Source organism: Coenobita brevimanus, chromosome 73 (assembly GCF_032717465.1).
Source record: "Coenobita brevimanus isolate Jiangsu-jjx chromosome 73, ASM3271746v2, whole genome shotgun sequence".
NCBI lineage: Eukaryota > Metazoa > Arthropoda > Malacostraca > Decapoda > Coenobitidae > Coenobita > Coenobita brevimanus.
The window spans coordinates 23,107,626-23,179,714 of record NC_137026.1 but is presented as its reverse complement, the minus strand read 5'-3'; the positions used below and the strand labels follow the sequence as shown (position 1 = coordinate 23,179,714).

General features: G+C 42.9%; 3 protein-coding genes across 3 annotated transcripts; all 3 read left to right on the top strand.

The window, feature by feature from the left end:
* Positions 1 to 29,084: 29,084 nt before the first annotated feature.
* LOC145407507 (uncharacterized) lies at positions 29,085 to 47,602 on the top strand. Its single transcript, XM_080278435.1, has 2 exons — positions 29,085 to 29,184; positions 46,824 to 47,602. The coding sequence occupies exons 1-2, from the start codon at positions 29,085 to 29,087 to the stop codon at positions 47,600 to 47,602; spliced, it is 879 nt and encodes a 292-aa protein (XP_080134561.1).
* Positions 47,603 to 47,697: 95 nt separating this feature from the next.
* On the top strand, positions 47,698 to 49,065 carry LOC145407506 (uncharacterized). The gene has a single exon (XM_080278434.1). The coding sequence runs from the start codon at positions 47,698 to 47,700 to the stop codon at positions 49,063 to 49,065; it is 1,368 nt and encodes a 455-aa protein (XP_080134560.1).
* Positions 49,066 to 49,179: 114 nt separating this feature from the next.
* LOC145407505 (uncharacterized) lies at positions 49,180 to 50,493 on the top strand. Its single transcript, XM_080278433.1, has one exon. The coding sequence runs from the start codon at positions 49,180 to 49,182 to the stop codon at positions 50,491 to 50,493; it is 1,314 nt and encodes a 437-aa protein (XP_080134559.1).
* Positions 50,494 to 72,089: the final 21,596 nt, after the last annotated feature.

Sequence of the window (72,089 nt, the reverse complement as noted above, 5' to 3'; positions counted from 1 at the left end):
TTAGAGCACACGACATTCTACCTACTAATTTCGTAAATTAGAACTGAAGGTTCTAGAGATAGATAGAACTGAAGGTTAACCTGGTAAATTGTCCAGGCTAAGTCAGGTTATGTTGGATATCAAGTTACAACTGAAAGATGCCCGATTTAGTTCGACGTTAAACTGTATATTCTTAAGTTGGGACCAGAGGACGCCCAAACAAGGTGTAAGTAAGGTTTGACTGAATATTTCCAAATCTGGACCGAAAGATGCCCAGGTTGGTTCTTGGATTTGCTGGAATTTTTTCCCCATTTTCGTGTCTTGGTGCTTGGCTATCTATCTTTTGCAAGACGCCTTAATCCGTTAAGTTGTGGCCATAGACAAGTCACCTCCATGTCGCCCTGTCTCCCGCCATTTCAATGCCCTCCTCCCGATTCACACCCCGCTCTCTCATATGCCTCCACTCCCATCCCTCATCCCATCTTCGGCCTCCCCCTCCCCCTCCCCCTCCCCCCTCTCCAACTCACTCACATACACTCTCTTTGTTAGTCTCTCACTCTCCATCCTTTCCACATATTATTATTAATATTACTTTAATTCTCAGAAACAGTTCCATGCTGACAGCAACTGAAGATCCAAGTCGGCCAAAACACACCAAAACATTGCAAAAATAAGATATAAATATAAAATACCATGTTACATTAAAAAAAATCTTCCAATCTAATACCATGTTATAAAAAAAAAAAAACTTCCAGTCTCAGATTGTCGTGTGATGAACAGTGATATAAGTCCTTGCCTACGATGATTTCTTGAGTGTTATCGTTGTGCTGCATCTCAAGTGTTATTCCTGAACACCATCTCAAGTGTTATCTCTGTGCTGCATCTCAAGTGTTATTCCTGAACACCATCTCAAGTGTTATCTCTGTGCTGCATCTCAAGTGTTATCCCTGTGCTTCATCTCAAGTGTTATCCCTGTGCTGCATCTCAAGTGTTATCCCTGTGCTGCATCTCAAGTGTTATCCCTGTGCGTCATCTCAAGTGTTATCCCTGTGCTGCATCTCAGGTGTTATCCCTGTGCTACATCTCAAGTGTTATCCCTGTGCTGCATCTCAAGTGTTATTCCTGTGCTGCATCTCAAGTGTTATCCCTGTGCTGCATCTCAGGTGTTATCCGTGTGCTTTATCTCAAGTGTTATCCCTGTGCTCTACCTCAAGTGTTATCCATGTGCTTTAACTCAAGTATTATCCCTGTGCTTTACCTCAAGTGTTATCCCTGTGCTGCATGTCTAGTGTTATCCCAGTGTTCAGTCTCAAGTGTTATCCCAGTGTTCAATCTCAAGTGTTATCCCTGTGCTCTGTCTCAAGTGCTATCCCAGTGTTCTATCTCAAGTGTTATCTTTGGTCGCCCCAGTGAGTTCCCTTGGTATTCATTGTGACACACACGACTCGTTACAGCTTCTCTACACACCCTGCTGCTAATTTAGTTCACTCATACGCCTATTCTCCCATTTGATATTCTATAAGTTTAACAAAGGTGGCTTTATTATTAGCCGCCAGCCCTTCAAGCGCTTATTGTCATTTCTTCCTTCCTTAGGTGCCCCCATTGCTCGTCTACCTGTTATTGTTATGTTTGTTACGCTCTTAGTCATTGTAAACATTCAGCTTTCAAGTGCTAGTCGTCCTTCATGCTCGTGTCTACATCGCTCGTATCTGTTATTGTAATGTATGTAACATTTTCGTCACTGTTAACAGTTTGCACCGTATCATAATATATTTTCCTTAATCCATTGATTTTTCGTCCCTGCCTAGAAATGTCTTCCACTTTTTTTTTTTTTTCGTAGTTTCTTTACTGTCAGTATAAACATGTGTAACTTAACCGATGTGTTTTTCTCTGTTGCAGGTAAGAGTTGAGTGAATGCCAATGACGGATTTACACCTGACATCTGTGAGTATGATTTATATTGTTTATTTGTGGTAGGTGGGGGCGCTAACCATCCACTCATTCGTTGTAATGCTGCTCTCGGGTGTCTACCCTTTCCTCTCCTCCATCCTTCTTTCCCTCCATCCTCTTCTTCCTTTCATACTTTCCTCGTCCTTCTGCCTACGGGTGACTTTACACTCCCTCTTCTGTCTTTCCTTCATTTTCTCCTCTTCCTTCTGCCTATGGGTAACTCTACACTGAGTGACAAGCCAAATGGTTTCCTGTACACCAGGAAACCATTTACTACACTGGGTGGTAACCATATAACCAGATTATGGCGCCTGGTGGTTTAGTGAGTAATTATGGCGCTCCAATCGGACGGAGCCGCGAAGGTTTATATCCAAGGGGTTGTTGGGGTTTATTGCTCATGTAATGCCACTCAGGGATGAGTGAGGCTGGTCACTCTCATCTTAAATGTTGGGACCAACTTGCCTAGCCCCGGGCTTCTGCGCTTCACTTGGGGCAATGTGTGATTGGATGATAGAAAAAAAAAATGAATGTAACAATGAAGTTCCTCTGGTCGAACTAATCATCCATTGGTACAACATGGAATAAAAGCCTGTCATTATTCCAATAAGGGCAATTTGTTAATGCTTAAGAAGATTATTAATACTGTGCCCCCAGTACAAATGTGGTGGTGTGTATAGGTGGAGCTGTGTTGTGAGTGTTCTCTATGACAATAATGATTCACCATCCGACGAAGTTCAACATTTTCAACAAACAATGTCTTTGGTTTCCTCTGCCTTTTGCCTCGTGCGTTTTGCAGCCTCACTTCTTCCTCATGTCCCTTTCAGTGTTCGTTCACCCATGCTTCCTCGTTTTCACTAGGGTCTGCCGCCTTCTCATCCCTTCCCGCCTTTTCTCTAACTAGAATGGCGCCGCGAAGGCTGCCTTCCATATCCTTCGTCCATTCTTCGTCTCACTTTACATCCTCTTGTATGTTTCACCTCTTTATACCTCCATTCCATTCTGCCCTACCTCGGTTCTCCCCCGTACCCACTCTTATTCGCCCCACACTTCCTTCAGTTCTTCTGTGTCTCACAACCTCGGGCACACCAGCTGTATCATCACATTCACTGAAGATGGAATCTAAAAATGAAAATTCGATACGTTCCAGTTCATAGTTTTCTGGAGATACAGTCCGGTGCGGTTCCGTTAGGTACAGTTAACGTTGGCTGTTTCTGGTAAAGGGGTTCTGGTAATCCAGTCCTGTGATCTGCTCTTTGTCTCCAAAGCTTAATAAAATCTTTTGGAGAAAGCAGTAATGAAAATCAGAAAACTGCACTGGATTGCAGAGGTTATAAACGCTGTCATTAATGATGGAAAATAATCAGTACTATCCATGGTCAGATATTTGGGGGAGACGGTGGCTGAATCGTTAGAGACGCGGCCTGCAGTCCTAATGGACCCAGGATCGAATCCCGGCTGGGGCAGGGAACAGTTTAAGGATTTGAATTTCCTAAAAGCAGACTTTCCTGATCTACCAGATGACCCGCCGACATGTCGTAAAAATACCCCCGCTGATACCAATACACCAGTCCTGTATGAGACAGCCTTAGCATGTATTCAATATGGACGGTGGGTGTTAGCGCCGAAGTGGTGACATGAGGTGTAGGAGGACCACTGGGCCTTGGGATAGGTCACTGCCCCCAAGAAATAGGCCCTGAAGCCTTTGCCCTGAGTCGGACGCGTAAAAAAAAAAAAAAAAAACTAGTTTTACCTACGAAAAACATACCCGGTATGCTGATTAAATGCCATTGTTGTCATTATTTTACCGCCGATAAAATGAAACACCGTCAATTGTAAGAGTGATCCACTTTTCCGTTCAGCACCCATACGAGAGAGAGAGAGAGAGAGAATGCTGATTGCGAGGCAACATAAACATTTATATGTATATCGGGTATGTATGCATGTAAGTGCCATATGTTTTCATTGTGCACATAAATTGGTAAAAAGCTAGCCTGTTGTACACTGTCTTGGCAGTGATGTGTCACCCGTACCAAACTGCCCCAACAACTCCATGTAGAACCAACAACGAAGCTGCTTCATTCAACTGAATCAGCTGGAAAGGAACACGTGCGCCTGGGTACACTTTTTTTCTGCAAGACACACTTCGTTTGGCACCAGGGAGAACGGAGTATTTATCAATGACAAAAACGAAGGTTAAGATTCATTCGTTAATAATAATAATAATAATGATAATGATAAATAACAATAATCATAGTAGTAGTAGTTGTAGTAGTAGTAGTAGTAGTAGTAGTAGTAGAAGTAATAATAATAATAATAATAATATTATTATTATTATTATTATTATTATATTACTGTTGTTGTACTGTTAGTGTTATAAAGTGTGTTTAGCCTCAGTAGTAAAGAATTAGTAATGTTTAATGCAGATCTGTAGAGCAAAATCGAACCTGTTCCAGCTCAGATGCAAGTTCGGAGGAGTGTGCAGTTTATCATCACTTCTCTCGAGAGCCAGTGGATGACAAATCCAGCACATGTAACTACCTTGACAGAAATTCTGGTACGAGAATGATTACAGGTGGGATATTGAAGCCAGAACATGAATGAATGCTCACGTGAACCTTCGTGAATACTCGTTCGGCAGTGTTTATTTTCGTTCGTTCGCAAAGCGTAAGTGCACCCTCAGCTGTCACTTGATTACCCATGATGCTCTGCTCTCTTCCCTGACTTCTCGAGTCTTGACTCGTGAGCGTCAGTCGAGTTGAAGCTGTGGTAGTGCGAGTGTGATTTTATATAAATATTCATTTGTTTCTCTCTCCCCGACCTTCACCCACCTGGAATCAGGACTCTGTAATTGGTTTTGTTTTATCATGATGGCCCAGAGAACTACAGGTGTGAGGAGGATGTACGAGATGAATGAAATAAGGAAATTACAACGAAAATACCTGAGCTGGTGTTTACAGGACCAAGCCATCCGCCATCTTGAGGTTAGTGTTGCGGACATTTCATTCATTCACTCTCATGACACAGTTTCCTTTTGTGATTATCACCACTTGATTACTTTTTTTAATTTTTGTTAAATGTGTGGCATAAAATATTTGTTTATTTCACAAATCATTCATTTGAATGTCACTGCCCAATACATATGAAGACTTAACTGATTTTTTAGTGTTTGGAGTAGATTGCTTGGTGTTTGTACTTTATAGACATTAAACTGGTATAGACAGTGTCGTCTGTGCTTCTGGAATTTTCTGGTGGGTTATACTTTTTTGCCAAACGTACGAAACATATGAGTTATTTCTCACTTCGGTCCTCTTCAGGTTGCGTCATATTATTTAACCCGTCACGTCCCGAGGTTTTCCGCACCTCCGACATCCCCCAGTCCCGAGGTATTTTTGATTTTTTTTTTTTTGGCTAAAACCTTCGCTTTTGGTGAGAAACATCGAAAATTCATATAGAAATCGTTCACCTGAGGTTTAAAGTGCCCAATCCAGGTAGGAGTTCCTCCTTACCTGAGTGGGTTTTCTAACATGCTGGCACCAAAGAAAACGAGTTCTATGGGAGGGTAACTATTTTATCCACTCATAAACGGTATTTATTTATTTACTTGGTACGAGTGTATATGTAGTATGACAGTATATTGGTTTTCAAGCAGTAATAAAGGCATTATAAGCATTGTTTCACTCACTAACTAATCACCATACCTGACCTATTTTTGCCACACTACCTGATCATTATTTCTGGCTGTTTCTTCTTCTAATGCTATGTAAACATTGTCCTCCACATTGTCATCAATTGGGGAATCACTCTAGCCCTGAATAACTTTACTAGCCAGGTCACTGGTAACAGGTCCTTTGCCAAGACAATGGCGTGAGGGGGGGAGGGGGGAGGTTATGCAGTTTAAGGCATTGTCCCTGCTTGGTATCTTGTACAGGAATAGAGGAAGGTGTCCTGTGTATACATACGAAAAATCACGTGCGAAAATTGAAAATTGTGCAAATTAGGTACCTTGCAATTGCACGACGTACTGGTACGTCGCCGGGACTGGCAAATGCAAATCGTGGTGACGTACCCATACGTCGTCGGGACGGGGCGGGTTAAGTGACAATACTTTCATGCTGAGTATATGACAGGTGTATAAAAACTACCAGTGGTTATCGGTCATTCTGAAATGCTGTTTAGAAAGTTTTTCGAAATGGATGACATCTGTTCCACTGTGTTGGTGGCACATGTGGGGATTAGTATTGTTTAGCTATGCTGTGCTATTTATATTGTTCGTGCAATATCCGGACGACTTTATTCAACAGATTGCGGAGCTAAAAGCGTTAGACTTTACCTTCGTCAACTCCAACACGAGAGGCAGTTTGGTATCTTGTGATGAATAGAGGCGTAGACAGCAGCAGAAATAAATTACAAAGGCCGCCCTTTTGCCAGTGTTGATGAATATTGGGAATTTTTAACCTAGCTAAGTCGATTTGGAATTGAAATATTTCAGATTGCTGAAAATTTAATATTTGTTTTTAGTGCCCAAATAAAAGACTGTGCCGTAATTGAAAAACAACACCCACCAATGCTGTGTCGTAAAGAGAAAGAAGTACTTTACAATGGGGAGTTAAGACCCCCGTGGGTTCCACCTGGCTAAACGGTGGCCCGGGCGAAGGCTTACTGCGTTAGAAACGTTCATGTTCCTAGGTTAAACAAAAAAAATGGCATTGTCCCCTCTGGGGGCCATCCCCTCAGTTATCGGTGGCCGTTAGAGGCCCCACCTTGATAACACTTGGCCGGGGTGAATGTCTACCAATATCCAAAATCATTTTGCAGACACACACACACACACACACACACACACACACACACACACACACACACACACACACACACACACACACATTTGCATGGCTCCATAACGCTGGAGGTGTGAATTTCATTCGTAGATGCCATTGCTGGCGTTATTTCTTTAGCATATTTATTGTTGCTTGTTTTTGTTTATTGCTGTTTTACCTGTGTACGAGGAGTTAAAGGCGAGGAGAATTTTTTAAAATTATTCAGGAGGTTTATTTCTCCCCTACTGAGCGTAGCGAGCCCCCTGGTGAGGATGGGCGGTAAAAAGAAAGTAGAGGAGTTAGCGGGAAATAAAATACCCCGGCTGGACAACTACGTAACATTGTTTTGTATGAAACCTGAATGAACAGGTTGCATGCTGGGGGCGATGTTATGACCTGGTCATACACTTTGGCACTTTATTTCCTGAATATAGATAAAGCCTTTGCAGCAATAATAGAAGTATGTGTATAATTATATCCTTATTCCACACCCACACTTCCCCCTTCCCTTCTCGTCCTCCCTTCCCCCACAACTCACCCTTCATTACTTAAACACTAAGCTTCTTTTCCAACCATCTATACTCCTTCTACACCTCCACATCATCATTCTTCCTGAAGATTATTTTCTAAGCCTCCGATTTCCGTCTTGGTGCCTCGTCACCTCCCTTTATCGTTGTTTCCATGATCATTTCTTTTTAAAGCTGGGTGACCGTCATTCCTTTACCCCTCCCAATTCCTTCAATCCCCTCATGCAACATAATTATTTTCATTGTAATGGTGCTCTCGGGTGTCTGCCCTTTCCTCTCCATCCTTCTTTTCTTCCATTCCCTTCTGTCTTTCTTTCCTTCATTCTTTCCTTGTCCTTCTGCCTACGGGTGACTTAACACTCCCTCTTCTGTCTTTCTTTACTTCATTCTTTCCACTTCCTTCAGCCTGTGGGTGACTCTACACTGAGTGACAAGCCAAATGGTTTCCTGTGCACCAGGAAACCATTTACTACGCTGGGTGGTAATCATATAACCAAATTTTGGCGCCTGATGGTGTAGTGGGTAATTATTGCATTCCAATCGGATTGAGCCGATGAAGGTTTATATCCAAGGGATGGTTGGGGTTGATTGCTCAAGTAATGCCACTCAGGGATGAGTGAGGCTGGTCACTCTCATCTTGAATGTCGGGACCAGCTGCCTAGCCCCGGGCTCCTACGCTTCTCATGGGGCAATGTAGGATTGGATGATGGATGGATGGACTGTTTTCACATATCTCTACTGTTTTGTCCTGTCATCTTTGACCATTTTCACAGCTCTTCGCCATTTTTAGGATTTTTTCTTATGTGGTGCCATTATCATCGTTCTTGTTTTCAAACTGCTTCATGTCACTTTCCCACCAAAGCTCTTGCGTAAAATGTGTATTACAGGAAGCCAAGAGAAACTCAAAATAGAGCGTAGGGATCCTTTTTTTTTTTTTTTTTTTTTCTTCTTTCACTCAGAAGTCCAGGAGGTCGAAGCAAAATAACCATGGTCGCTTCAATTGCATTTTGGCTTTCCCCTATCACCCGCGCTGCTGTTGGTTGTCACCATTAATAGGATATGGTCATGTACCCCTGGCCATCCCCTTGTCCTTTGCCTTTCACACCAGGCACGACCCACTGACTACACACCATATACACATCTGAGCCATCCTATACCTTTCCCTTACCCTCCACCCCACCTGGGCCTTTTGTCACTCCCCACTCCCAGTAGTCCCTTACCCTCACCTCCCCCCCATTACCTCACCTTCAGTATCACTTTAGATGCACACCCTTTTCTGTTCTCAGCGCACTAATTAACACTTTTTATTGTTAGTAGTAGTAGTAATAGTACTCGTAGTAGTAGTAGTCGGGGCAGTAAAAACAGAACTTAAGAGGTTAACTATAGTAAGCCTGTTAGCCCATGCTAGTCAGCTCCTACAAGAGTGTGACTAAACTACTTGAAGAAGGCAAGAAATAGTAGTAGTAGCAGTGGTGGTGGTGGTTGTGTTAGTAGTAGTAGTAATAGTAATAGGTTCAACTGAAAGTGAACACAGTGGACTGCAGGCTGAAGCTCTTCTACATCACATCCTCCTCCTTTGGGAGGATAAGAACGGGACTGAGAGATGTTAAGCCAGTCAGTTCCACCGCCGGTCTTGTCGGTGCCACCACGTGAAGGCGGCCCTGTCAAACACCAACACCATGTTATAGCCTTATATTCATATCCTTTCATTTATTAGATATTTCTCTCTCTCTCTCTCTCTCTCTCTCTCTCTCTCTCTCTCTCTCTCTCTCTCTCTCTCATCCCCACTCTTTCAGCGTCTGACACTTTCTGCCCTTTGTCTCTTCCCCGTTCATTCTTCTATTCCATGCATTTCCATTTCATACTTCCTTTTCACTCTTTCTCTCAGGCTGATCACCTCTTTACACCACTTCACCCCCTCCTACATTTATGCCTTTCATTTGCCCCACCATTGCCTCAGATTACTTCCTTTTCTTTTTCTCTACTCTCTCTCTCTCTCTCTCATTAGGATCGCCTTACTGTTACCCAGGATATAATTCTGAAATAATGAAATGGTACTCAAAGGGTTAGTCAGATTTCACGGCCCACTGCCTGTTGCCTCACTTCCTGCTGCTGATTGTCTTTGCATTGTCCCTTTTTTCTTGAAGCCTCCAGCCTCACCCCTCCAGTCTTGGTCCTACCCTAGCTTTCACTCACATTCATGTTTGGCGTTTGTACGCTTTCAGTATTACTATTCATATCCATCCCACTCAGTCCACATAGGACACCATGCTGTCAGTTTCATTTCAATAGCTTTCACACACAGGCTTTGATACTCATGCCATTCCAAAGTCTGTCCATCAGTGTGTCCACTAATGCCCCGTCATGCAATCCTCTTGCAGCCTCTGTACTCATTCTTTTATTACTTGTGAAGACGTTCACAGCACCAGCCACTTTACTTCATCCCTGCTTCTCACACTACTATTACATTGTAACTTTCCTTTCCCAAACATACTTCATCACTGCTTCTCACACTACCATTACATCATAACTTTCATGTCCCAAACATACTTCATCACTGCTTCTTACACTACCATTACATCATAACATTTCTTCCCAAACATACTTCATCATTGCTTCTCACACTACCATTACATCATAATTCTCCTGTCCCAAACATACTTCATCACTGCTTCTCACATTACCATTGCATTATAACTTTTCTTTCCTAAACATACCTCATCGTTGCCTCTCACACTACCATTATTTCATAACTATCCATTCCCAAACATACTTCATCATTGCTTCTCACACTACCATTATTTCATAACTATCCATTCCCAAACATACTTAATCATTGCGTCTCACACTACCATTATTTCATAACTTTCCTGTCCTAAACATACTCCATCATTGCTTCTCACATTATCATTACATCATTACTTTCACAAGCATATTTCATCATTGCTTCTCACACTACCATACATACTTCATCATTGCTTCTTACACTGCCATTACATCACAACTTTCATTTCCCAAACATAAGTCATCATTGTTTCTCACACTGCCATTACATCATAATTTTCCTTTCTTAAACACACGGAGAGTAGATGTAGTACAGTACAACTTCCATCTTTCATCAGCCGTCCAAGTCCCTACATGTCACGAATTCGCGCGAGCGTATTTATAAATTCGTGACATTTTTCATCAGTGGGAAAACCACGAATTCTGGTGGAGTTTCCACTGCGTATCGCTCAGTTCAACCGTCCTCGCGTTCACTCGGTTGGGGCGGTTTTCAGAACATTTTTCACTGTTTCATAAGTGATCATCCTTGCGTGCAACATTAGCGCCTTCACTGAGTGACTTATTGTGAGCTTTTATCGCTCACTTTCTTTCCGTTTACCGTTGAAGCAAACATGACCGGCCCTCGCCCTCTTTCATAATTCGAAGTTAGTCAGGCTTTGATCGTCGTGAGAGCAGGTTCATGTACCCAGCGTGGAGCAGCGCTGCCGTTGTACAGCGAGTTCCTGAAATCTCCACCTAGACGGTGAATCGGCGAAGAGGTTTAGCGTATTGCAGTGTTTGTCCTGCGCCGGCGCCCAGTCTTTCCGCCTAGCCCCCTTCACTGACCAGTATTCCCTTTCGTTTTCTTAGGTTAAGAGTTTAGCTTTTGAGTGAGCGAGTGAGTGTATTTCCCTTGTTATTTTGAATTCATTTTGAGACTCATGTAACGTAAAATTAATTCATTATAATTAATAAATGTACAGTTCTTTTTTCTTTGAGGTCAATATAATTAAACTCGTGTTTTATTTCTCCACATTAAGCTTATTGTAGTTGCTGCTCCTAATTTGCATAAACGCATTGCATTATTCATAACTGGTTCTCAAGCCAGTTTCTTTTGTATCAAGCTTAAATCCGTTGTGCCAGCCAGGAGTTAATGCACTGGCAAGAACCTGTTTATCAGTAATAGCATTAGTTATTGATTGTCAGGGGTGGAGTCACTTTCTCGTGAGGCTAACAGTACTAACAAACAGCACTCGTGAGTAGTTTCTGCTGTGTACTGTTGAGAAAGTTATAAATTCTCGTCTTTAGAGAATCGGCGAAGTAAGCCGGCATAAAGTAAAACTTACTGCTTGATTTAACAAGTCAATTATTGCCCCTATTTACAAACAACAATTAAATATTTTTAATTCATTAAATTCATCATCCCCGTGACACTACATATTGCACACAGACACAATGCCTGCATGTTAAGACAGAGCATTGGACAGGTGTCGGAAGCAATTTTAAGGGGATCGAGGGTTATCAGATAAATTTTGGGTACTGGTTGAAAAAATGTGTAAGATTCCCAATCCAGCTCCCCACGTGTTGTCGCGGAAAATTACGAAGCTATTTGCACAAGTGTCTGTGGGTGAGCTCGCCACATCACTATGCCATAACACAGGTTTTTATAACCATCCAATCAGAGCACCACAAAAAAGGAAAAAGTTACAAGAGGAACCAGTTACACTGACACATGTGGAATAGAGAGCTGTGATGTGGAACTACGACGGCTAAGGCTGGACAGAAAGCGATAGATTTCTTTCCGTTAGGAATCAAATTAGGCAGCTGATTTCAATTCACATAAAAGAATAACGTCAGGTCAAAGGCAGACACCGCAGTATCTGGTGTCCCACCCTCACCTCCGGCTCAGACTTGACTTTAGACATTTCTCCGAATTTTTTTCCATAGCGGGAGGTGTCGGCCAGGATGGCTAAGCCGGGAAAAAATGAAGGAAGTGAAGATAACAAGGAGCAGAATGAACCGGAAAAGACAAGGGAAAGACATGGAATGAGGATGATTGTGGGGTGTGATTTTGATGGTGAAGGTGGAGGATATGGATAAGCGAAGCTGTAGTATGGTGTGTGACAAAACTGCTGTGTTTTGTAGTGTATTGCGGTGTGGGCTGGTCTGGTGTGAATGTGACTTGGCTGTGATGTGATGTGATGTGATGTGAAATAGGGTGACGTGCCTATTGTGTGGTATGATGTGGTGTGGTGTAGTGTGCTGTGGTGTGACGTGCTGTGATGTGGTCAGTATAACAGCAGTGTAATACAGCTTGGGTAATGGAGGTTCCTAAGAGGTCACATAAGTCCTTCCCTGAGGCATATTACACTTTGCTGTCTTGCTTCTTTCTTCCATCCTTCCTGTTCCTCTTTCTCTCCTTCTCTTTTCTCCATTCTCATCCCCCCGTCATCCTTCCTTTCTTTCCTTTCCTTTCCTCTTTGCTTTTCCTTCTTCCCTCCACTCTTTATGTTCTTTCTTGTTTCTTTTCACTGTCTTATTACATTCCCTTTCATCTCTTGCTTTTTTCAATTTCCACTCTTTATGTCCTTTCTTGTTTCTTTTCACTGTCTTATTACATTCCCTTTCATCTCTTGCTTTTTTTCAATTTCCTCCCCTTTCCCTTCCTTCTTTCTTTCTGATCTCTTCCTTATATCCAACATCCCTCTCTGTCTTCCTCCCCTTTCCTCCTTCTACTTTCCCTATCCTTCTATTTCCCTCTCTCTTCTCCCTTCCTACTCTTGCTCTCGTCTTTTTTTCTTTCATTCTTTTCCATTTATTCGTTTTCCCTCAGTCGCATTTTTCCCTTCTCGCTCATCTTACCTTCCCTACCCTTCTTCCGTTCCACCACTTGCCACTCACAGTCCTTCCCGATGTTCTTGTTTCTCAGACTTATTATTATTTCTCTCCTTTCTCCATTTTTCCTATCTTACACCTTTGCGCTTATTCTTTGCAGCTCCCTTCGCGCTCGTATTTTATTTTCATATCTTACACTCCCCTTTCCTCCCAGTTCTCTCACTACGATTATCTACCGATTACGTTGGTTATTTTTTACGTCGTTACCTTTGACAGTTCCTGTCTCTGCCCTGTGTCTTTCTCTGTGTGTTCTTTCACACCGCAGCCACCTCCATCTGTCTCCAATCTTTCTCCTTTGAACTTGTTACCCGCAACTCGTTTCAGTCTTCTTGTCCTGTCCCTTTTCTTCATATTTCCCCTGACTGCCTCCTCAAAACTAGGTCCTCCTTCTTTACCTTTATTGTTGCAGCTACCATTTTGCTTTGCTTTTCCTGCCAAGTTTTTTTTTCTCCTTTCCTTATTCCAATTACTTTCTGGCTTAGCTCACTCATATCCTCAGCCACTCTTATCGTTTCACTTCTTTCCTTACTTCCTCACCTTGTCTCAACTTATCCGTATTTCACATTTACTTCTCCCATCTCTCCCTTTTCTCCTTCCTTTTCTATCATGTCATATTTCCTCCTCTGCTTTTCATGCTTCTCCCCTCTACCTCTGCCCTATCCATACCACCCTTGAGCCTCCTGTACCCTAGATTGTCACACACTCCTCGTATATCTTATGGCTCCTCAGTCACTGTAAACTTGCACCACCATTTGTCTCCCTCTCCATCAAGGACTTTTGTCTCTTCACCTCTCGCACCCCTCCACATCTCGTTCCCATCCACCGTCCTCATTGTCCCTATCATCTTTCCTTCTCTCTCCACTAAACATCATTTTCAATCTGCGGTGCATTTCCTTGTTAATTTTAGGAATATTTCGGCATAGCTCTTGTTTTTTCTTGAAGTTTTTCATTGCATCCCTTGTAGTTATCAATTGAATGTGTAGTTACAGTGCTCAACATAGCACGGTCACCTACCGCTATACATAGCATCACTACCATGCATAGCACCACCGCCCACCATTATACTTTCACCACTGCTATACACATCACCACCACTACACACAGCACCACCACTACACACACCACCACCACTACACACACCACCACCACTACACACAGCACCACCACTACACACAGCACCACCACTACACACACCACCACCACTACACATAGCACCACCACTCACCACTACACATAGCACTACCATATAAATAGCACCGCTACCCACCACTATACATGGCACGACTGCTATGCATAGCACCACCACCCACCACTAGGAGGGGGTGAGGAGGGCAGTGACGGTGAGGAGGCAGCAGCGAATGTGAGGGTGAGGGGGGAATCCTTATCCCACCACTGCCACCAAAATAATATATCGGTGTTGTAATTGATTATATTGTAGTCGTAGCCAAGCTGTAGGTAATAGTGAGCAGATATGTGAGGAGATAACCTCAGTTCACTTGTAGTCAGTGACAGGAGATGATAAAGATGAATACAGGGGTTTGATTGTGGCTTATTTTTTCAGAGGGAATATCTCAAAATTTTATACTGTCTCACATGAGTGTATTGAGGTGAGAACGGTTTTATGCTTGCTAACTCTCTCGCAGCCTCTCTCGCTAGACCACCCCTTTTCACTCTCTCTTCTCCAGCCTCCTAAATTCCTTCTGTCTTCTTCTTACCTCTCTCTCATATTTGACAGCTTTTGTCACGTGGATTATACGGTTGTTCTAGAAGCCTGTGTGTGTGTATGTGTGTATTCCTATCAGGCGTCATGAGGTGCAGACTGCACATTCTTCAGAGAGAATGTGCAAACGATATTTCCTGCCGGCCCTAGTCATGACTGACAACCTTCTAGATTACATCTATGCTATTAGCTATTATTTATGATATTTTGGAGTCCTGACACCACCACCCACCACTAGGAGGGGGTGAGGAGGGCAGTGAGGGTGAGGAGGCAGCAGTGAGGGTGAGGGAGGGGGATCCTGTGACTGAGGTTGAGAGGGGGTTAACGGTAAGGGTGAGAAAGGTGAAAGGAGGTAGCAGTCAGGGTGAGAAAGGTGAAAGGAGGTAGCAGTCAGGGTGAGAAAGGTGAAAGGAGGTAGCAGTCAGGGTGAGAAAGGTGAAAGGAGGTAGCAGTGAGGGTGAGAAAGGTGAAAGGAGGTAGCAGTGAGGATGAGAAAGGTGAAGGGAAGCAGTAGTGAGGATGAGAAAGGTTAAGGGAGGTAACTGAGGATGAGAAAGGTGAAGGGGGTAACGGTGAGGATGAGAAAGGTTAAGAGAGGTAACAGTGAGGGTGAGAAAGGTGAAAGGAAGTACCAGTGAGGGTGAGAGGGTTAAGGTAGGGTAACAGTGAGGTTGAGAGGGGTGGCAGTGAATGTGAAGGTTTGGGGTTGAGGGAGTGGCACTTAGTATGGCTAGTGAGATGGTGGTAGTGAGTGTGAGAGGTGTGGAGGTGGGAGTGGATGTGAAAGCGAGAAGGGCTTGATACTGAGCACAAAATGAGGAATAAGAGGGGAGAGGAGAAGCTTGTAGCTGATGTGTGTGGAGGGCAACCTAAGTGGCAAGATGAGTGACATAGAGAGAGAGAGAGAGAGAGAGAGAGAGAGAGAGAGAGAGAGAGATTTGCGGTATAGGAAAAAGGCTTGTTAGAGATGAAACACAATTCAGATGTGAGTGGAGGGAGTCGAAACTTGTGTTGGAATTGAACCTATTAATTACATGGATGTTCTAAAAGTTTTAATTCTAGTTAACGCCCTGATGTCATAGATATTCCAGACTTAATTACCCCTTGACTATTGAGTTATCATGTGTTAGGGTGAGTAGTTACGGTACTAAGTATACAAGGATTTCTAAATTATGGTCATGCTCAGTATGATGTGAGTTTACTTAGTTTATTTAGGATTTACTTTTTCTTTATTGCCTCAAAACAGACGATTATAATTTTATGTATATCAGTGACACCTCCAGCACCTAACAGGCCAAGCAAAATTAAAACCTCACCCAGTACCAGACATCCCCGCATTTTTTTTTTTTTTTTTTTTTTTTACCCACTCTCTGCAACATACCTGAAACACGAAATACAATATTCCCTTATACTAACAAAAAGTGTCGGGCAATGGGATCAGTGGGAATTTTTGTATTTCAGACAGTAATTACATGTAAACGAAATTACATGACATACACTTCTTTTCCTGCACTTTTTCCTGGATGTACTTGTATATTTTCAGACAAATGAACGTAAAAGAATTATTGTATTAAAAAAAAAAGCAAGAACTTGGGATAGAGCCTATATATTTATTCCCCTTGCTGTCTCTTCTCATTTGAGCTGGTATAATAACTAACGATGATTCTATTGGATGTCAGATGTCTGTAATCACTACACTTATAAATCATTAACCTGTACAGTACCTGTACATCTCTTCTTCCTCTTCCTCTTGTAATAATGCTATTCCTTTATTACCCGTCCTACTATCTTTTTACAAGTTTCATTACTGTCCTTTTCTTTCATTCTTTGCTCTCTAATCCTGCCAGTTAGTAGATTCACTTTGCCAGCACACAGCTAAAGACTGGACTGTTAATTTAATATATAACACATGTGAAGAGGGATATTAAGATAACCTCGGAAGTGCTTGGAGAGCTCCAGTACTTTATAAAGTTTTGTTGAGACACATCAGTACATTGGTTTCCTGTATATTAGAAATCTTTGTAGCTCCTTATCCTGCGCAATTCATTATTTCATATTATACCAGATATTTAATTCTGTGTATTTTTCATTATTATGATATAGACAATTAGCCTAAATGCAAACTGCATTATTAATGTGCCATAATAAACAACACATTGATAAGCAGTAAGTGCCAGAGAACCTTCTACGCTAACAAGAACACACCCCTCTGTGTTGTGGTAGAATAGCCTGGCAACTCTTCAGGGAAACTTTGTGGAGATTGTCGGAGGAGGAACCAAGAAATTTTGCCATTACCGGGAGGATCCACTGCCACCCTCTTACTTAGTTGTACCCCTGTGGCTGCAGGTCCAGGCTCTACTAGACCTCATACCAATTAATCTGGCCAGGCATGTATGGCAACACTGTTCCTGCCGAGATTCTGATTGGCTGGAGGTGTTTGTTCGATTTCGTTGTTGCTAAAACTGATACTCTTTTTATTATCAGAAATGATACTGAGTTTGTCGACAATACAATCGTCAAAAACAATAAGAAATCCGTTATATACTTCGTACTTATCAACAATGAAATTTTCGTAGGAAAGGAGATATATTGAGTCAACAAAGTATTGTAACAGTCCAAGTCAAGGTCAGCATTCGAACAATTCCTTTAAATCTCCGACACTCTGTAATACAACAGAAAATTAAGGAAACCTGCTGAATCTAAGTGTTGGTATAACACACATTTAAATTTTAAGATCAGTCCGCACCCTTAAATCGTGCCACAACTCAGAATAATTAAAAATTCTAATGAAAAGACGAGTTCTGCGGGGAGGGAGGTTTGAAAAATTGCGAAAAATCAAAGTAGGCTAAAGGAAAACTGTTTCATTATGTATCCTCTATTATCACAGTACAGACTGATCTTAACATTTAAATGTGTTATACCACCGCTTAGATTAAGCAAGTTTCCTTAATTTTCTGTTATATCACGGGGTGTCAGTTGTACCCCGGTGGCTGCAGATCCAGGCTCTACTGCCACCCTCTTACTCAGTTGTACCCCGGTGGCTGCAGGTCCAGGCTCTACTGCTACCCTCTTACTCAGTTGTAACCCGGTGGCTGCAGATCCAGGCTCTACTGCCACCCTCTTACTCAGTTGTACCCCGGTGGCTGCAGGTCCAGGCTCTACTGCCACCCTCTTACTCAGTTGTACCCCGGTGGCAGCAGGTCCAGTCTCTACTGCCACCCTCTTACTCAGTTGTACCCCGGTGGCTGCAGATCCAGGCTCTACTGCCACCCTCGTAACCAGTTTTAACACAGAGCGGGACTGAGTTGTGAACTGCTCATGGAGGGATTACCTTATGTATTCAAATATTTTTAAATTAAAGTGAATGGTACAAGGGAGAATCTGACATAAGTGTTCTTGGGGAGAGAGGGAGGGAGGGAAATGATCCCGCCTCTCCTCTCACTCCCCTTCCTACTCTTGCTTGGATCTCACCAACAGTTATTCTCCCGTAACTAATCCTTCTAGTGTCTGAAATCCAGAAGTCGTTACATCCCTACAGAAGTTTGCACTTTTTTTCATTTCTTCAACCTTTTAAATGTCAAAAAATTTACATGAATGATGTCAACAGTAATGGCAGGGTAATGTGTTGGTTGCCATGGTAGCCGCACAAATTTAGTTGTGGTTGATTCACGACCACTACTCACTTGGTGGTACGGACACCGTGGCGCCTCTGTGAACGGAACCTGTGAGAGTACAAGTTGTACGTAGTCCATTCGACGGATCAGGGTGAAGCAAAACACTAGCACAAGTTTTACAGGCAACTTTTCGTTAAATATTTTGAGCCCTTTGATAATCCATATGCCGCCCGATTTTTCATTAGTCACCACTTGAGCATTTATACCTTTCCGTTTTTTTCTGTTTGTTATTCACCATTTCTTTTTTCCAGTTAATATATCAGTCTACCCTGCTTATACTCCTGCACGAAATTCTCTCTCTCTCTCTCTCTCTCTCTCTCTCTCTCATTCTGTGTGTGTGTGTGTGTGTGTGTGTGTGTGTGTGTGTGTGTGTGTGTGTGTGTCGCTTCTTCTTCTTTATCATTTTAGCTATTGTTCCCTCGTATCCTTCCCTTCTTTCTCCCTGCATCTTTGTCCACATGGCTTCTGTCCCCTCCTTTCATGTGCTTCGTCTGTGCCTTTGTAGTGTTGTTAGCAGCGTATTAACAGAGTCCTCGGCTCTAAGCTGCAGGCAGATATGATCACATTGTTGCCAGGCTAATATACAGAGGCCGCCCTGATACTGTACAGGTTACTGCAGGTTGGGTCTGACTTTTTGATTTTTCAGGAAGTGGTCCCTCCCCATTCTGAATAAATTCCATCAGGCGTAAGCAATAACAACAACAACTAGAAGGGCTCTCAGTGGAGCGCATCTGTCCGACAAGGGCAGTGTAATTTCCAAACACTCTTTATAATAGGTTAGGTTTTCTCATCATTGATTAGGGTTTCGGAAAAAGAGTTTTTCGGATCCTGAATCTGCAGTACGATGCGGATCAGTCCCAAAAGTTAACTGATTTTTCCCTGGGACATGGGCTATCTACCCACCAAATTTAGTCCAAATCCCTGTTTTAGTTTTTGAGTAATCCTGCTAACAAAGGGACAAACTAACATACAAACCGGGATGAAAACATATTCTCCTTGTCGGAGAGAACAACACACACACACACACATGATAAATATATACTCCTGTGTGTGTCTGTTCCCTCCCATTCTCATACTTCCTCTCCTTGTCTCCTCTATTATACCGATTTTCACCAGTTCTTAATTGTTACCCATCATTTTCGCTTCCTTGTTGAGCAATGAAAATGCCTTATCATTGGAGAGTGAAAGTACTCAATAATATTTCGGCAAGTGAATCAGTATGGGTGGGAGAGCGAGCGAGAGGACCAAGTGTTAGTTAAGGTGTGTGATAGTTTAGATTTTATTTTTACCATTTTTTAAAAAATGCTTTACTGCTTCTTTTCTTCCCATCTTTCTTCACCGTCTGGAACGTTTTCTGTCCAGAATAAAAAATCGAAGGTTAAATGGTTCTAATGGCACGTTTATTTTGGTACTGATCAAACTTTTAGCTTCATCTGCTGTCCCCCTCCAGTGTTTGTATGTACGAAGTTTTGTAAGAAAAAACGATTACCAGGTGCAGAGTTTGTTGTATAAACACATACACACATTACAGACGTATGGGCCGTGCATATATACATATATACACTGAAACACATATTCAGACTCAGCATCAGAAGAGCTGTAGGCTAGATAAGAATAGAAATCGGTCGGAAAGACCTAAACCGAATCAAACCAGAATGATACATCCAGCACCATCAGTTGCCTTGCTGTACCTGTGAATATTTTCCTTTGTTAATAGGGCGAAAGCCAGAATATCGTTTATCAGAGGGGGGGGGGAGAAGTAGAATGATGCGGCATAATTATGAGAGAAAACTGTGAGTGCTGGGGAAGTTGTGGCACCAACAACCCCCACCACACCAGAACACAGACAAACATGTAAATGAGTTGTGTGTGTGTGGTTGGAGGGGGGAGGGCTTGTTTTTAGTAAATCTGCTTGCATAATTAAGCAACTCTTTCTTCAGAGTGGGCTGTTCTTATTCGTGGACAATGATTCTTTCTGCAATTATTTACTTTTTTCAGGATTTTTTAAAATGGTCGGGTGGTGAAGAAAAAGAAGGTACTGCAGGAGGTAGGACGGGAAGAATATGTAACGGCAGGCAAGGATGGGTGATGGCGTGAAGAGGAGGGATGATGAAGAAGGACAATGTAGCCGTGATGACCTGGGTTGAAATGATGGTAGATTAATTATGAAAGGGAACTGTGTCATGGATCTGTGTAACAGGTGAACCAGTAAATGTAAGGTTTTTAGAAGTGTAATAACGGCATACAGTGTTTTGGTTTGATAGTTCTGGCATAACTTGGGGCATCTTCAGTTTTTGTGAATTTTGTGAAATTTTTATACCTTAGGAGATGCTGTCCATGTCTCCTGTTGCTTCTCCGATGAAATTTATGTCATCCTTGGTAACAGGTTTCCATAAGAATCAATTGATTTATAGTTTCTATAGTGTTTCTTTTGCTCTGACCCCTAACATTACGATCGACAGCGTGAGGCTCAGCTTTCGTGCATATGAAGCTTGATTTTGTGTCCCTGTGTGGTGCTCAGATATTTACACCAAAGATGAATCCACAGCCATCATTATACTGTACATCAGTACCACCGCCACCACCAGGTCCGCTCATATACTGTCTGCAGAGCGGACACCTCCTCTGGTGGGTGGGTGGTGGGTGGGAGGGGGAGGAGGGTCAGGAGAAAAGTCAAAGTCAAAATTTAATCTCGCCAGAAAGTGACAGCGGCGGCAGCAGGTACCTGAACGCATTTGGATAACGAATGATTATTGTAGCTTTCCTAACTTTGCCCAGAATGGTACAGAAGTATGAAGCTAATTACTACCAGATTATTAAATCCGTTTGTGTTCCAGCTTCATTTAGGAATGGTACTTAATAGGGTAAGGAAAGAACGTAACTGCACCAGGTCGGTTGGACTATACTGGGCTGATTGTGTTCATACATACTAGATGTTTACGAGAATAAGACAAGAATGGTAAAGAAAGGAGTTCTTTTCTCTCTTGTTTCATTGAGTTAGGACGAGACGGGGGAATTAGGGTCAGGGTAACAAAAGTTTCCATTTCAGCTGCCGTATCATACCCCTTATTCCTCTTGTCTCCCATCCATCATTCCTCTGTGTAACTAGTGCTCCCATATCCCGTCCACCCTCCCTCCGCCTAATTAATGTTGCCATATATTACCACTGCCGCCTCCCTCCCTCAGTCATCACCACTCTCCGCCCCTCTCTCCTCCTAATCCTTCATCAAACTGGGTTTTTGTGGGTAGGACAAGTCTGCATGCTAAAAGGCAAGCGCGGCAAACCTTGTTAGTAATCTTCTCTCGGTTAATTTCTCTTCGTTAACCACAACTCTAGTTAATATTGTTTATATTTGTGTGTGTGTGTGTGTGTGTGTGTGTGTGTGTGTGTGTGTGTATGTATGTGTATCATATGTTGCTTCATTACAAATCGACAATGGGAACTTTACCCTTTACCCCTTCAACACGATTATATGAATTATGTTTGTCTCTTGAAAAAGCTCTGTGTTTGAGGGAATAAAAAACCTTCAGCCCTTACACAGTATGGGCACTTTTCTAAATTATTTTTTCTACAACCAGATGAATTTATTAAGCGAAAGGACTTCGTACATTAAAAGTGTTAAAACAATAATGTCAGCTATGTGAAGCAGTGTGGATGGCAGGCTGTGGTAGAGAACGAAGAGGGAAATGAGATGGAGACGAAGCAAAGACGTCTTTACACACAGTATTATTCCATTGCCTTTTCTCCTCTCTCTCTCTCTCTCTCTCTCTCTCTCTCTCTCTCTCTCTCTCTCTCTCTCTCTCTCTCTCTCTCTCTCTCTCTCTCTCTCTTTCCTGAGTTTACTTCTGCTTAACTGTTTCCTCCCCTGCCTTCCTAGTTTGCCTCCCTGTTTCTTCCCCCGCCTTTCCAGTTTACCTCTGCCTTCCTGTTTCCTCCCCTGCCTTTCCAGTTTACTTCGTCTTCCTTATCACCGTCCCCTGTCTCCCCATATTAATCGTACGTCTAGGCTACTTCGTCACGTTACGTCAGACTGCCTTCCTGCCTCGCCCCAGCCCTACAGTCTTTCAAACTAAGCATGTTATTTCCTTGTGTTGGTTATTGATACAGGAGCTCCATTCATTCGATTATATTGACCCTCTAGACCCTCCCTTTGTTGTTGTGTGTGTCTCCTCTTGGTCCTGTCAGCACCTCCCCTCAGCCTCCCCTGTTGCATTCCTTACTCATCGTGGTCAGTGTCTCCTTTCAGTTCACGGCTTATTGGTCTCTCGCTTCCTTCCGTCAACTTTTGACTCATTTTGCAGCTGTCAGTTAACCTTTGTCTATCGTATAGATTTGGTTGTCCCATTTTCTTCCTCATTTTCCTCTGCCATCTACCATGCTCTTCACCACAGTTTGTTGCTGTACTGTCTCACGTTCGCTTTCCTTGTATTCTCTTTCACCCATTCTTTTCGATTATTGTCGCCTTACTACTTATACTTCCTCTTGTTTCTTTCAGTCAGACCAGGTCCTCTCTCCTTTTTCCTCACTCCCTTTTATTTGCATCGTCTTTTCCCCTCGGTCCTCTCTCGCTCATCTTACTTCCGGTCCCTTTGGCTGTTTCTCCTCGTATCCACTCTCCCTCTCCGCTCTTGAACATTTTTCTTGTAGCAGACGCCTTGGAAATCAACGAATAGGGAAGCCTTTCACTCATAATCTCAAATGATTCATACTGTTACCTTTGAAGAGCTAATTTTCTCTTTATTGTCCTCTTTGTCTTGTGGCTTCCTTCCCTCTCACTACTTTTTTATCTTGTAATCTTTTCACTGCTTTTTCCTCCATATTGTCTGCCTTTACTTCTAGTACAGTTCCTCCTACTACAGAAACTCAAACTTCCTGCCTCCTCACCTCACCTCACCTCTACCTCTCCACCTTATCCCTGCCCCCCCAACTCACTCTTGCCTCACCACCTCACCCCTGCCTCCCCATCTCATCGTTATGAAGTGGTTAAGACTATTGTTACCATCATCATCATATCCACCTTCAAAATAGAAACCATCCTCACCACCACATACATATTTAATCCTTCAGTATTAGAACCATAACAACCATCATCTGCCTTCTCTTTCCCTACCTTCTCCGCCGTCACTGTCAGCCTCTCTCTATTCCCCTTTCACCTCCATCAATGTCACTGCTGCTCTGGTCTTTTTTTTACCGCCCCACCAAAACTAATTGAATAATAGAGTCAGGCCTAAACCTACATTATTGGTTAGCACCTCAATAGATCGGCTACTATATAGGCATCACAAGCAACACCGCACAACCTCCTCCACCACTACCACCATCACTTTCACTGTAATCCAGCCCCACTCCCACCTTGTACTATTGCGGTCAGGAGTTCTTAGCCACCCTCGTCCAGCCAACCCGTGTATGTGGCAGCGTCGCATTCACGAGCGCAGAAGTTGCCTTCGATGCACTTCTGTCGAAAAATATCCCTTCAGCTTTGGGCTTGTACTAATGGATAAAGCAATAGTAATATTTACACTGAAGGTTTGACTCTGATATCACGAATATATCATACTGATTATTTAATAACTTGTTTCTCGTATAGAGCCAAGCAAGTGATAAATATGTATATTTGGTTCCACTCCATGACGTCCTGTAGGTTTGAACCAGCGAACACAGAGTGAACAAGTTCGAAACATTCATTTGTTAACAGAAGAGAGAGAGAGAGAGAATAGTGGGTGCTAGTGAACTTTAGAGGAATGAGGTGGAGAAATGAGGTGCTCAGCACAATTAAACAGGGATTTTTCCTTTCGTTTCGGTTGGCTTTCTATGCCTAAATGACTAAATGAAGGTAAATTATGAAATATAATAACTGGATGACGAAGTGGTAATAGGGTCTGGGTAATGGTTGTTTGGTCCAAGGTGTGCAGTGGTAAGCCTAATTCCAGGCAACGGTCGCTGTTAAAAGTTGGATATTTTAGGTCCCACTTATTTTAAATATTCCATGTATGTTTACAGTACGTGTGTGCCCCTATGGACCTATTTTCACCCCATGAATATTATTAGCAATGGACATTTTCACCACTCCGAGCACAATCCTCCATGGATCTATTTTCCTTAATGACTTTTTTTTTTTTTTTTTTCAAAGACGCCTACTGTACTTTTCTACGTAACCTATTTTCCCACGAACTAATTTTCCCCATTGATGTATTTTCTCCCCACGGACCAATTTTTCCGTCGACCTTGAATCTGTCCATGGATACAGGTTTCCTGCATGGTCGTATACCCATGGATGTGTTTTTCATAAATGAACCTATTTTCCCCATAAACCTGTTATCCGACGTGGTTATATCACCCACTGATGCGTGCAGTTGCAACAGACCTCTTGACCAACAGACGTATTGCACGATGGACCTGTTGTAACCCACTGGATATATATATATATATATACCTACTTCAGCATAATTCCAGAATAATATCCCCTGTGGACTGATTTTCCGGACACTGAACTCTTCCCAACTCGGACATTAACTCATATCACCTAGTCCCAGTGGCCTGTTTTCCCACAATCCGTCCATCCACCTACATACCCATCCATCAACGCACATACCCACAACCTTACTCAATACAGAATGTCTCAAAAGTAGGACGACCCAAACCCGTCTCTTGCCTTGTCCTACTAGTAGCCCCACCACCCACCCCACTTAATGCACGAACCCCACTCCACCCCACTTAACCAGCCCAACAACCCTTTCCCCTCCCTCTCGCCCACCCACTCCACCTAATCCGCCTGTGAAACAACCAGCCTACGCTAACCAATCCACCCACCCAGTCACCAACCTACCAACCCGCATACCATGCTCCACAAGTCAGATGACTCAATTCAACACACACACACACACACACACACACACACACACACACACACACACACACACACACACACACACACACACACACACACACACACACACACACACACACACACACACACACACACACACACACACACACACACACACACACACACACACACACACACACAGGCGGGGTGGATTTCCTTACACGAAAGATGAGTCTCACCGCTTAACTCAGTCTGTCGGTAGAAAATAGTACCGGGTACTCTTTACAGGGAGTGTGCCAGGCCGTAGATAAGGGGCTTCATTCCGGCTACATACACATGATTTTATGCGATATGAGTAAATAAGTTGCTCGAGCTAAACAGGGAATCTTTCCTTTGGCTGATGAAGGAGTTTAATCCCACGATAACGTCTCGTCGGACATAATGAAAGATGGGTTTTATTCTGGGTAACGCCAGTAGACTTTGTCAAATGATTTGGCAGGCCGCGTAACTTCTGTTAAATGCCTTATGTTCGCATTTTTTTCTCTCTCTGATGGTTGGCACCTGGAGATTTTTGGCAAACTCATGAGTATTTTTCTCATTAACTGGATATCTCTCTCTGGACAGAGAGGCAAATTACTTTCTTAAGCACAGTTTTTTGTTAAACCAACAGCATTTATCTCTTAATTCATTACTTCAACGAAAGCAATCCTAAAAAAATTTATCACAAAGCAATGAAAGTTCTAGTGACTGATGGAAGAAATAATCACACTGCGGCCTGTTTTCAATGGATCACAGAAATCCAGGGTTTCCCACCCCTTGCATTTCCCTGCGCCAGTCTGCCTCCACCTCATTATTCCAAAATTCACAGGCTCCCACCATACACGCTCTCTCTCTCTCTCTCTCTCTCTCTCTCTCTCTCTCTCTCTCTCTCTCTCTCTCTCTCTCTCTCTTCTGTTAACAAATGAATGTTTCGAACTTGTTCACTCTGTTCGCTGGTTCAAACCTATAGGACGTGTTGGAGTGGAACCAAATATATATATTTGTCACTTGTTTGGCTCTGTACGAGAAACAAGTTATTAAATAATCATTATGATATATTCGTGATATCAGAGTCAAACCTTCAAAGTAAGTAGTACTATTGCTTTATCCATTAGTACAAGCCCAAAGCTGAAGGGATATTTTTCGACAGAAATGCATCGAATGCGACGCTGCCACATTCACGGGTTGGCTGGACGAGGGTGGCTAAGAACTCCTGGCCGCAATAGTACCTCTCCACTATGCTTCGGCTAATTTACCGTCTTTTTTTTTTTTCTCCATTTTCTGTCTGTGAAGAGGGAGAAGAACAATATCCACATTTCCTCTGTGTTTCGTAAAGTCGTATATACACGTACTGGTTAGGAACGTGGCTTTCAGACCCAACGTCTATATATTGGAGGAAAAGTGTTGTGGCTCCATGGCATAACAACAGTTGTATTGCGTACTCTTACCCGAAACTTTCTTTTTCCTTTAAATCCTTTCCCCAACTGTCAGAAAAGTAACTCAAGATCTCACCACCCTGTGTAGTGCAAACATAGGAAATCAGTTAAACGGTCGTTGCTAATGATTTTTTTGTGTGTGCTTCTCATACGCTGCAAAGTTGAATAAAAATGAGCAGTAGGAAGACAAGAGACGTGGCACTGCAGGATAGTAGAGATGCCTCCTAGTGCAGTAGTGTTGAACAGGTCGTCTTTAACCTAGTTTCACTGTAGGTCACGGTCGCTGTCCCATTTGCTGGTCACGGGACAGTTTGTGTGTAACTATGTAAACTATGACGAATACCTATAAGTGAGCAAGTGGGTTGGTGGAGGGTTAGTGCCCCTTTTCGTAAAACAACTAACTCAGTGACCAACGGCCACCCCTTATGGAATTATGGCGTCTCGCTGTAGATAGATAGATAGATGATGAATACCCCAAAAGGACCATTGGGTTTACAGCCCCGACCATTAGGTCTACAGCCGTTTACTTTCCTTTGTATTCCTGTTTGCTTTGCTGAACTCGATGCCTTGAAGGCATTCACAAGCACTACTTATGGAGAAAGAATCCTTAAATAGTTATTTAGAACAGCCATAAACTATACTAACCCATGCTTAGCCCCAACATAAACACAAACCAACACAAACACGGATAGGCTTCAAGAAACACAAAGCAGGGTCCTAAGAACAATAATAGGATGCACCCAAACCACAACAGTAGATCATTTACATCAAGAAAAAACTTCCAATCGAACAGGTCATGAATATGAGAGGCATTGTTTTTCATGTCAACCCCCATCCCACCTATGTAGCTTCATGTTGGATCAGCCCTATCTATAAAGAAAAAAAAATCACTATACAGATAATTTCAGCAACATCCACCCTTGTCTACTCTACAGTATAGTTCATAAGTACATAATTATATAAACACTCAGCCCCCACCGCCATCCAACACCTTCAGCTGAAGAGTATCTTTCAAGAACCACCACCAGACTTATGCCTCTCAAACTTCCCTATCTAGAGAGACACGAGAACACCTAACTAGACTACGATGCTGCCATCACCCTTTCCCACTGCAATACCAGCACAAAATGCAGCTTACAAACAATCCATTTTAATTACATTCTAGTGCACCTCCCACACCACATCACACTTACTCACCACACCCGTCTCAGTATCACAACGCAGAGAGTCCTTCAACATAACAAATAACCTCCGTGAGCGACCAGTTGAAGTCGTCAATTTCCTGCAGTTCACTGGGTTCACAGTGACATGAGCACGGGGTTCCAAGAACAACTCAACCTCGTACCTGGTGTTTCATCACCACCACTACCCTCCTCTCATACTATTGCCACTCATCACCACCTTACCCTCTTCAACGCACATAGGCTGCCATCCCGCTTCCCTGCTTGTCTCTTCTCTGCCCATCAACTTCTGTATTTTATTCTCCCATCTCCATACACATCCATTCCCTGCACTCCGGTTCTGGTCTTCCGTCCCCCTTTCCCCTCACCTTTATACAGATCCTATCCTCTCTCCAACATCTTGTCATCAATTCTTCCTTTCCTTTCCTTTCCTTTCTTCACATACACGCCCAATCCCACTCTCTCTCTCTCTCTCTCTCTCTCTCTCTCTCTCTCTCTCTCTCGTCATCTTATTGTAGTCTCGCACTCTGTCCAGCAGCATCATTTCAATTATCCTTAATCCGCTAATGATTCTCCTTCCTACCATTGTTAAGAGTACCCTCCCGCAGCTTAACTGTTTCAGAACCGCATCCCTCTGTGCTTTCTGGTGTGAGCAGGACAGGACAGAGGACGAGGGCTGTGAAGAAGGGATGAGTGCGTGAGGGAGGATGTTAGCAGGGCAGGATAGAGGGTGAGGGCGGTGAAGGAGGAATGTGTGGGTGAAGGGGGGTTTTAGCTGGGCAGGACAGAGGACGAGGGCTGTGAAGAAGGGATGTGTGGGTAAGGGAGGATGTTAGCAGGGCAAGATAGAGGATGAGGGCGGTGAAGGAGGAATGTGTGGGTGAAGGAGGGCTTTAGCTGGGCAGGATAGAGGGTGAGGGCGGTGAAGGAGGGATGAGTGGATGGGGGAGAGTATGAGCAGGACAGAATAGAGGATAACGGCGGTGAAGGAGGGATGTGTAGGTGGGGAAGAGTTTGAGGAATGTAGGATAGATTAGAGGGTAACGCCGGTGAAGGAGGGATGTGTAGGTGGGGAAGGGTTTGAGGAATGTATGACAGGACAAGCTGTGGGCGGTGAAGGAGGGATGTGTGGGTGGGGGAGGGTGTGAGCAGAATAAAAGAAGACAAGGTGAGGGATGTGATGGAGGGATATGTGTCAGCCTTGCTCACTCAGTCTGGCCAGCGGCGTCGCCAGGATACTTCTAACACCACTGTCACTGCGTGATCAGTGTTCGGGATGGCTGTCAGTGTGAAGGCATGCCACCTCCAGCCTCAGTTTTGCAAAGTGAAAATGTTCTCAGAGTTTATCCATGTATTTTGGTATTATACATATGTTTGTAAGTAGCTCACAGCTTTGTCTAAACACTTTTCTCTCTTTCACTCCCTTTGTTTTGCTGTATCCTACAAATAATGTCTGTCAGAGCCTTGTAGATTTCCATATGCTTCAGTACCCTCCATCCTGTCTTAATGATATGGTGTCTCTCTCTCCCCTCCATCACGACTCGCGTCCTTCTCTCCATTCTTTCTGCATCGTTCTTTTTGTCCAAGATTTATCGCAGTTTTCTTTCCACTCACCACACTTTCACACATCTTCCGTTAGGCTCTGTTCCTGAGTCCCGTCCACCTTCATCACTGCCGATCCCATCCTGTTCCTAGTTCACCCTCTACCAAATTGCCACCCAGCCCACCCTCCCCCATCTTCCACACAGCCCACACACTTTCCCCATCCACCTAGCCCACCCACTCCCAGTTTCCTCCTAACCTATACATGCACACCTTCCATCTAGCCACCCACTCCCTCTCTCCACCCAGTCACCTTCCACACACTTCATACTCTTCACACAACGCTCCCTCTCCCACTTTCCACACAACCCACCCACTCCCACCATTCCCACTGCTCAACCATTCCCATCATCTTCCCACTCCATCCATTTCCATGGTCCCCTCAGCTCATCCACTCCCTCCTTCCACCCAGGCCACCCTCACCCACCATTCTCCCAGTCCACCTACTCGCAGCTCAGCCCACGCCTGCTTCTGCCCTTTCGTGTTTCATCTTCTTATCCCCTGGGAGCTGATACCTGCCATCCGATACAAATCCTACTTAGTATACCTCACACCTCACACCCTCCAGCCTCACACTTCACACACACCCTGCCTCACACCCCACACACCCCTGTCTCACACCCCACACACCCCTGTCTCATACCCCATAACCGACACCCCCTTCCTCACACCCCTCACACCCTTTTTTCACACGCCACACTCTTCTGCCTCACACACCCTACCCTCCTGCTTCACACACCACATCCCCCTGCCTCACACACCACATCCCCCTGAGTTACGCCTCAGGTCCTGTTTTGTGTTGTCCGTTAAAATGGCCATCATGCTGCAGCAAGATACGGTACAAAGACTGTGGCCTCGGGATCCCTGCTTTGCCCTTAGGTCTTTGACGTCTTTTTCAGTTTTTTTTTCTTGCAGCATTCAGACAAATTTATTGCAGGAGAGAATTCTTTGTAGTGAAAGGGTTAACGAAGTCTGTATTTGACCCCTGCAGCTTGAAAAAGGCGTGACCAAGCATGGAGGTAGCTCGTACAGAAATTGTTAATTGTCATTATTATAATTCAGTGACGTGTTCTGGCTGCCACAACAAATGCTGCCAGGGTTATATTGGTGAGGAAGTTTGGGAAATTCATTGTGGTGTGTGAGGTACAGATTGACTTGGTATTTACATCATTATGACCCAGATACCATAAGCTCAGTCTCGTACTGCCGTCACAAACTACACAGAGAACTAAAAGAAACTGTCTCCTCTTCCGCATTGTTTGTTTTTTCACTCTCAGAGTAAATATAGCACTGCTGAATGTACCCAGCGTCATTGGCTTTGCACAATCTTACATGTATCAGTTTTTTATTTCGCATCTCTCTCTTTAGATTAATTTGTTCTTTCTCCACGAATATCGGTATCCTTGGTTTGATATTCCTTGGTGCTTCCTTCGCATGTTTTCAGCATCTTGTTTCTTTGTTGACTTCCGCCTTCTCTTTCCTCCTTCGCTCCTTGTCTCCCTTCTCTGTTTTCTGTCACACGTTTCCCTCGACTTGACACTCTTTTATTACTTCTCCCCCCCCCCATGTCTGTCTGTCTGTCTGTCTGTCTGTCTGTCTGTGTGTGTGTCTCTCTCTCTCTCTCTCTCTCTCTCTCTCTCTCTCTGTCCATACGCAGTAACCTCATGCGTTCCATAAATGACCGTCAACAATTTGGAGTGTACACTTGTAATCTTTTTTCGTCTGTATGCGGGCAAATTATTAATACGGTTAAAAAATGAGAAAAGTAGTACAGAGATATAGCATGCAACAGTAATCAGTATGATGTTAGAAAGCCCCATAAGCCCAGCAAAATATTGCCTTGTGTCTCTGTAATTGATTCCCAGTCACTGAAGGACATGTTGATCCAAACATGTGTTGGCTGTGTATCATTACCGCAGTGTAAGGTTAAAGGTTAAACCATGTAAGCCCACATAAACCATGTAAACCCATAAATTTTGGGACCATGAATTCTTCTATGCTGATCAATCATTGTCATTTAGCACAGAAGTGTATCAGTACACCAGACTTGTGTGGAGACCATCCTGCATTCCGTTGGGAAGCTTTAATTTTAGTGAAACATCCTCTCTCCTTCCCTTATATTATATAATTGGTTTCTTCTTTCTTTTACCAGTAGTACATTCTCTGTCCTCCCTCTCCTACTTTGTTGTCCATCCCTCATCCAGCTTCAGCAGTAAGCCTCCAGCTGCCCACTTCACATTCCCACGAAGCTTTGAGTTTTCCTTGCAAGAGGCTGGTTGAGGAAGGGAGGACACGTGAGGGAAGACGAAGGAGAAATGAGAAAAGTTCTGTTTCTACCTCTCTCTCAGAGATTGCTTTCCAGACTCATACCATACTATAGTCGCGGCGCACGACTCTGAGGTTGTCATTATCGTACCCTGGCAACCAACCATTCAAAAGTGCTTCCGATTTCGTATTATATTTTACACGAATCATATTATTATGCACGAATATAGTATACACAGATATTATTATACACTGTTACATAGCCTACGATTTCATCATCCTTTGTGTAATTCTAACGTACAGTATGTTGCATGTTTGATCACGAGCGTGTTCTACCTCACTACCCCCTTCTCCTCTTATAGTAGAGTAAGTCGTTCTTTCTGTTGTTCAGAGCAGGATTGTCAACTCTTTGTCCCCTCTGGCTTCATTTGCTCGTCCTTCTTACAAGTTGTATCAAGCTCTGCCGGCCCCTATATAATGAGCCCAGTCTCTGCATTAATTGCCACTTAGATCTACTCATTTTGCTCACATCTCTGTCCTCCCCTGTACAGTTGTTATTTTTGTGAGTGCTCAGGAAGTCTCCAACCATCTAGCAGCTGTGTAATTTGAGTATAACTGTTATTGCATTTTTTCATGTACTGTGTAGCGTAAGGTGTTAGTTCTTAGGCTTAGTGAGGTTTTTGTGATTCATGTGTTTTGGGTGTCAGCCCTTAATAATATTTTGTATCTGTAATAATATATCTTGCATTCACTGAGTATTATCTGGTATTCTCATTTTATCACGCTGACTTAGATAAATTTATTCATGCTAATTTCGTGTTAATAGAGGCTATTGCAGTTAACCTTATATTTAACCTGTTTTTTGCCATTACATTATCCTTATGAGTCCTGAATGTTTTGTTGTTAGTCTGAGCATTAAACTTTAACTTGTAATTTTACCTAACTCTTTTGTTTTGAACCTGGAACTTTACGGGACAGTAGTGATTTTTAGTATTCTCACTTAAAGTGTTCATTATCTTTCTTTGTTCCGTAACATAAATTTGGCGACCTCTTATCAGGATATGGATATTATCATAAGGATATTGCTTGATATTTTGCGACTGTGATTTATTCATGATGTCTAATATTACTACGCTTGATGAAGCCAAAGATTTTTTGTCAAATGTGCAAACAGTGTGTGATGTAGAAAACAGAACAAAGAATGAACTTAAGCTTGTTGCTCAACAATTGGGAATTGCAGTTCACTCTCATCATTCTAAAGATCAAATTGTTGGCATGATTAATAAAAGCTTGTTTAATGTAACTCCTCCAAATGAGCAAACGCAGATTGAAATAGCTAAGTTACAGCTAGCTCTGCAGGAGGCTCGTGTTAAGGAAGCTGAGTTTCAGGCTCATGCTAAGGAGGCTGAGTCTCAGGCTCGTATTCAGGAGGCTGAATTTCAGGCTAATGTTCGTATTCAGGAGCCACAGGTACAGGCTCAGGCACAAATTGAACTTGCCAGGATTCAGGCAGACCATGAGTATCGCATGAAACAAGGTGGAACTTGATCATCTAGCTCTGATGATATTGATGTGGCTAAAAATGTTAAACTTGTCCCTCCTTTTAATGAATCTGATTTAACAAAGTATTTTCAGTTGTTTGAGAGGGTAGCTACAGGTTTTAATTGGCCCAAAAAGTATTGGCCAGTACTCCTTCAAACTGTTCTCACTGGTAAAGCTCAAGTAACTTATGCATCTTTGCCTCAGGATCAATCTGATAATTATGATGTAGTTAAGAGCTTGATTCTTAAGGCCTATGAGCCTGTTCCTGAAGCCTATAGAGTAAAATTTAGGACAACTTATAAGCAAGATAAGCAATCCCATGTTGAGTATGCAAAAATCAAAGAAGATCTGTTAGAGCAGTGGTTAAATTCTAAGAATGTGGATTCTGATTTTGACAAATTTAAGCAGATGATTTTGCTGGAGGACTTCAAAAGGTGTATTAATAAAGATGTAAGCCTATATCTTGATGAGAAAAGAATAGATAATTTGTCTGATGCTGCAGTTTTAGCTGATGAATATGTTCTCACTCACAAGAGATTTTCTAGAGAAAAAAGGAAAGCTGAGAGTAAGTACGTTGCCTCTACTCAGAGTACAGGTAACAGGAAAGAGAATAAAGATGATGCTTCTCAGGAAGTAAATACCAGCTCCACCTCTAGATTTCAGAAAAGTAAATGTACTTATTGTAGTAAGCCTGGTCATACTACGGAGAAATTTTTCAGGAGACAGCGTGATGTGAACAAAAAGGAGTCTTTAAATATTCAGTCAATTGGTCTAGTGTCCACCCTTGAGAGTTCCCAGAATTCTTTAACTGAGTTAAATGAACCTGCTTTGAGGGGTAAATTAAATTCTCATGATGGAGCTCCTCTTTTGAGCAGTAACGTGGGTGACACTCTCAAGAGTTCATGTGCTAATTTCCTGTCTGAAGGTTTTGTCAGTCCTCTGGACAGTAATGACAGGAAATCAGTTAAAATATATCGTGATACAGGTGCTTACCAATCCCTTATGCTGACCAGTGTTCTAGGCTCTAATGTTAATTCCTCTGATGAAACTGTAATCTTACAAGGTGTAGGGAATAATTACTTCTCTGTCCCTCTATGCAGAGTGAATTTAGAGTCTGGTTTTGTTAATGGTTCCGTTATGGTTGGGTTGGTTGAGACACTCCCAATGTCAGGTGTAACTTTCTTACTTGGAAATGATATTGGTGGAAGTCAAGTGTGTCCAGCTCCTCAGTTGTCTAGTGAGCCAGTGGCTGCGGCCCAGGATTGTGATGTCCCTGATGTGTTCTCTGCATGTGCTGTCACTAGGGCTAAGTCTAAAGTTACTGGTGACTTAGAAGATAATGATGATGATGATGTTATCCTAGCTGACACTTTTCTCGCTAATTTGGACTACTCACCAGATGAGGCAGTATCCCGTAGTGTTGATAATTTGTCTCGTCAAGAGTTGGTTGAGTTGCAGGTTGCTCACCCTGAGTTGAAAGGTCTAGCTAACTCTTCTTGCAGTGAGGAAGAGTCAGCCGGTGCTTCTACTTGTTATTATATAAAGTCAGGAGTACTTATGAGGAAGTGGAGACCCCCAACAGCATCAGCCGACTGTGAATGGAGGTTGTACATCAAGTTGTCATCCCTCGTGTTTGTAGGCAGGATATCATTAGAGTGGCTCATGATTCCAGTTTGGCAGGACACCTTGGAGTGAGGAAGACTGTGGCACACATTTTGAAACACTTCTACTGGCCAGGTATCTTCAGGGATGTTTCCTGGTATTGTAAGTCTTGTCACACCTGTCAACTTGTGGGGAAGTGTAATCAGACCGAAAAGTTTGCACCTCTAGTTCCCATTCCTCCTTTTGAGGCGCCATTCACCCGGTGTTGGTGGATATTGTGGGCCCTCTTCCTAAGACTTCTTCAGGATTTTCTCATGTGTTGACCCTGATTGATATGGCTACTCGTTATCCTGAAGCCATTCCACTTAGAAATATCTCAGCAAAGAACGTGGTTAAGGAAATGCTAGGGTTCTTCACAAAGTTTGGTCTGCCCAAGGAGGTACAGTCAGACCAGGGAAGTAATTTCATGTCAAATGTTTTCAAGCAGTCTCTGAAAGAGTTGGGCATCACCCAGATCACGTCTTCAGCTTACCATCCCCAGACCCAAGGAGCCTTGGAGAGATATCATCAAACACTCAAATCGATGCTCAAGAAATACTGTTTGGAACATCAGAAAGACTGGGATAAAGGTCTTCCATTCGTTGTATTTCCCACAAGAGAATCTCCAAATGAATCACTGGGCTTCTCACCTTTTGAACTACTCATTTTCCATGAAGTAAGAGGACCCCTTAAGCTACTCAAGGAATGCTGGCTGTCGGAGGAAGATGACATCAACCTGCTGGAGTATGTGATGAAGTTCAAAGAACGGCTGTCCACTGCTTTACAGCTGGCAAGAGAGAATTTAGGAGCTGCTCAGGAGAAGATGAAGACTTGGTATGATAAGAAGTCCAGGTTACGCCACTTTCAGCCAGGTGATCAGGTTTTGATTCTGCTACCAGTGCATGGGCAACCTCTTCAAGCCAAGTTTAGTGGTCCTTATTTCGTGGAGAAGAAACTCAGTGATGTCAACTATGTCATCGCCACACCAGATCGTAGAAAGAACAAGCAACTTTGTCACATCAACATGCTAAATATATATCACAGGCGGGACAAAAATAACCCAGTCTGCACTGTAGCTGTTCCACCCGAGTCTGCAAGTGAAGTTCTCCCATGCAGTATGAACCTGAGTGATAGTTTGGGGAAGAATCCTGATATCATGAATGATCTCCAGACTAAACTTTCTCATCTAGCTCCCGAGGAAAGGCAGGAGTTTTCGACATTACTGCAGGAGTACCCGCAAGTGTTCCGTGCCACTCCAGGAAGAACCACTGTGTTGATGCATGATGTCGATGTTGGAGACGCAAAGCCAATTAAACTGCCTCCTTACCGTGTGAACCCAGTGAAAGTTCCTGTCATCCAGAAGGAGCCTGGCTACCTGTTGGACCACAAGATGATTGAGCCCTGTCAGAGCGAGTGGAGTTCTCCTGTCACACTAGTCCCTAAGCCAGGTGGGTCACAGCGGCTTTGCATTGACTACAGACGTGTTAATCAGATAACCAAAACAGACACTTACCCTCTCCCTCGCGTGGAAGATTGCATAGACAAGATCGGAAAGGCTAGGTACATAAGTAAGTTTGATTTGTTAAAGGGATACTGGCAAGTACCTATGACTGAACGTGCTAGGGAGATCTCATGTTTTGTAACACTAGGAAAGACTTTTGCATGTTCTGTAATGCCATATGGTATGAAGAATGCACCAGCCACATTTCAGAAGCTCATGAATGTTGTAACAGAGGGTTTGGCAGGGTGTGTTGTTTATATTGATGATGTATTAATCTTCAGTGACAACTGGAAAGATCACCTATGCCATGTCAGCAAATTTCTTGAGCGTTTGGTTCAGGCTAATCTTGTAGCTAATTTATCAAAGTGTGAGTTGAAAAGATTAGGAGAAATACACTGAGGTGGTTTGGACATGTGGAGAGGATGGAGAATGAAAGACTAACTAAGAGGGTGTATGTAGGTGAGGTGGAGGGAGGGAGAGGGAGGGGTAGACCGAGGATGAGGTGGAGGGATGGAGTTGAGAGGTATATGAGGGAGGGGGGGGTGAGTCGGGGGGAGGGGAGTCAAATGGTGGGTGACAGAGTGACTTGGAGGCGTTTTGTCTGCGGCCACCCTTTGCGGGATTAGGGCGTCGGGCTATAGATAGATAGATAGATAGTGAGGTTGGTCAAGCTAAAGTTCAGTACCTTGGGTACGTAATTGGTGATGAACATGTTGCACCACCAGCAGCTAAGGTTCAGGTTATAAGTGATCTTCCCAGACCTAAAAGTAGGAAAGAGCTACAAAGATTTTTGGGAATGGTAGGTTATTACAGGAGATTTGTTCTTAACTTTTCAATTCTTGTATCACAACTTACAGACCTACTGAAAAGGAGAGTTAAATTTGTCTGGACCGATAACTGTGAATCCTCTTTCACCAAACTTAAAGCTATCCTATTAAGTCAGCCAGTGCTCGCTACTCCAAATTTTGCTAAGCCTTTTCAGATGGCTGTTGATGCAAGTGATACAGGAGCTGGGGCTGTTTTGCTGCAAGAGGATGATCAGGGTATTGAACATCCTGTATCTTATTACAGTAAGAAGTTCACTCCACCTCAAAAGAACTACTCAACTATTGAGAAAGCTTTTGGCCTTGATTTTGGGTTTACAGCATTTTTCATTTTATTTGTGTTCTGGTTTTGACCCCATAGTCATTTATACCGATCATAACCCACTGAAATTCCTTAGTAAGTTTAAAGATAAAAATCAGAGATTGACAAGATGGAGTCTACTTCTTCAGGAGTATTCATTAGACATACAACATGTCAAGGGGAAAGAAAATGTTATTGCAGATTGCTTATCTAGACTTTAGACAGATTGTTTTAGAGTAATAAGAAATTTCCTTTGTAAATTTCTTTTTCTTTGTGGGGAGGTGTTACATAGCCTATGATTTCATCATCCTTTGTGTAATTCTAACGTACAGTATGCTGCATGTTTGATCACGATGTCACTTTTTTTTTTTAAATATCACGGTGTTTTTTAAATAAATGCTAATGATATTATTTAATTGATAATAATAATCAATAATATTAAAGAGCAGGGACAATGATTGTCTTGCTAAATCAAGCAACGATTCTCTAAGAACGAGAATTTATAAACACTCTCGACAGTACACAGCAGAGACTAATCACTCAATTGCTGTTTATTAGTACTGTAGCCTCTGGAGAAAGTTACTTCACCCCTGACAATAAATAACTAATACTAATAATAGTATCAGGTTCTTGCTGATGCTTAACTCCTAGGAAGCACAACGGATTTTAAGTTTAATACAAGACTGGCCTAAGTACCAGTTATGAATAGCAAAACGTTTATGCAAGCTAGGAGCTATGTGGGAAATAAGCTTAATTATGGAGAAATGAAACAAGAGTTTACATTACATTAAGCTCAAGGAAAAGAACTGTTAAATTTATTGATTACAAAAATAAATTTAACGTTACACTTCAAATGAATTCAAATAAAGAGATCGTACTCACTCACTCACGCAAAAGCTAAATACTTATGCCTAGGAAAAACACCTTAATTAAACTCTTAAGACTAGGAAAACACAAAAAGGAAATACTGGTCGATGAATGCTGTGTATCACCCAATTCAAAGGTGGGAGCTCTGGGTAACTGTACTAGTGGAGCTTGGGTGCTAGCTGACCTCTTCTCTCACACTTCTTGAGCACAGGACCTCTCTCCGTCACAACAAACACTCGACTGACTAAGTTGTGGGAAACAAAAGCGGAGCACTAGGCCGCATTTTTCTAATGGTCGAGGCAAGCAGGGGCGAACAATAAAGAAACAATAGTATCGCTCAGTAGAGCACTTAGTGACGTGCATTAAATCGGTCGCTTTTGAAACAGTGACGAATGTTTTGAAAAGTATACCACCGAAGTGGAGAGAGAAACGGTTAACTGAGCGATACACAGTGAGTTTTCCACGAATAGTTCGTGTTTTTCACAAAAGGGAAATGTCGCGAATTTGATTCGTGACACACGAGCGTCTTCTACCTCACTCCCCCCTTCTACTCTTATAGTAGAGTAAGTCGTTCTTTCTGTTGTTCAGAGCAGGAGTGTCAACTCTTTGTCCCCATGGCTTCATTTGCGCGTCCTTCTTACAAGTTGTATCAAGCTCTGCCGGCCCCTATATAATGAGCTCAGTCTCTGCATTAATTGCCACTTAGATCTACTCCTCATTTTGCTCACATCTCTGTCCTCCCCTGTACAGTTGTTATTTTTGTGAGTGCTCAGGAAGTCTCCAACCATCTAGCAGCTGTGTAATTTGAGTATAACTGTTATTGCATTTTTTCTTGTACTGTGTAGCGTAAGGTGTTAGTTCTTAGGCCTAGTGAGGTTTTTGTGATTCATGTGTTTTGGGTGTCAGCCCTTAATAATATTTTGTATCTGTAATAATATATCTTGCATTCACTGAGTATTATCTGGTATTCTCATTTTATCAGGGCTGACTTAGATAAATTTATTCATGCTAATTTCGTGTTAATAGAGGCTATTGCAGTTAACCATATATTTAACCTGTTTTTTGCCATGACATTATCCTTATGAGTCCTGAATGTTTTGTTGTTAGTTTGAGCATTAAACATTAACTTGTAATTTTACCTAACTCTTTTGTTTTGAACCTGGAACTTTACGGGACAGTAGTGATTTTTAGTATTCTCACTTAAAGTGTACATTATCTTTCTCTGTTCCGTAACAACATGCACATATTACACACGAATCACATGCGCCTCATATTATACACGAAATCACATGCACTGTTGAGGGGCACGTTGCCAGGGCACGATAATAGGCTAACAAGCTCAGAGTCGCGCACCATGACTCGTCTTGCACACATACTTTACTGTGGCTACTAACCCACCTTACTGATATCCTTTTCCAGCCTTTATGTTTATCCATCCATGTTGTACTTAAATCTTTCATAGCCACTCTACTTTCCACTTCCTTTACACATGTATCTCTCTTCATATCACATACCCGAGTTACTTAAATTTTTTCAACAGTTTAAGTTCCGCTCTTTCACAAGTACACCACACTTTAAATCACATTCTCCTAATTTTAATATTTTTACTGTTATGCACAGAGTATTCCTTCTAATACTCGGGCTGCTCCATTTTCTGTAACTGTTCCAGCGTTGCTCATCTGCTGTTACCATCCCTCCTGCCGTCCCCGTTGCATTCAGTTGGTGAGGGCGGCGGCAGGTAATTGGAGGCGTACGGTACAAATAACACAACCCTCACCTGTTGCCAGCAGCTGAAATCCTCCGCCTGCTTTCGCGTTATCCAGTGTAATCTCAGTGCTCTGCCTCACCTCTGCACCGCACTTGTCTGCCACATCTTCTGCCTCTCCCTACTCACCACCATAACTTGAATATAGTCAGTAAAATTATAGTCGCCAAAAATTACTGTCTTCTTGGTGCCTTGTTCATAGCAAAGTCAAAGGGCAGGGGTTTGCCTTTGAAAAATAAAATCTCAAGTTCTCTTAGTGCCGAGTGGAGAAAACAGTATTGGAGGTGTTAGGAGATTGCCTCTGGGGCGAGCACGAGAATCTGATACCAAGTTTCACTCTTCTGACAACCTGCATTCATTTATCCCTTTCTCTTTCTCCTCCTATCCTTTTCACGTTCTACTATATTTTAAAGCCTCTACTGTATTTATTCGCTCACGTCCTCTCCCCTTCCCTTCTTCCATAATATCTGCATTCCCCTGTAATCTTTTTCCCTTTATACCTCTCCATCCCTACCAGTGATCCACCTTCTCTTTCTTCTACTTCCATCTCTTCAGTCATCCCTGTACCATGTTTTTCCTTCCCTTTTCTCCTCCTCCCTCTCCACCACCAGCGCCTGAAGCCTCCAACACCACCACCTCAAATTTCAAACAGGCGAGGCTCATGATTCAATAAAGCAAGCAGGATGAGGGAGGCAGGGGGATGGAGGGAGAGTGAGGGAAGGAGGAAAGGGGATAGGGTGAGGAAGCAAGGGTGTGAGGAGAAAGAAAGTAAGGCAGAGAGTGGGAGAGGGAGGAAGGAAAGGAAAGAGGGCAAAGGTGAGAGAGAGGCTTGTCCAGGAAGGTCCAGGAAGGGGAGAGCGGGAGGGACAACAGTAATGTTCAGGTCTCCAACATTTTGAGCACTGTATAACATTTTTGCACTTCCATGTATGCAAACTATTTTTGTGTAAACAAATTTCATTGAACCGCCCGATAAATTTTCATCTCAACAAATTAGTAATAGTGGTTTCGAGTTGGCGAATAATGCACAGGTATTAGGAAGACACGATAAATTGACCAAAGCAATGTGCATTTTCACCGACCAAGACAGTGCTACACAATGTACTGAATGACCACCACCAATTCCCTTCACAGACATATAAATCAAACTAAATTACTATTATTTTGTCAGCCAAGAATGCCTTAGTCATAAGACCACTTCCCTATCTCGCCCAACGCGTTACAACCCTTTCCTGCCTCACAAAACACCTATAATATTTTTGTGCTCAGCACTACTGGATAAGTTTAGTTTCATCATAAAAGGGGGTTTTGGTTGTCATTTAAGTTTTTCCAGTGTTGATCGGTTTGCCTAATGAAAGGTCCATGTTCACAGATATTCTTACATATAACGAGTAACATAATAAAAAGACAAACATGCAGGAACAAGTGTGTTGCTGCTGACTTTCCTTGGGCTGGTTGCAGTAAGAGAGCAGATTCCTTACCCTAAGCATAAATGTAATACACATAGTGACTTCGTCATTCTTTTAATCTTTGAGCCTCATTTTAGCTTCTCATACACATAGCTTCTTTCTATGTATCACACTCTTCTCTCGCCTTACCCTACACTTAACAGTTCTCTCATTCTTTTTGGCTCCCATCTCACATCCTTCCCATTCCTGCATTCTTACCATTCTGATTCTTCCTTCTGTCTCTCAGTTTGCCATGACACTTCAGTCTGGTCCCTCCCTCCTCTCCCTGCCCCTTGTAACCCATTACTATACCTTTATCTTCCAGTCTCATCGTCGTTTTACGCCATAACCCAAGACTTGTGATAAAATCTTTAATTTCCTCAACTGTTATCCTGAAGGTTAAGGACTGGGCAAGAATGGAGTGATTTGATTTTGAGGGGAATCTGTTGAATATTAAGGTCACAGAACAAAGTCAAATGTTCGGCTGCTAGACCAGTACGTGTGTGCAGTTGTTGGACTCTGACTGGTTATTCTTGTTGTTTGTACGCTCCATCAAAAAATATCTTTACATAGGTGACCCGTGGTTTCACAATGAGCGCTGTTGCTTATCGCGCGCTTTCTTTAGACGAATATTTTTGAACGATGTTTATTCCATATGTTGCACGAAGTTCGTTCTTCATTGGGTACAGATTAACTTACTGGCCATTAGTAGTTACTGGAGAATATTTCCATACGTTTAGTTTAATGTTTCAAAACGTATGCCTGAAACTTGTAAAAGCCATTTTTTTAAAAATCGTGTGTACGTTTATCTTTACGTCATCCCTTTCTTTCTGCCCGTTTCTTTCCGTCCTCTCATTTTCTTTCTTCCCCCCCCCCCTCTCTATTTCTCACCTTATCTTTCTTTTGCCTTCTCTGTCTTCCTTCCCCCTCTCTGTGTTCCTCGTCTTAGTTTTCCTCCCATTCTTTTAGTCTTTTTCCAAGTCTTGATCCACTGTTCCCCACATCCCCTCCACCCACACTCAGTCGCCATCACTCACCAGCATCAATTTTATATCAGCCTTTTCTCGTATCATTCTTTTCCGTACTTTCCCCATGTTCCATCTTTTGCTTTTTCTCCCTCGATCCTGTCGATGCGACTGAGTGTAATGGACAGCTATTTTCTCGCACTGACTTCATCTTTTAACCCATTCAATCCAGTGACGTAGTTTGTATTTTACTCTTGCTGACTTCACGTAAGTTTATTTAACCCACTGGAGACTTTTCGAGCTTGAGATATAGGATAAAGCATTGGTTTGTGCCTATGATACTACTTTTAAATAAAAGTACTTAATAAAATAGTTTAATGGTTGCTTGGTTAAAAGCGTCTTAGTGTAAGTGTTAAGGCAACACATCTTCCTTCATGCCATAACTCTCTGAGGTGCTACTTTATGTTGCTATAAAACAATTAACATAAAAAGAACAGCCAAAGCATTCATCCACGGATGTGTATCGTCCGCCATCACTAAATAGATCAGTAATTTACATAAATGTTCTTTCCAGAGATTCTTCAGAAATTCTGTAAAAGGCCACTGGTAAAAAACACACAGTACATGGTATTTTTCGATTATGTGAATGAAGCGTTTTTTCAGTATACTTGCGCCATGATAAAGGAGGGTCTTCTCTACCTAAATACAAAATTTCAAGTCAGTATGTCAATCTGTTGCTGCGATATGGGCAAAAATGTGCTCTGACTAAGGTCTTCTGGCAATCGAAGGCATATCATAGCAGCCTCACAAAAATCTAATCACTTCAAGACGCATACCCCGAGATACTGCCCACAAAGTTTGAATACAATTTGACTGCTTGATTTTGATACATTTTGGTAACACACACACACACACACACACACACACACACACACACACACACACACACAGGTGACAACATTAGTGCCTTGCTAGGCGGGCGGTAATAATGGCAGCAGAAGCAGCTAATGGAAAATATGAGTCTATTTGAACCCAAGTATTTTAGGTGTTATTAATGTTCATGTCAGTTTGGTTGTGGGTGCCTGGATATTTGATAAAAAGGACCGAAAATAACACAGAATTTGAAAATGTAGAATTTAGTGTTATTAGTTTTACGAATGAAAAATTGAGTGCAGGGATATCCTCTCACTCAGTACAGAAAAGTGAAAAACAATTCTTAGTGAGGCTTGTGCTGCTGAATCTTCGTAAAGTTGCTGGTGTGGAGTCAGAGGGGCATTATTCTTAGCATTGCTTATATAACTGAGTCTGAAACAGCACTGGTTAACTGAGATTGCAAAAACTGATACAGAGCTGTTGCAGTGCAAGTAATCTTGTAATAGCAACTTGAAGTAAGTTTTTTCTAAAAAGAATGTCTGCATAGTGTTATATACTGTAAACAGATACTCTGAATTAGTCTGAGTCGCTGGCAGAAGATTGTAATAATTATATACCTTATGAGTTTACCTGGCTGGCAGATATTTTTATTTTCAATTCAAATTCCTTCCTTTTTGGTTGTATATGCTCACTTTTGTTTTTACTTTCTTTTGTCATCCACTACATCTCATATTCCTCCTGTTCTTGGAATCACCTTATATTTAGTATTCATTATATTTGATACCGTACTCCCTTTCTCGGAAAAAATATTCCTTTTTAATCATATGGGCGCTGAGGATGTTGTCCTGAGGGCCTGGCCGGGATTAATATTAAATTTCCTCCCACCAGCTCCCCTCCCCCCCTTCATCCCCCAGGCTTCCCTTGTCCATCTCTTGTTTTTTATTTATTTTTTGTTATTTACCCAAACCTGCTTCCATCTGTTTCAAATGATGTTGAAGCGAACCACTTAATATATGTTTGTGATGGGAAACTTACAACACAAATGTGGATATAAAGAATGACACATGACAGTGCTGTAGGATATACTGTAATAGGTAAGCCAAATGCTATATTCAAAATGCGACTGAAGTTTTAAGAAAGGACGAGTCATACCGTGGTGACGGTACAACGGTGCATGCTGGTGCAGAGAAAGGGGAGGTAAGGTGGGGCGAGTAGGGAGGGCATAGAGAGACAAGATGGTCTGAAAAGGAAAGTTGGTTTGTCCTTCCTTCTCTTTTTCCTTGCCTATGTTGATTATTTGCATCCAGTTTCATTCCATCTCCCTCTCTTTTTCTTTGCCAGCATATTACGATCACGATCTGCTGCAATTTTTATTTATTTATTTATTTTTTTATCAATTTTTCCCTTCATTCTCATATATCCTCCATCCTCGGATTCCGGAACCTGCTTTGTTTTCACCTTTTCTCAGCTTGTCCTATCGTCTTCCTTGTCTTCTTTTTTTCCTTTTTTTGCTCCTTAGCATTTTTCCTTACTGTGTCCTCCAATCCTCTTCTGTTGCTTCTTGCTTCCCTGTCTTCATTCCCTTGCTCTCTTTCTCTGCCGTATCTTATCTTCCTTGTCTTTCTTCTCACTTCGTTCCCTCCCTCCTCAGTAACTTCCTTCCACCCATTCCTCATTACCTTCTTCCTCCGTTTCATCTCTTTTTAATACAGTTGCTTAGTCTTTTCAATAACCCCAGCACTTGCGTAGTGTCATCCCCTCTGACTGCCGTGGGTTATGGTGACTTAATATGTGGGTGAGGCTGGAGGACCTTTGATGTTGTTGCCTGGGGAGAGAACCTGGTGGTCTGCTCTTCTGCCACCACCCCAGCCACCATTGACATTTAGAATTTAATTGACCGTCTCTTCCTTCCGTATCTCGCTTTCATTGCTATCTTTCTTCTTTCTTCTTTATAATTCCTCATTTACTGTACTTCAATCTCACCTGTCTCCTCGTCCCTTTGTTTTCTTTCCTTCCTTTGTCCCCCTTTTTCTGCCTTATTTTCTGGTGCTGTCCACTGAAATTATTGGCCACTCTCCTCACCTTTACCAACCACTGTCCCTTACATTCTCATGGATACTCGTTATTTTTCGTTCAGTTAAAATGTTGCAACCTCAGGAAAATTAGTCTGCTGAAATATATTGCATTCCCTTGCCCGTCCTCACTTTTTTCCCTCTTGTCTAGTCTGTCGCCCCCGCACTTAATATTCTCACAAACTGCCCTCCATTTCCCCGGTGATGACTCATCCTTTTCCGTTCTATCATGTCTATTCATTCTATCATGTCCTTTTGCTCCTTGACCCAACACATTACCATCCATCAGCGCCTCACTACTCCCTGAGTCTTTTAAGAGGCTGTGGTGTGTGTTTGTTGTGGTGTGAGTGTGTTAAGAGGCTGTGGTGTGTGTGTGTGTGTTGAGGCTGTGGTGTGATTGTGTTAAGAGGCTGTGGTGTGAGTATGTTAAGAGGCTGTGGTGTGAGTGTGTTAAGAGGCTGTGGTGTGAGTGTGTTAAGAGGCTGTGGTGTGTGTGTGTTGAGGCTGTGGTGTGTGTCTGTTAAGAGGCTGTGGTGTGAGTGTGTTAAGAGGCTGTGGTGTGAGTGTGTTAAGAGGCCGTGGTGTGTGTTAAGAGGCTGTGGTGTGTGTGTGTTAAGAGGCTGTGGTGTGTGTGTGTTAAGAGGCTGTGGTGTGTGTGTGTTGAGGCTGTGGTGTGTGTCTGTTAAGAGGTTGTGGTGTGTGTGTGTGTTAAGAGGTTGTGGTGTGAGTGTGTTAAGAGGCTGTGGTGTGAGTGTGTTAAGAGGCTGTGGTGTGAGTGTGTTAAGAGGCTGTGGTGTGAGGCTGTGGTATGAGTCTGTTAAGGGGCTGTGGTGTGAGTCTGTTAAGAGGCTGTGGTGTGAGTCTGTTAAGAGGCTGTGGTGTGAGTCTGTTAAGAGGCTGTGGTGTGAGTCTGTTAAGAGGCTGTGGTGTGAGTATGTTAAGAGGCTCTGGTGTGAGTCAGTCAAAAGGCTGTGGTGTGAGTCTGTTAAGAGGTTTTGGTGCGAGTCTAGTGTAAGTCTTGTTATGTCTATGTCATGCTATGTCTGTTAAGTTGGTGCTGATCTTAGAGGTGGTAATAATGCCATTTGCCCTTTTTCCCATTTTATGTATACTTAAGAAAAGAATTCATCCTGTGTCGAACTTTGTGTTCGAATCTGTCAGTTATCAAACCGACCTGATGAAAGGGTTGGCTGTTTATTGACGAGTTAGTGAGAATAAAACCAGCAGTCGAAGAGGTTGTCTTCCTCCTTCCCTTGCCTGTGCCCAGACTTTATTACAAGCTATCTAGGCATTCTCTCGCAACTTATGATGGACGGAAGTGAGTGGCAAACCGGCATCGTCAACCTCAGCCCGAGGAGACAGCCTTACGACGGAACTTCGTCTGATCCCGGAATTTGACGGTACTTCGCACTCGGTGGTAGAGTGGATCGAAAAGCTGGAGCTGGTTTGTCGGCTACGAGGGATCTCTGATCTACACACCATTGTGCTACTGCGACTCACAGGCGGGGCTTTCTCTGTTTATCAGCAGCTCAGCAGCGTAGACAAGGGGAACTTCGACACCATAAAGGATGCACTCACCTCGGCATTTGCTGCAGACAAGTTTGTTGCCTATGAGCAGTTTGTGGACCGTAGGCTGCGTGATGGCGAGTCTGTTGACGTGTACTTGGCTGACCTGCGCCACCTGGCTACACGATTTGGAGGAATGACCGACGCCGGTCTATGTTGTGCTTTTTTAGCTGGTCTTCCAGAAGCTGTTCGCCACATTCTGAGAGCTGGTTCACGCATGGAAACTATGGATATTAACCAACTTCTGAACCGTGCTCGAGCTGTTCTAGCGGATAATTACCTTGATGATGGGGCATCAGCACAACCAGCCGGCTCCAGACAGCACACAGTGGCTCCTGCATTAGTTGGTGTTGGTGGTGTGCGCTGCCATTCCTGTAACCAGCCGAACCACTACGCTCGTGACTACCAGGCTGGACGCAGTGTGCGCAGAGGTAGAGGTGGGCGAGGTAATGTGCTCTGCTTCAGATGCGGGGGACGAGGCCACATCGCTACCTCATGCCCTTCGGGAAATGGATCAGGAGAGGTGGGACCAGCGCCAGCCTCCTCTCCAGACCGTCAGTGAGAGGCGCTTTACCAGTGACTCGCTTGGTTGTTGATGGAAAGAACTGTGATGCCCTGGTAGACACCGGCTGTACTCAGAGTATTGCACACGTTTCCATGTGCTCTCGCTGGACCAAAGGAAATATCAGTGTGAGGACAGTAAGCGGTGAGCTTTATATGTGTATGGGAACAGGTGTGGTAACAGTCCAGCTACTGTCAGGAGTGTCCGTGTCTGTGAATGTGATTGTAGTGCCTTCCAAGCCGCTTAATTTTGACTTTATTCTGGGCATGAACGGTGTTGAAGCCCTGCAGGGAGTGACAGTGCATTCACCAGACAAAGTGCGATTTGGTATTGAGGAAGTGCAGGCTTCAGCCATGACAGTACCTACCATACAACGAAATATTGTTGAGAGGGATTTTGAAGTAACATATGACAGTGCAGCTAAAAAGTGGACAGTGTTGTGGAACTGGCGTGATAACTCTGAGCCTCCACGACTACTGAATACTGTCTCTGAATACAGGGTGCCGAATGAAGCTCGAAAAGAATATGAAAATGAACTGTGTGAATGGATTAAGGACGGATGGCTGGTTCCATACAACGAGTGTATACATGGCCCTGTGAAAGGAACTATCCCTCTGATGGCTGTCGTGCAGCAAAACAAGAAAAAAGTACGCCCTGTCCTTGATATTCGTGAGTTGAATGCCCATCTTAATTTGCACACAGCTGAAGCGGACGTCTGCACTGAGAAGATATGGGAGTGGCGCAGGCGTGGACAGAGGGTCGCTCTCATTGACTTGCGCAAGGCTTACCTACAGATACACGTTCACAGATCGCTATGGTCGTCCCAGACAGTGGTGTTCCATGGGAGACGTTACTGTTTGACTAGACTGGGCTTTGGACTGAACATCGCACCACTAGTATTGAAGGAGGTCCTGAGTCGTGTGTTGAGCATGGACGAGAAGATAAACCGCGCCACTTCACCATACCTGGACGATATTCTGGTGGACGAAAGTGTGGCGAGTGCAGCAGAAGTGGAATGTCACCTTAGTCGTCACGGCCTGCTCTGCAAACCTCCCGAGATTGTGTCTGAAGCAGCTCGTGTGCTGGGCATTAGAGTCTGGGGGGAGCATGATCGTCTCGTCTGGAAGCGTGATAACGGCGTTGGCAAGCTACCTGAAAAGCTGACTAGGCGGACAGTGTTTTTACTCTGCGGGCAGCTAACGAGTCGCCTTCCTGTTTGTGGCTGGTTGCGAGTGGCGGCGTCGTACATTAAAAGACGGGCCAATGAGGTCACGACTACGTGGGACGACGAGATTAATGACCTCAGTTTGCACTCGATGCTTGCGGACACGTTGGAGCGGGTGAAGAACTCAGACCCGGCCCGAGGACGATGGGATGTGGCGGGAGACGAAGCTATACTATGGGTAGATGCAAGTTCAATCGCATTGGGAGCTGTGTTGGAGGTGAAAGGTGAAGTTATTTAAGACTCGTGTTGGTTACGACGGGACGAGTGCTCTCACATTAATCTTGCAGAGCTGGACGCTGTTATTAAGGGGATAAATCTTGCAATCTCCTGGAAGATAAAATGGCTGACTCTTATGACTGACTCAAGAACTGTGTTCCACTGGATCGCGGATGCTCTCTCAGGAAAATCTCGTTTGAAGACTAGAGCTTCCAGTGAAATGTTGATCCGTAGGCGCCTAGAGACTTTTAAATCTATCATCGTCGAGTATAATCTGTGTCTGGAAGTAAAGTTTGTGTCTTCTACTGAAAACAAAGCAGATGCGCTAACACGAGTACCGAAGAGGTGGATGACACTAGCAAACGGGCAGACAAGCTGTGCAGCTGTTGCCAGTGTTTCAGACAGGGACATCATTAACATTCATGAAACCAGCGGGCATCCCGGCATCAAGCGTACACTGTACTTCTGCAGAAGGCTCTATCCTACGGTTCAGAGGCAGCAGGTTCGCAGTGTTCTTCAGAGTTGTCAAGAATGTCGGTCCTTTGATCCGGCACCAGAGAAGTGGAAGAAAGGGGAGTTGGGGGTTTCAGAGATCTGGAGCAGAGTTAGCATGGACGTCTGGCATGTCAGAAACCAGCACTATCTGACGCTCATCGACTGCGGGCCAACACGTTATGCCATCTGGAAAAGACTCGGGCGGCAAGATGTCATCAGTGTTGTTGAACAGCTAGAGTCTGTGTTTTATGAACATGGAGAACCTAAGGAGCTATTAACTGACTATGCTGCCAGCTTCCGTAGCTCAACGATCAAAGAGTTCGCCAGGCGTTGGGGTATGGTCATCAGGTATCGGTGTGCCAACGCTCCATCTGGTAATGGAATATCGGAGAGAAATCATCGAACCGTGAAAACTATACTGGCACGGAAAGGCTGTTCCGTAGCTGAAGCAGTGTACCGCTACAATGTTATGCCACGAGGTGATGATGCCTCATCTGCCCCTGCCAACCAGATATTTAGATACGAGGTCAGACTGCTGGGTATCGACGGAGTAACTCTGCAAGATCAGCCGGTGGAAGAACAACATTGCTTCAGCGTCGGTGATCGTGTATGGATCCGGCATCCCAGCAGACGCTGCGATTCTCGAAGCACAGAGGGCACAGTAACGCGAGTTGTATCTGCCCAGAACGTCGAGGTGGATGGTATGCCTCGTCATGTGCGTGACCTAAGGCTGGCAACATCGCTGTCTACTGCCCCAGAGGATTCACTAGCTGAAGAAAGCCCTGAATCAGAAACAGAAGATGATTTGCTAATCGATGTGAGAGGTCCTTCGAATGAGTCTACGTCAAGTGATACGTCAATTGAAGACGAAGTAGATAGTCCAGGGAGACCACTGCCCCGTCGAGGTTCTAGGGAGCGCCGTCCAGTACGGCCGTTCCAATATAGTAATCTTTAGAAGATCAGGGGAGAGTGTTATGTCTATGTCATGCTATGTCATGCTATGTCTATGTCATGCTATGTCTGTTAAGTTGGTGCTGATCTTAGAGGTGGTAATAATGCCATTTGCCCTTTTTCCCATTTTATGTATATTTAAGAAAAGAATTCATCCTGTGTCGAACTTTGTGTTCGAATCTGTCAGTTATCAAACCGACCTGATGAAAGGGTTGGCTGTTTATTGACGAGTTAGTGAGAATAAAACCAGCAGTCGAAGAGGTTGTCTTCCTCCTTTCTTTGCCTGTGCCCAGACTTTATTACAAGTCTGTCTAGTGGCTGTCGTGTGTGAGTGTTATGACGCTGTCTGGGAACGCTAAAGTGGCCAATCAGTGAATTGTTCTTCAAGGGGCAGTTGCCTTCCCTCAGCTCCCGCCACTTCCTATGTTCATTTTCCATTTTATGTCTCCTTGCTTCTCCGTTTGACTGTTCTTTATTTTCTTTATTTTTCGTTTCACTCCCTAACTTGGTTAATAATTTCTTTCAATACCCGTCTCTGTTACATCCCTTCCGTGGCATTCATTCTCCGTAACCAGCCTTTTGAACCTCCTTATCTTCCCCACACATCATACACTCCTCACCCATCTCTCTTATTAATGTTTCTCGTAGTTATATTGTCCTCATCTATTCCCATTACATTCTTTTCATTCACAAATATTCCCACATTTTCTGTCTTTATCGATGTCCACACACTTTTGTTTTCTATGCTGTCTGTGTTTTTACACTAGAAAGCTCATTTCTCAGATCCAGGATTGTACAGTTACTCCAGCAAACCGCACCAAGCACAACCCCTTTTGCACTTATGCTAACGGTTTGGTGTGGATCGTTTATTTTTGCTTTGTTGTAGGGAGAGGGGTAGTAATCCGATTCACCGCTTAGCTAATCTCCCACAGCCGAACCTCTTTTTAAATTCTGGATAAACATGTTTAAGCAATCTATGTGAACTCCACATCAGTTCTACCCTAGCATCATCGTTGAATTTCAGATCCAAACTTAATAATACCCTGAAGCTAGCTGGACTGAATTCACGATATTGAACTTCCCATCAATAATATATCCTCTCACCTAAGTTTCCATTCAGGCAATTTATCATAAACCCCGTGTAACTGCTGTCTGATGGTGTGCGGTCTGGCTGCTGGCACAGTTGCCTTGGCCTGAAAATGGTCATGGGACTTCTTGCACTTTCAAAATATTTTTGTCCACCACGTTGTACATTCATGATTTCGTGTCTGTGTACCTGTGTTGTGCCATATTTGCCTTCTGTTTTGTATTTCAGCTGTCGTTCCTTCACTGCTCTGCCTTTTCGTCCTTGCCATCCCATTGCATCCCAATGGTTGTGTCCACTCTGATGTTTGCTGTTATTCCCCCATCACTCTCCTGCCTCCGCGCTCTCCTAGACTGTGATTGCCACTTCTCTTATCTCCTTCACATCCTCTCTCACGTGGATTTTCTTTTACCTCCCTCCTGCTTCTGTTTTACACTCTACCTTATACTGCGACAGAACAGCTTATCCAGACTTAGGGTGTTGGCTAAAGTGAATCCATCTAATTCACTATTCAAATATACCAAGCCTGGGACGTAAACACCGCCAGATACTGCGGCAACACTTGCCAGTTGATTGTTATCCACACCAACAGTCATGCCAGACAGCTGCTTAAGTATGCAGACTTTTAGCGTTTTAGTGTCCTGACGTTTCCCCTTTCCTCTATCACACTTTATCTATCTATCTATCTATATATATATATTATATATATATATATATATATATATATATATATATATATATATATATATATATATATATGTACATATAAATATATTGTTACATAGCCTATGATTTCATCATCCCTTGTGTAATTCTAACGTACAGTATGCTGCATGTTTGATCACGAGCGTGTTCTACCTCACTCCCCCCGTCCTCCCTTATAGTAGAGTAAGTCGTTCTTTCTGTTGTTCAGAGCAGGAGTGTCAACTCTTTGTCTGCGCGCCCTTCTTACAAGTTGTATCAAGCTCTGGCGGCCCCTATATAATGAGCTCAGTCTCTACATTAAGGGCCACTTAGATCTACTCCTCATTTTGTTCACATCTCTGTCCTCCCCTGTACAGTTGTTATTATTATTTTTGTGAGTGCTCAGGAAGTCTCCAACCATCTAGCTGCTGTGTAATTTGAGTATAAGTGTTATTACATTTTTTCTTGTACTGTATAGCATAAGGTGTTAATTCGTAGGCTTAGTGAGGTTTTTGTGATTCATGTGTTTTAGATGTCAGCCAGTAGTAATAATATTTTGTATCTGTAATAATATATCTTGCATTCACTGAGCATTATCCGGTTTTCCCATTTTATCAGGGCTGACATAGACAAATTTACTCTTGCTGATTTTGTGTTAATAGAGGCTATTGCAGTTAACCATATATTTAACCTGTTTTTTGCCATTACATTATCCTTATGAGTCCTGAATGTTTTGTTGTTAGTTTGAGCATTAAACTTTAACTTGTAATTTTACCTAACTCTTTTGTTTTGAACCTGGAACTTTCCGGGACAGTTTTCTCTGTTCCGTAACATAAATTTGGCGACCTCTTATCAGGATATTCAGGATATTATCATAAGGATATTGGTTGATATTTTGTGACTGTGATTTATTCATGATGTCTACTATTACTACACTTGATGAAGCCAAAGATTTTTTTGTCAAATGTGCAAACAGTGTGTGATGTAGAAAACAGAACAAAGAATGAACTTAAGCTTGTTGCTCAACAATTGGGAATTGCAGTTCACTCTCATCATTCTAAAGATCAAATTGTTGGCATGATTAATAAAAGCTTGTTTAATGTAACTCCTCCAAATGAGCAAACGCAGATTGAAATAGCTAAGTTACAGCTAGCTCTGCAGGAGGCTCGTGCTAAGGAGGCTGAATTTCAGGCACATGCTCGTATTCAGGAGGCACAGGTACAGGCTCAGACACAAATTGAAATGCTAGGATTCAGGCACACCATGAGTATCACATGAAACAAGGTGGAACTGGATCATCTAGCTCTGATGATTTTGATGTGGCTAAAAATGTTAAACTTGTCCCTCCTTTTAATGAATCTGATTTAACAAAGTATTTTCAGTTGTTTGAGAGGGTAGCTACAGGTTTTAATTGGCCCAAAAAGTATTGGCCAGTACTCCTTCAGACTGTTCTCACCGGTAAAGCTCAAGTAACTTATTCATCTTTGCCTCAGGATCAATCTGATAATTATGATGTAGTTAAGAGCTTGATTCTTAAGGCCTATGAGCTTGTTCCTGAAGCCTATAGAGTAAAATTTAGGACAACTTATAAGCAAGATAAGCAATCCCATGTTGAGTATGCAAAAATCAAAGAAGATCTGTTAGAGCAGTGGTTAAATTCTAAGAATGTAAATTCTGATTTTGATAAATTTAAGCAGAGGATTTTGCTGGAGGGCTTCAAAAGGTGTATTAATAATGATGTAAGCCTATATCTTGATGAGAAAAGAATAGATAATTTGTCTGATGCTGCAGTTTTAGCTGATGAATATGTTCTCACTCACAAGAGATATTCTAAAGAAAAAAGGAAAGCTGAGAGTAAGTACGTTGCCTCTACTCAGAATACAGGTAACAGGAAAGAGAATAAAGATGATGTTTCTCAGGAAGTAAATACCAGCTTCACCTCTAGATTTCAGAAAAGTAAATGTGCTTATTGTAGTAAGCTTGGTCATACTACGGAGAAATGTTTTAGGAGACAGCGTGATGTGAACAAAAAGGAGTCTTTAAATATTCAGTCAATTGGTCTAGTGTCCACCCTTGAGAGTTCCCAGAATTCTTTAACTGAGTTAACTGAACCTGCTTTGAGGGGTAAATTAAATTCTTATGATGAAGCTCCTCTTTTGAGCAGTAACGTGGGTGACACTCTCAAGAGTTCATGTGCTAATTTCCTTTCTGATGGTTTTGTCAGTCCTCTGGACAGTAATGACATGAAATCAGTTCAAATATATCGTGATACAGGTGCTTGCCAATCCCTTATGCTGACCAGTGTTCTAGGCTCTAATGTTAATTCCTCTGATGAAACTGAAATCTTACAAGGTGTAGGGAATAATTATTTCTCTGTCCCTCTGTGCAGAGTGAATTTAGAGTCTGGTTTTGTTAATGGTTCCGTTATGGTTGGGTTGGTTGAGACACTCCCTATGTCAGGTGTAACTTTCTTACTTGGAAATGATATTGGTGGAAGTCAAGTGTGTCCAGCTCCTCAGTTGTCTAGTAAGCCAGTGGCTGCGGCCCAGGATTGTGATGTCCCTGATGTGTTCCCTGCACGTGCTGTCACTAGGGCTAAGTCTAAAGTTACTGGTGACTTAGAGGATAATGATGATGATGATGTTATCCTAGCTGACACTTTTCTTGCTAATTTGGACCACTCACCAGATGAGGCAGTACCCCGTAGTGTTGATAATTTGTCTCGTCAAGAGTTGGTTGAGTTGCAGGTTGCTGACCCTGAGTTGAAAGGTCTAGCTAACTCTTCTTGCAGTGAGGAAGAGTCAGCTGGTGCTTCTACTTGTTATTATATAAAGTCAGGAGTACTTATGAGGAAGTGGAGACCCCCAACAGCATCAGCCGACTGTGAGTGGGAGGTTGTACATCAAGTTGTCATCCCTTGTGTTTGTAGGCAGGATATCATTAGAGTGGCTCATGATTCCAGTTTGGCAGGACACCTTGGAGTGAGGAAGGCTGTGGCATGTATTTTGAAACACTTCTACTGGCCAGGTATCTTCAGGGATGTTTCCTGGTATTGTAAGTCTTGTCACACCTGTCAAGTTGTGGGGAAGTGTAATCAGACGAAAAGGTTGCACCTCTAGTTCCCATTCCTCCTTTTGAGGCGCCATTCACCCGTGTGTTGGTGGATATTGTGGGCCCTCTTCCTAAGACTTCTTCAGGATTTTCTTATGTGTTGACCCTGACTGATATGGCTACTCGTTATCCTGAAGCCATTCCACTTAGAAATATCTCAGCAAAGAACGTGGTTAAGGAAATGCTAGGGTTCTTCACAAAGTTTGGTCTGCCCAAGGAGGTACAGTCAGACCGGGGAAGTAATTTCATGTCAAATGTTTTCAAGCAGTCTCTGAAAGAGTTGGGCATCACCCAGATCACGTCTTCAGCTTACCATCCCCAGACCCAAGGAGCCTTGGAGAGATATCATCAAACACTCAAATCGATGCTCAAGAAATACTGTTTGGAACATCAGAAAGACTGGGATAAAGGTCTTCCATTCGTTGTATTTCCCACAAGAGAATCTCCAAATGAATCACTGGGCTTCTCACCTTTTGAACTACTCATTTTCCATGAAGTAAGAGGACCCCTTAAGTTACTCAAGGAATGCTGGCTGTCGGAGGAAGATGACGTCAACCTGCTGGAGTATGTGATGAATTTCAAAGAACGGCTGTCCACTGCTTTACAGCTGGCGAGAGAGAATTTAGGAGCTGCTCAGGAGAAGATGAAGACTTGGTATGATAAGAAGTCCAGGTTACGCCACTTTCAGCCAGGAGATCAGGTTTTGATTCTGCTACCAATGCATGGGCAACCTCTTCAAGCCAAATTTAGTGGTCCTTATTTCGTGGAGAAGAAACTCAGTGATGTCAACTATGTCATCGCCACACCAGATCGTAGAAAGAACAAGCAACTTTGTCACATCAACATGCTAAAGTTATATCACAGGCGGGACGAAAATAACCCAGTCTGCACTGTAGCTGTTCCACCCGAGTCTGCAAGTGAAGCTCTCCCATGCAGCATGAGCCTGAGTGATAGTTTGGGGAAGAATCCTGATATCATAAATGATCTCCAGACTAAGCTTTCTCATCTACCTCCCGAGGAAAGGCAGGAGTTTTCGGATTCACTGCAGGAGTACCTGCAAGTGTTCCGTGCCACTCCAGGAAAAACCACTGTGTTGATGCATGATGTCGATGTTGGAGACGCAAAGCCAATTAAATTGCCTCCTCACCGTGTGAACCCAGTGAAAGTTCCTCTCATCGAGAAAGAGCTTGGCTACCTGTTGGACCACAAGATGATTGAGCCTTGTCAGAGCTAGTGGAGTTCTCCTGTCACTCTAGTCCCTAAGCCAGGTGGGTCACCACGCTTTGCATCGACTACAGACGTGTTAATCAGATAACCAAAACAGACACTTACCCTCTCCCTTGCGTGGAAGATTGCATAGAGAAGATCGGAAAGGCTAGGTACATAAGTAAGTTTGATTTGTTAAAGGGATACTGGCAAGTACCTATGACTGAACATGCTAGGGAGATCTCATGTTTTGTAACACTAGGAAAGACTTTTGCATGTTCTGTAATGCCATATGGTATGAAGAATGCACCAGCCACATTTCAGAAGCTCATGAATGTTGTAACAGAGGGTTTGGCAGGGTGTGTTGTTTATATTGATGATGTATTAATCTTCAGTGACAACCGGAAAGATCACCTATGCCATGTCAGTAAATTTCTTGAGCGTTTGGTTCAGGCTAATCTTGTAGCTAATTTATCAAAGTGTGAGTTTGGTCAAGCTAAAGTTCAGTACCTTGGGTACGTAATTGGTGATGGACACGTTGTACCACCAGGAGCTAAGGTTCAGGTTATAAGTGATCTTCCCAGACCTAAAAGTAGGAAAGAGCTACAAAGATTTTTGGGAATGGTAGGTTATTACAGGAGATTTGTTCTTAACTTTTCAATTCTTGTATCAACACTTACAGACCTACTGAAAAAGGGAGTTAAATTTGTCTGGACCGATAACTGTGAATCCTCTTTCAGCAAGCGTAAAGCTATCCTATTAAGTCAGCCAGTGCTCGCTACTCCAGATTTTGCTAAGCCTTTTAAGATGGCTGTTGACGCAAGTGATACAGGAGCTGGGGCTGTTTTGCTGCAAGAGGATGATCAGGGTATTGAACACCCTGTATCTTATTACAGTAAGAAGTTCACTCCACCTCAAAAGAACTACTCAACTATTGAGAAAGAGCTTTTGGCCTTGATTTTGGGTTTACAGCATTTTTCATTTTATTTGTGTTCTGGTTTTGACCCCATAGTCATTTATACCGATCATAACCCACTGAAATTCCTTAGTAAGTTTAAAGATAAAAATCATAGATTGACAAGATGGAGTCTACTTCTTCAGGAGTATTCATTAGACATACAGCATATCAAGGGGAAAGAAAATGTTATTGCAGATTGCTTATCTAGACTTTAGACAGATTGTTTTAGAGTAATAAGAAATTTCCTTTGTAAATTTCTTTTTTCTTTGTGGGGAGGTGTTACATAGCCTATGATTTCATCATCCTTTGTGTAATTCTAACGTACAGTATGCTGCATGTTTGATCACGAGCGTGTTCTACCTCACTCCCCCCGTCCTCCCTTTGTGGTAAAGACTACATATTATATAGATAGATAGATAAATAGATAGATAGAGAGACAGATAGAAGCAGGGAGTCAGATGATTGAGAAGGTGTTGTGTCTGCGAGAATCGAGCAGTGCTAAGCATGCTTACACATTCTTAACACTGAGGGAAGCTGACGACAGCGGCCAGTAAGGAGATGATGCAGTTAGCTGTCAGCAGTCCTCTCGTGAACAAAGATCCACGAGGAACACACGTGACACACCCCTGTTACATCAGAATTTAGGAAAGAGAGTTTAGAAGGAGACAAGCGACCGTAGAGAGAGGTCGAGACCTAGATTAGCCACCGAACAGGGTAGACAGAAGGAGTAGACAGGCCTCAGAGGAGACAGGTGACGGGAGAAGGGCTTGGCAATCAGAGAGAGAGAGACTATTCGTTACGTCTCCTGCCTCTACAAGCAAATACAAAGTCGCTGCTTTATGACACAAAGTCTTTATGACATTTGGTAGCAGCGAACGTATACGAACCTCGTCTACGAATCAACATTAAATTCCTACAAAATATCAAGATTGAAAACAACCAACAATATCAGCTCCTGACAGTATTCTCTCCATCCTGCCCCCTCCGTCTCCCAGATCATTACGCTGATGCAGAGGTCAAGAGATCACTCGACGCCTTGCAAGTAGCTTAACGACAAACCAGCAAATCTGCGGACATCGTCTCCTAATTAAAAGCAAATTTCTACAAAAGCAACCGAGACTCTACAAGATTAGCTTCAGTTCTACAGTGACTCACTACAAAATACAGCCTACAGTGCAAATAGTCTACAAGTCTTCATCCTACAACGAGTAAATCACAAGAAAAAAGGACCAAGAATACATCAAGAAAGAAAGAAAACAAACAAACAAACAAACAAACAAACGAAGAGTGAGAGACGACTCACAACTCATAACCACCAGACCTCACCCTCCTCTCTCTGCTACATCCACCCAACCCCCACCGCTTACGCAGGTGTGAAGAGGTCAGGACGACGAAGCAAACACCAAGTCCATATTCACAACTCATCTTACTCACTCGTCTTCACTCAAGTTACTCATCGCTACTCATTCACTCACCACAGCTACCTGTGTGGGAAGCCGACGTCACCATGTGCTGAGACGACAACACGCCAATCAACCCGCGAAGGACAACGCTATCACAAATGCAACACCACTCACACCATTTTCCTCCACGGTAAAAATTAGTGAGTTACATAGTTACTTCATTTATACAATACACAGTGATAGACAATAAGCTTCTACACAAACATAAAAAACGTGCTGTATAGTTACAGTTTAAATACACATACTTACTTCAGTTATCTGCATAACTCAAACACTAAGTAATCACCAACAATAAATATTCTACACTGTATATATTCATTCATTTATTATAACATTTATTTACTACCAACGAGTGTTACCATTTATACCTACATAAAATACGTGTTTCATACATACAACTATACATTAGTACATCTACAAGCGATAAAGAAAATATACCATCACAGTTACTCAGTGAGCGACTAAAAGAACTGTATTAAACATTTATTAATTAAAGCTACCAAGTGGAAACATATAAATTAAGTTACAAGGTAAACTAGAAAAAAAAAAAAATGGCCAACACAAATGCCGTTAGCAAGAATGAACATCTTCAACACAATCGTGAAGACAATGATTTCCACACAGTGCTGACACACATATTACTCACGATAGGTACAGGTGAACAACAAGTCAGTGTGTATAGTTAATACTGTATATAGTGTATATATATATGTATATATTTTTTTTATATAAAATAACAAAATATGGGACTATATAATATCATTTTATAGTATCTGTGCAATATAAACTAAACTTTGAAAAAGTATCCCAAGGAAATTAGCCAGTAATTATGTAACCATGAACAACATGGGAAAAAAGCGTACACAAGCAAAGAGAAACAAACTATAGAAAATCAATATATACAAAAAAAAAAAAAAAAAAAAAAAAAAAAAAAGAAAGAAAGGAAAGGAAAACAGAAAAAAAGAGAAATAGAGTAAGATCACATAACAAACAAATGAAAATAAGTGTAAGTGTTACTATATATGCCAAAATACCACATAAACTACAAACAAAAAAGCAAATTGTGTCTCCACAAACAAGTGGCATGACACATCATCACTATCATCGACCGCAGCATATGTTAGGACTGCAATTATTACAATTATGTTACTCCATATTACAATTATGTAACTACAATCGATATGTAACAATTATGTAACGACCAACGATTGCATTATGTTACACTAACAACAATTATGTACCTACAAACGATATGTAACAATTATGTAACGACAAACGATTGCATTATGTTACACTTTGCCAATTATGTAACAGTTGTATTAACAAGATGTAACTTTTATGTAACTTTAACTACAATTACAAGGCCAAGACACTTATGTAAGAGTTGCATTAACAAGATGTAACTACAATTATAAGGCCAACACAATTATGCATTAACACAATATAAGTCATACAATTATAGCACAATTCTGTATTACCAGTATCATCATACAAGTTAGGTGAAATATTAGACATTACTAAAGTGATAACTCAAATATGTAATGTATAACCTAGCAGTATTACCATTGCACAATTATATGCGTACGTCTGTTGTACATGCACGTCTTACAAAGTGTTATACAACAATCATTGCATTTATTCAAATATGTATACAACTTGTTTAAATGTATTATTACTGAATAATCACTATTTACTATGAATATTATATGTATACAATATTCATACAATTATGTTACTTTTACAATATTATATATTTCACTTAATTAGCTTATAAGTTCATTATAATGTATATATAATATGTATTAATATGTTATGACTATTAAATGTCGATGGTACGCCATTTTCGCGCGACCGAGCAGTGTGGTAAAGACTACATATTATATAGATAGATAGATAAATAGATAGATAGAGAGACAGATAGAAGCAGGGAGTCAGATGATTGAGAAGGTGTTGTGTCTGCGAGAATCGAGCAGTGCTAAGCATGCTTACACATTCTTAACACTGAGGGAAGCTGACGACAGCGGCCAGTAAGGAGATGATGCAGTTAGCTGTCAGCAGTCCTCTCGTGAACAAAGATCCACGAGGAACACACGTGACACACCCCTGTTACACCAGAATTTAGGAAAGAGAGTTTAGAAGGAGACAAGCGACCCTAGAGAGAGGTCGAGACGGAGATTAGCCTTAGAACAGAAAGAGAGAGAGATAGCGAGACAGGGAGGTAGCTACCCGGGACTTATACTCTTCCCATAGAGAGACCTGTTTAATATTCCAAGACAAATAAAAATAGTCCCATACTATTCTTTACCTCTCCCGTCACTACATGACATCTGGTGGGGAAACTACTACAAGATATAAAAGCCGCTCGACCACAAGTCTAAAATATACTTCTCTACAAGTGACTACAAAGTTTTATAGTAGAGTAAGTCGTTCTTTCTGTTGTTCAGAGCAGGAGTGTCAACTCTTTGTCCCCTCTGGCTTCATTTGCGCGTCCTTCTTACAAGTTGTATCAAGCTCTGCCGGCCCCTATATAATGAGCTCAGTCTCTACATTAAGGGCCACTTAGATCTACTCCTCATTTTGTTCACATCTCTGTCCTCCCCTGTACAGTTTTTATTATTTTTGTGAGTGCTCAGGAAGTTCCCAACCATCTAGCTGCTGTGTAATTTGAGTATAAGTGTTATTACATTTTTTCTTGTACTGTATAGTATAAGGTTTTAATTCGTAGGCTTAGTGAGGTTTTTGTGATTCATGTGTTTTAGATGTCAGCCAGTAGTAATAATATTTTGTATCTGTAATAATATATCTTGCATTCACTGAGATTATCCGGTTTTCCCATTTTATCAGGGCTGACTTAGATAAATTTACTCTTGCTGATTTTGTGTTAATAGAGGCTATTGCAGTTAACCATATATTTAACCTGTTTTTTGCCATTACATTATCCTTATGAGTCCTGAATGTTTAGTTGTTAGTTTGAGCATTAAACTTTAACTTGTAATTTTACTTAACTCTTTTGTTTTGAACCTGGAACTTTACGGGACAGTTTTCTCTGTTCCGACACAATATATATATATATATATATATATATATATATATATATATATATATATATATATATATATATATATATATATATTTTAATACTGAAGTTCGCTAGTTTTAATGCTTTGAGCGCAGTCTGTCTTTTTATTTTATTCTACTGTAGATATTTGCAGACAACTGTAGGTAACCTAGGAGGTCCGTGTTGTAGAGACTGTCAAGTAATTGTATGTGTTGGGGTGAACCCTGGATAATGTAAAGCTAAATGGAGTTGCCAGCGGGACAAGTGAGAAAGCACCAGAAGCGTCACATCACAGCACATTTCATTTCTGTATAAATCCAAGGTAAAAACCTAGGATATTCAGAGTTCAGTCACAGGTTTTTGCCTCTTATTCTTCTTTCTTCATTTTCCCAAACCTCTCCCCATCCCTGTCTCATTACTCCACCCCCTTCCTCTCTTCCTCTTCATTTTGAACCTTCATCTCTAATCATTAATGATATCCTTTTGATTTTATATCACTTCATATTTAACCGCGCATTAACCAGTCACCGACACGTATAGGTTCTGAACTTTGATAGCGTAGTCTCGGGTCCTGCAGGATTCTGATGATATCACTATAAGGGTTATTGTTCAAACTGCAATTCATCACATATGGTGCAGTCTTGCTTTTTTAAGTATATTCAGTAAGTAATTTTTACTGGAACATCGCGTCTGTCTCATCTGAATTAGGTAAAGGTTGGAGTCTGTGGTGCGGTAATAACTGATGTGTACACGTTGGGTTCTGTCCTGTATATGTATACTTAGCCAGCCGTCCCCCAAAATTTCCCTTTCCACACTCCCCTCTATACACTTTTCCCCGACTCCGCCCATATTCACTGTCTTCTTCCACTCCACCTTTATTCACTATCTTCTACTGTTCCACACTCCACTGTTTTCTCCTACTCTTCCCTTCTTAATTCTCTTCTTTCTCTCGTCCCCGTTCTGTACCCCTCGACCCCATTCTCTTACTGCTTTCTTTCCTTGTCTTTAACTCATAGAATAGTTTTGTTAATAATAACGTTCCATATAACAAACATCCACGAAAGGACCAATAAGTCTGTTGTTGTTGTCTGCTTTCCTTTGTACTGCTTTGTATTACTTTTTTTTTTTTTTTAACTTCCCCTCCACTCCTCTTCACACTTTTTTCCCTCCTCCTCCTCCTCCTCCTCTTCCCACTCCCCTCTCCTTTTTGCGTCCCACCAACACCATTATTGCTCCTACACACGCTTCCTCTCAGCCTCCCATCATCCCACAGCTGATGTTTGTGGGAAGGAAATAAAATCATTTATCGATGTTTCCGTCAGCTGTGGTGTAGTGACTTTATGGTGAGTGGTGGTTGTGGTGTGGTATTATGGTGGTAATTGTTGTACGGTTATGAGTAATAGTGATGTGGTAGGGATGACCATGGTATTATGGTAGTGGTGAAATTGTCGTAGAGAAAATTGTTGAGTGATGTATTGAAGTGTGAAGGTGTGGTGATGGAGGAAAGATGTTGTTTCTTTTGAGGATGTGATGATGTGATGGTGGTGCTTCCTCTCCTCCTCTCTCCGTCCCATTAGCGTTCTTCCGCCAGTCCACCTTCCAGACACAGACGTTTTTAGGTACAAAAGAAAGATTGAAAGGCTGGAAGCCGGCAAAAGATTTTCTCTTATCAAAATCCTTTCATTTCGAGATTCCCTGCTATATAACGGAGACTGGAGGTCATAGTCAAATGGAAAACAGGCCGAAGAAGTGTTTCAGAGCTGAACAGATGTGTTTGTTCATGAGGAACTGAGGAAACCGATCAACTCTTGAGTTGGGGAATTGAACAGCAAAGAGGTGAAGTGTGTAGTTAGGTAGATGTAGCGTTATTAAATACGGATGCAACCAAGGCTCATATGAGCAAAGAGAGAGAGAGAGAGAGAGAGAGAGAGAGAGAGAGGAGGGGAGCTAAAAGTGAAAAAAAAAATACTCCATCCAGTGTAAAAAGAGCCTCGTGTAATGAGTCCCATGACCAATTCCCCTTTCTCCTCACATATATAAGATTATATTCAACGCTGAGTGAATGCTGAATAAAACCCCTCTACGGAGAGGCGGCTTCTGTTACTGCCTGAAAAGAACACACCCCTTCACCACACACTACATCTCCACCATATACCATACATCAAGCTTCACCATACAGCACACTCCTCCATAACACACCTCTTCATCACACACCACTCACCAATCCACTCCACACCCCACCACCACACACCTCTTCATCACACACCACTCACCACTCCACTACACACCCCACCACCACACCCCTCTTCACACACCACTCACCACTCCATTACACACCCCTGCACCACTGACCACTCCGCAACACACCCCTGCACCACTCACCACTCCGCAACACACCCCTGCACCACTCACCACTCTACAACACACCCGTCCACCACTCACCACTCCGCAACACACCCCTCCACCACTCCCCACTCCGCAACACACCCCTTCACCACTCACCACTCCGCAACACACCCCTTCACCACTCACCACTCCGCAACACACCCCTTCACCATTCACCACTCCGCAACACACCCTTTCACCACTCACCACTCTCAGAAATTGTTTTAATGTGGACATCTGATAAGAGAGCCAGTTTTCCCTCTGGTGGTGTCTTGAGGCCATCAAAGTTCTGTGATAGTGTCACCTTACACACCTTCACAACTACCACATCACACACGCAGAATGAGGGAGGGAGACGGGAAAGGAAGTGTGAGGATGGGAAGAGGGAAGGATCAGGGAGGAAGGGAAGGGTGAAGGAAGAAGGGAAGGATGGGGGAAGAAGGGAAGGATGAGGGAAGAAGGGAAGGATGAGGGAGGAAAGGAAGGATGAAGGAGAAAAGGAAGGATGACGAGGCAAAGTGAGGGAGAAAGGAAAGGGTGAAGGAAGGAAGGAATGGTGGGGAAGTCATGAAAGGAAGGGTGAGGGAGGTGAAGCAGGTGAAGATGGGAAAGGTGTGAGGAGAGGGGAAGTGTGTGGGAGGATGAGAAGGGTGCGACAGGATTGGAAGGGTGGGGGAGGCAGAGTGAGGAAGAGAATGAGGAGTGAGGGAGAGAGAGAGAAAGGGGGAGGAAGGGTAGAGTGAGAAAGGGAGAGGGAGAAAGTGAGAGAAGGATGAGGGAGACATTGAGAGAGGAAGGAAAGGGTGGGGGAGGCAAACTTAAGATGGCGATCTCAGCTGAAGTGAATATTCCTCACTGTCAGATAGCCCGTCCCTTCCTTCCTCAGTCTTCCACTCTCACCCTTCCCTTCCTCCCTCACCTTCCCCTTCTTTCCAACTTCATTCCCGTTACATCGCCCTTTCCTCCTTAATTAGCTCTTCTACGTTACTAATTCCCCTCTTCCTTCACGCATTCACCTCACCTATCCTTCTTGTCACATCACCTTCTTCATCCTGTGTCGACCTGACATAAAGAATTACTTGATATTACATCCCCTCTCAGTTCCCCTGCCTCTGTAGTGTAGTGTGTATCTACTGTACCCCCACGATACACATACGTCTTCCTGCTTCCTTTTCCTTCTTCCTGTCCGTACATCCAGCATTCCACTGTCTTCCTCAACCCTGTTTTTCTGCCTGCTGTCTCATATCTGCCTGTCTTTCTGTCTCTACCGACAGTGTGTGATGTTTTTCATCCCTTTTATTTTATATATACAATATTTTATTGGTAAAGAAATAGGCAGAGCGCATACCTCCGCCAACGCCTAGACCAAACAAATCAGATCACCACCAAAATTTCATAAACCATTCCTTGGCCCAGAATCTATATATCCACAAAATATAATTGAAATCCATCAATTACTTTTTGAGATTTCTTGTAGACAGTCTGAGAAACAGACAAAATAAAAAAAAATCCTCGATCCGCATCTACTGTAGATCCGAGTCCTGGTCAGATTCTAATCAACCTTTTGTTGGCCAATGGGCTACCCCTCCAGAAAATTTCCTCGAAATTCGACTCCAACTTTTTGAGATATTTGATGAACAGATAGACAGACAGATACGGATGATCACATAACCTCCGTTCAACTTCTTTGGCGGAGGTAAAAACCGGACAAATGCCTTTCTGTCCCTCCACCTCAACATCAGCCTTACTGAACTTGCATATTTAATACATGTTGTCCTTGAGAGGAGAGCCAGTAGTCTGGCTGTGGCAGTGTGGTGCGGGTCCTTTGAAATTCAGCTTAGCATGTCCTGAAGAATATGAGTGATTGTATTTGTTCCGTGTAAGCTGTTGCCGCCCCTGATTTTGCTTGCTGTTTCTGCTGTAGCGAAGGCCGGCACAGGACTTTCCATGGGATAAGGTTACTGCCACACTAGATGTGTGGACAGATAGAGACAACACAGCTTTGCATCGAATGAGCTGGATCGAGGGAAGCATAATATGTGTTTATCTTCAGAGATAATTTTTCCTGATATCAAAATTTATATGAACTCAAAAATGAGATTACCGTCACTATCATGCAAATAAATATAATCTTGGATACCATATCATATTATGCGCATAAAAATGAAAATTAGCAAGCATAAATCCGTAGCACTAAACTTCAACCTCTGTGTACAGCCAGCAGCCTTAGTCCAGGAAAGGGTCGTCACAAACCATTCGCCTGCATGTAAATATATGCAACATCAGGCTGCTGCCTCCAGCTTACACACCACTTATACATCTCTCCACCTCATTCCCCCATGTCATTTTTGGTCTCACCCTTGCTCTTCCTCATCCCACCACACACACACACACACACACACACACACCTAGTCAATCTCTCATTTTCATTTTCCTTTCTCTACACATACCCAAGTCATCTCAAGGTTTCCTAATGTTCTCCAGCACAACCACACTAATAGTTTTTGTTCAGGCAGAACATTAATAATTGTAATAATTACAGTTCATTTGTATTAATTCCTGTCTTCTACTTCAGTATAACTATATGAGATAATTTACATTTTGTACAGAAGTTTGTAGTACTGCTCCGATCAAAACTGAGTAACAAATGTACTCCGTACAAGCACACAGAAAGCCCCAAAGAATTTATAGTGAAATCTGGAGGAATAAGACAGACGTCTTCCATTATATGGGTTCGTCTTCACTCTCGTCCTCCAGCCATTCCCACTTTCTCCCTGGCCATCCTTCTCTCACTAATTAGTGATGATGTATGTTACTCCTCACCCCTTCTGCCTCCCTGCACCATCCACCAGGCATGTCACCCCTCCTGCCCCCCTACATCATCCACCAGGCATGTCACCCCTCCTGCCTCCCTACATCATCCACCAGGCATGTCACCCCTCCTGCCCCCCTACATCATCCACCAGGCATGTCACCCCTCCTGCCTCCCTACATCATCCACCAGGCATGTCACCCCTCCTGCCTCCCTGCACCATCCACCAGGCATGTCACCCCTCCTGCCCCCCTACATCATCCACCAGGCATGTCACCCCTCCTGCCCCCCTACATCATCCACCAGGCATGTCACCCCTCCTGCCCCCCTACATCATCCACCAGGCATGTCACCCCTCCTGCCTCCCTACATTATACACCAGGCATGTCACCCCTCCTGCCTCCCTACATCATCCACCAGGCATGTCACCCCTCCTGCCTCCCTACATTATACACCAGGCATGTCACCCCTCCTGCCCCCCTGCATCATCCACCAGGCATGTCACCCCTCCTGCCTCCCTACATTATACACCAGGCATGTCACCCCTCCTGCCTCCCTACATTATACACCAGGCATGTCACCCCTCCTGCCTCCCTACATTATACACCAGGCATGTCACGTCTCTCACTGCAGTTCGTCAGCTCGTCTTTGTTGTATTACATCCTGCCCCAAAAGTTGTTTGTTATTTATGACTGAGTTTACTGTGTACGACAACAGCTGGAAATGTCCCTATAGTCTACTTTTCTAGTTGATGATGCTCAAAGTGTGACCCATTAACAGTTCTGGTAAAGGGTAGAGAAGATCAGTGACAGTGCAGTGTGTGCATCACATCAGTTGCTGCTTATGAAATAGTTTAACGTATACCATTACCAGTACTGTTTTATGTAGGAGATGCAGTATACCACTGTGCATTTGCCTTACCCTCTCTTTCCCCTTCCCTACCCTTCCACTCCTTTCCCTCTTTGTTCGTCACCAGCTTATCTCACCACCCTTCACTTCACACATGCTCATATTTCCTTATGATGCCTCGGAGTCCCCAGGGGGGGGGGACCATAAATGCCCCCGCCATCTGCCCCTCTCCCGGTGACGACTCGAGGTGCCTGGAACCACTGTCTGACTCTCTTCTTCTTCATTTCTGCAACATTTGCGGCCTTTCATCTAACTTTCGCTCTGTTGAGCACCACCTCTCCTCCTCTAAACCTCACCTTCTTTTTCTAACGGAGACTCAGCTGTCTGAGGCAACTGACAGCAAACCCTTTTCTGTATCCTCCTACTTTCTCTATACTCATTTCAAAGCCAAAGGTGGCTGTTGTGTATACATACGCAACGACTTATCTTGCTCCCGTGTTCCTGAACTTGATTCTTCTGAATTCTCCACACTCTGGCTCCGGCTTTCCTGTCATTCTCTGACTAAATATATCTGTGCTGTTTACTTATCCCCTAATTCTACTGACTATCAAAAATTCTTCGATTATCTTACTTCTACTATGGAACACATTCTGTCCATTTCTCCTTTCTCTGAAATCTCCATTCTTGGAGATTTCAATGTTCACCACCACCTTTGGCTTTCCTCTCCTTTCACGGATCCACCTGGTGAACAAGCCTACATCTTTTCTATCCTTAATGACCTAGTGCAGCTTGTACAGCACCCTACCCGTATCCCTGACCGCCTTGGAGAAAGCTCCAACATACTTGACCTCTTCCTCACAACTAATCCTTCTGCTTACTCTGTTAATCTTTTCTCTCCGTTGGGCTCCTCCGATCACAACCTTATTACCTTAACCTGTCCTATCACTCCGGTACGGCCTGTGGACCCTCCAGGGAAACGTCGTCTGTGGCATTTTGGAGCCGCAGACTGGGAGGCCCTCAGGCAGTACTTCTTTGATTTTCCCTGGAATGATTATTGCTTCCATGGCCGTGAGCCATCTGAGTGTGCCTTGCGCATTACGGAGGTTATTATCTCGGGCATGGAAGCATACATTCCTTTCTCATATCCTTTGACTAATGCAAGAAAGCCTTGGTTTAATCACGCTTGTTCTAATGATGTCCACAACAAGGAGAAGGCCTACAAAAGGTACTGGAGCCATCCCACCCCTGAATCACATCATCTTTACGTTTCTGCCCGGAATCGTGCTAAGTCTGTTCTTCGCTCAACTAAAAATAATTTCATCCATACTAAATGCTCTCAACTCTCCAACTCGAATTCTTCCCGCTCCTTCTGGCACCTTGCCAAAAATCTTTCTAACAACTTTACCTCATCATCCTTCCCTCCTCTTTTCTACTCTGATGGTTCTGTAGCTATTTCTTCTACTGATAAAGCAGATCTCTTCGCACAGACTTTCTCCTCCAATTCCACCTTAGACGATTCCAGTACTGTTCCTCCATCACTTCTCCCCTCTGACTTCCTCATGGCTGACATTAAAATTTCTTCAGTTGATGTATTTTCAGCCATCACTGGCCTCAGTACTAACAAGGCATATGGGCCTGATGGGGTCCCTCCTGTTGTTCTCAAGAACTGTGCTTCTGTGCTTACACCCTGCCTAGGCAAACTCTTTCGCCTTTGTCTGTCAACTTGTACCTTTCCTTCTTGCTGGAAGTTTGCTCTCATTCAGCCAGTCCCAAAGAAGGGTGACCACTCCCAACCCTCCAACTATCGTCCAATTGCTTTAACGTCCTGTATTTCAAAAGTTTTTGAGTCAATTCTTAATAGAAAAATTTTAAGGCATCTTTCCTATCACAACCTTCTTTCCGATCGTCAGTATGGGTTCCGTCAGGGACGCTCCACTGGTGATCTTCTCACCTACCTTTCAGACTGCTGGTCATCCTCCTTTCGGGACTTTGGCGAAAGCTTTGCCATTGCACTTGACATCTCAAAGGCTTTCGATCAAGTCTGGCATAAATCTTTAGTTTCCAAACTGCCCTCCTACGGTTTCTATCCTTCTATCTGTGCCTTCATCGCTAGCTTCCTTTCTGGTCGTTCTATAGCCGCTGTTGTAGACGGCCATCGTTCTTCTCCTAGATCTATCAACAGTGGTGTTCCTCAGGGCTCTGTCCTATCACCAACTCTTCCTTTTATTCATCAATGATCTTCTAAGCTGTACATCTAACCCTATCCACTCATATGCTGATGACTCCACCCTTCACCTTTCCATTCGGTTCCCGCAACGCCCATCTCAACAGTTACTTCAAGAAACAAGGGATGAGGCTATGGCACACCTAATGTCTGACTTGGCTCGTATCTCTGACTGGGGTAAAAATAATATGGTTGTCTTTAATGCATCTAAGACTAGTTCTTACACCTATCAACTCGACAAAATCTTCCACAGGTATACCCATTAATGTTTAATAATATTCAACTTAATCCTGCATCATCCTTGAACATGCTTGGGGTTTCATTTACTTGGGACTTATCTTGGAAAGACCATATTACATCTCTTGTAAAATCTGCTTCCAAGAGATTGGGTGTGCTAAGCCGACTCCGCTCTTTCTTTACCCCCGCAGAATTGTTGACTCTATACAAGGGTTTTATCCGCCCCTGTGTGGAGTACAACTCTCATGTGTGGGGAGGCTCCCCACATACAGCTCTTCTCAATAGGGCCGAGTCAAAGGCTTTTCGTCTCATTAACTCTCCTCCTCTTACTGACTCCCTTCAACCTCTGTCTCTTCGCCGCACTGTTGCATCTTTATCTCTTTTCTATCGCTACTTTAATGGTCACTGCTCCTCTGAACTGTCTGCTTGCATTCCTCCACCTCTACGACGGGCGCGTAGCACCCGTCTGGCAGCAAACTCTTATCCCTTTTCTGTCCAATTCTCTAATGCAAGAGTTAACCGTTACTCCCAGTCTTTCATTTATGCAGCAGGTCAACTCTGGAACTGTCTCCCTCTATCTGTATTTCCTGCTGCCTATGATCTCCAGTCTTTCAAACGCAGTGTGTCCAGGCATCTCAAAATGATCGGATCTTGAATTTGGCTCTCTATTGTATTTTGTTTTTCTCTTGGAGGGAACTGTTACTGCAGGCTCATGGCCTTTGGTTCCTTCTTCCTCGCATAAAAAAAAAAAAAAAAAAAACTGCCAGCCACTATTAATGCCCCTCACACCCACGAAATGTTGATAGTCTCACACCCGCAACGCACAACCAGTCTGCCTTCTTCACCCACACGACCACCTTCACCTCCACCTTTCATACCGACGCTGACAACCTCACAATAGCTCATTTATGTTACGCTGTGTTATGCTTCCTCACCCACACGACCAATTTATCACCATCTTTCACGCCCACGCTAACACTCTTACTCCAGTTGATTTCCACAAACGTGATTTCTTTTGCAGCCTATCCTTTTCGATCACCTTCATCTGAAGTTTCATTCCTTCTCGATACCGAATCCACTTCAGTACTGAGGGCTCGGTATGAGTTTACATTCTTATTTCCGCCTTACACCCTGTAAGTGTGGTGGCCAAGAACTGATGGCGGGGTGATGAAGTTGTGATTGAGACGGCCAGTGAGACAACTAGCTATGTAAATAAATTTTCCTGTCCCTTTAAAAAGCTGCAGGGATGGCTATGACCATCAAAGGTTTCCCTTGTTTTAATTTTTTACACTTTTCAGTACAGTTATATCTCTCTCCATTCAGTACAGTTATGTCTCTCTCCACTTCATTTCTGTTTCTGTCATATAATTTTATTGCCTTGGGGATGTACACTGGAAGAGAAGGTGTGTGTTGCTAGCGTGAGTATTGTTTTGATAACATTCATCCTAATGATTCGGTTAGATTTCTTTTTTATTTTTCTCTTCCATTATCCTTCACCATGCAGCATTCTTTGCTTCTTCGTGCAACAT

Coding starts and splice junctions, on each gene's coding strand:
- LOC145407506 (XM_080278434.1), top strand. CDS start 47,698: ATGTGCTCTCGCTGGACCAAAGGAAATATCAGTGTGAGGACAGTAAGC.
- LOC145407505 (XM_080278433.1), top strand. CDS start 49,180: ATGACTGACTCAAGAACTGTGTTCCACTGGATCGCGGATGCTCTCTCA.
- LOC145407507 (XM_080278435.1), top strand. CDS start 29,085: ATGGCTGTCAGTGTGAAGGCATGCCACCTCCAGCCTCAGTTTTGCAAA. Junction 29,185..46,823: donor TTGGTATTATACATATGTTT/GTAAGTAGCTCA, acceptor CGTCAACCTCAG/CCCGAGGAGACAGCCTTACG.